The sequence below is a fragment of the Centropristis striata genome, chromosome 22 (genome assembly GCF_030273125.1).
Source record: "Centropristis striata isolate RG_2023a ecotype Rhode Island chromosome 22, C.striata_1.0, whole genome shotgun sequence".
NCBI lineage: Eukaryota > Metazoa > Chordata > Actinopteri > Perciformes > Serranidae > Centropristis > Centropristis striata.
In genome coordinates this window covers 18,910,968-18,983,056 of record NC_081538.1, presented here as the reverse complement: position 1 = coordinate 18,983,056, position 72,089 = coordinate 18,910,968, and the positions used below count along the sequence as shown (strand labels likewise).

At 41.8% G+C, this 72,089-nt stretch overlaps 3 protein-coding genes and 2 pseudogenes across 3 annotated transcripts in view; 4 read left to right on the top strand and 1 right to left on the bottom strand.

Moving 5' to 3' along the window:
• Nucleotides 1-3,676, bottom strand: part of LOC131960872 (cationic amino acid transporter 3-like) — a 6,850-nt gene extending 3,174 nt beyond the window's left edge. Inside the window, exons 1-8 of the mRNA XM_059326145.1 lie at nucleotides 3,456-3,676; nucleotides 3,248-3,363; nucleotides 2,412-2,634; nucleotides 2,178-2,317; nucleotides 1,314-1,416; nucleotides 962-1,191; nucleotides 662-828; nucleotides 1-44 (exon numbers count right to left, since the gene is read on the bottom strand). The exon at nucleotides 1-44 is cut by the window's left edge and continues 65 nt beyond it. Coding sequence (XP_059182128.1) covers nucleotides 1-44; nucleotides 662-828; nucleotides 962-1,191; nucleotides 1,314-1,416; nucleotides 2,178-2,317; nucleotides 2,412-2,634; nucleotides 3,248-3,363; nucleotides 3,456-3,661 — 1,229 coding nt within the window. The 5' untranslated portion in view covers nucleotides 3,662-3,676. The remainder of the gene's footprint in view (nucleotides 45-661; nucleotides 829-961; nucleotides 1,192-1,313; nucleotides 1,417-2,177; nucleotides 2,318-2,411; nucleotides 2,635-3,247; nucleotides 3,364-3,455) is intronic.
• Nucleotides 3,677-4,995: 1,319 nt separating this feature from the next.
• Nucleotides 4,996-13,332, top strand: LOC131961111 (NXPE family member 3-like). The gene is made up of 4 exons (XM_059326382.1): nucleotides 4,996-5,136; nucleotides 6,313-6,524; nucleotides 9,039-9,109; nucleotides 12,794-13,332. The coding sequence occupies exons 1-4, from the start codon at nucleotides 4,996-4,998 to the stop codon at nucleotides 13,330-13,332; spliced, it is 963 nt and encodes a 320-aa protein (XP_059182365.1).
• An 8,976-nt stretch (nucleotides 13,333-22,308) lies between these two features.
• LOC131960869 (NXPE family member 3-like) lies at nucleotides 22,309-34,474 on the top strand. The gene is made up of 6 exons (XM_059326143.1): nucleotides 22,309-22,422; nucleotides 23,899-24,342; nucleotides 26,521-26,807; nucleotides 30,034-30,104; nucleotides 33,498-33,701; nucleotides 33,783-34,474. Exons 1-6 carry the CDS (start codon nucleotides 22,309-22,311, stop codon nucleotides 34,319-34,321), a joined length of 1,659 nt encoding a protein of 552 aa, XP_059182126.1. The 3' UTR covers nucleotides 34,322-34,474.
• Nucleotides 34,475-45,951: 11,477 nt separating this feature from the next.
• Nucleotides 45,952-57,592, top strand: LOC131960868 (NXPE family member 3-like; annotated as a pseudogene).
• A 3,165-nt stretch (nucleotides 57,593-60,757) lies between these two features.
• On the top strand, nucleotides 60,758-64,924 carry LOC131961109 (uncharacterized; annotated as a pseudogene).
• Nucleotides 64,925-72,089: the final 7,165 nt, after the last annotated feature.

The following is a 72,089-nucleotide window of genomic DNA, read 5'->3' as shown; positions in this document are numbered from 1 at the left end:
TTGACGAAAACACTGAACAGGGGCAGCCAGGGCAGCAGAGGGACCTGAGAGGACGTGAAATAAAAGAGTCAGCAAGACTATTTTTAAATTCACCTGGTTCTGCTTGAAGTGGAGCAGAGAATACAGGAATATACAAACACACTTCCTCCTATTTTTGCTCGTGTAAGTTTAAAATTTAAGGAATATATAAACACGGTCACCCATAAAGTTGGAATAATTTTGATTTCAGACACAATCCTGAAATTAATTGTGGTTTCATTTTAATTGTGATACGTTTGAAAGAGATTGATTAATAAAGTTTTGAGAAGATGTACACTTTATCTGTCAATAATAACTCACATTGTCAGTCATTTCATGGAAAGAAATTCCACAAACTATTTTATTCCAACTTTATGGGCAAAATGGATTAGATATTACAGATTATTATTTCTATATTAGATTATGTTTTGTCTGGGTTATAACTGTTAATTCAACAGTTAAAATGGATTTTGCAGATTTTAATGCTTAAGAATGTAAGTGCCTTGTTAGCTTTTTTCTTAAACTAAGAGATAAAAGCAATTTAAGAGACTGGTGCTGATTGAAGCCAGTGAAGTGACCTGCCCTGTGTAATAAAACAAAGACATAACACAGAATCGGTCTGTTCTCAGGGTTTGACTGTTACCTTGAAAGTGAGAGCCTCTTTGCTCTCGGGCTGCCTGACGATGATGATGAGACAGACGACACACAGCAGAAACAAGATGACACAGGGCACCATGACAGCTGCGTGTCCAGCCAGCAGCTCCGTCAGACAGTTGGCCAGGATAATGCACAGTACGGTGATAAAAACAGCTGCAGAGAGACGAGGCGAGACAAAATACTCAGAAGATGCAGATTTTCATGCATTTGTCTTATTCGCTGCAATTATCAGCAGATTGGAGTCAATAACAAGCTCCAGCTTCTGCCTCCACCCAGACACACTTACAAATAATAGCAGTGGTGGCGTAGACGATGTTCCCGGAGGTCTTCGTTGGGTTCTTCCCGCTCGGGCAGAAGAGCAGTTTGAAGGTGAAGGCCTCACGGAGCGGCTTCTCTTCCGTCTCCATGCCGTACTCGTCGCCGCTGTCCCCTCCGCTTACAGCGACCTTCTCTCCTTCCACCAGCTCCACCAGCTTCTCCATCTGGCTGGATGAGTTCAGGGTGCCCGGCTGGTACCTGTCGAGGGAGGGAAGTGTGTGAGATGTTAGAAATATTGGCTGGCAGTGATATTAGCGCAGCAGCTGGTGGAGTATTTACCACACTGTTCTGATTTCAGAAGACTTCGAGAGTGTGTTTACCTGAGGATGAGGACGCAGATGGCCACTAAAGAGTACGCCAACAGAGTTCCGATAGACATGAGATCAACGAGAGCTGCCAGGTCGAACAGGAAGGCCATCAGAGCTGGAAGGAGAAGTAAAAACTGATTTCTTAGTACATTTACATCACAACACATCTCTCAGGCATGAAAGCACTTCTTTGTTCTCCTTTCTGAGTCTGCCGACTGTCAGACTGTCGTCTTATAATCCTTCAGAAGCTCTTAGATCTTCTGTTGCTAGGTTTTTAAATACGCACAATTATCATAAAAGAACAGAGGCCGCTTTTTTTTCCTCTAAACTAAACAGAGATTAGGGCTGTGGGAGCATGTTTTAAAAGACTGAAAACCTAATTTTAATTAATGGCATTTTCCCTTTCTCTAATTTTTACTATTCTATGGGGTCTTAAATTTAAATTCTTAGGCTCTTTTATTGTCCAATTATGTACTTATATGGTGTATTTTTTTTAGCTTGATCTCTTATGAAAAGCTCGATAAATAGAGGTTTTATTATTATTATCAAAATGTACACATGGACAAATACTCTTAGTATGTGTTTTTGCAGACCTTTTCTAACGGTTATTGATCGTGGACCGACAGCTAGTCAGACAGGCTGCTGGATAGAGCTGAAACAGGAGACAGAGCTGTCTGAACTCTCCCTGACAAACTACAATCAAACGGCTCTCGACAGACTCGACAGCACAGGATAGACACAGCAAAGACAACCTGCTGGCCTGAAGCAATGAACAAACAGGACGACAAAAGATAAACAGGTAAATAGAAGATAAACACACGCAAGGATAAAGAAAAAAAACCATGACAAATATGCAAATGGTTGCAATGAGTGTACCTGCAACAATGCCAGAAGCGATGGTAGCCAGGAGAGGAGTCTTTGTGCGAGCGTTGATCCTGGACAGGATACGGAACAGCAGCCCGTCCTCAGCCATGGCGTAGATAACACGGGGCATGGGGAACATAGAGCCTAGGAGACTTGAGAGAAGACCAATAATTATTATTAGACTTAAATATTTTTAAAAAAACTTTCCAGTGTAGTGGAAACTGTAAAGATAATTCCCCTCGTTACCTGGTGGACAGAGCGCAGAGCGAGCCCACAGCCACGATGTATCTGGCAGGAGCCCAGCCCACGTAGCTGAAGGCCTCGGGCAGAGGGCTCTGGGTGTTCAGCTGGTAGTACGGCATCATGAGGGTCAGGGCGGCCGACACGCCGAAGTAGGCGAAAAAGCAAATGAGCAGCGAGGCGACGATGCCAACAGGTATGGACCGCATGGGGTTCTTAGCTTCTTCGCCTGAGGAAACAAAAAGAGGATTAGTGAATCAAGTCAAAGTGTGTAATGCAACTTCCATTTACTGTTTATATAATCATTTCTTGGGCGATATATATCGATATAAAAAATATCAATATATTCTTAAATGTGACATGGAATTAGACCATATCGCATACATCGATATAGTTCAACATTTTTCTCTTTCTTCATATATAAATGCTTCCCTCACTAGGGGTTTGTCATATTTAGTTATTTTGTAATGTTTGTTATTCTTTTCTTATATAAATACATTTATTTCAGAAAAAGATTGGCCTATTTAATTTCATAGGCTATTTTTATTTAAGATTTAAATGTGCACTTTATGGAGCTTTGATTTTTTTTTTTTTTTTTTTTTTTTAAAAGGTACTCCTGTTATACAGTATTTATGTTCACTTAAATAAACAGTTACAATAAAACTACTTGTGACATGTCATACATGGTTTTGACTTTGACTGAACATTTGCTCTCACTTTGCAAATATAATATCGTATATATATATCATATATCGATATTCAGCCTAAATATATGGGGATATGACTTTTGGTCCATATCGCCCAGCCCTAATACTTCTCATGGAAATATTAAAAGCACTCACTTGTTGTAGCGATGCAGTCAAAGCCCACAAAGGCGTAGAAGCAGGTGGCAGCACCAGACAGGACTCCAGTCAGACCGAACGGCGCAAAACCACCCACGCCAAATTCCTCCTCGATTCTGAGCGACAGAATAACAGAGACACAGTTTAACAATCAAACGCAAGTGAAACAGCAAAACTTTGTTGAGTTACTTTGCTGTCAAATACTGACTTCTCCCTGCTGCTGTTTGAGATGTTTCTGAAGATGAGGTAGTCTTCTTCCTTCAGGTTCCAGTTGGCCGTGTCCCCCTTAACAAAGCCAGAGATGATAACGAAGCCCAGAACCACCAGATTGATGCCTGTGAAGATCTTATTCACCAGCGCCGACTCGTTCACACCAAAGGCCAGAAGTCCTGAGGGCAGAAGGAGAGGGATCATGTAACAAAGAGGAGAGAGAATTCATATTCCAGTTACAATAACAAGTGTCCTGCTATGTGGGTGGATGTGTGTGTGCTTCAACTGATCAGTCAGCGACACCAATCCACTAATTATTTCTCTCCAACACAGCTACTGGCATCCCTCGCTCGCTGCAATGTTAGTGTGACAACTGTTCTGGCTATTATGTAATGTTTTTAATACAATGTTGATGACCATGTTAACTAAGTCTGAAAAAATTAAAATTATTTTTAAGATTCACATTAAAAAAAAGCTTTGGAGTAATGTTAATTTGACAACCCTTTGTCACAGGTACCATTGGTCTGAGTCGCAAAATGAAGGATACAACTTCCTCAGATTGTTTAGTTAAAAATATTAAGAGGTAAAACTGCAAGTAAGATAACAGAAAAGTGTATAAATAATAAATGCATTTCTTTATTTCTTATTTTCCATTATATTTACTCTCTAAAGTCTACAACCCACTACCAGGTTTGAAAGATATACTTTCTTTAAAATAAATCAATTTTACTACTCAAGTAGCTGACACTTTGTTGTTAACAACAGACTTGTTTTAAAACAAGAATCTTGAAACTTGAAAGGGGCTTTAAATGTGTAATTGATAGCTACATACATGATATGAGGCTAAAAGACAGGCTTAAGCTAGCATGTCTGAGGCAAACAGTCAGCTTCCTTACTGAAAAACATGAACATGATTTATTTTTACAACCTAAAACGTGAAACCCTAGAATTAAATGTAGCACAGTGCATCCGGAAAGTATTCACACCGCTTTACTTTTCCCACATTTTGTTATGTTACAGCCTTATTATTTTTTTCCTCAAAATGAGGAAAAACACACAATACCCCATAATGACAACATGAAAAAAGTTTTTCTAACAATTTATTATTTTTTATTATCCCGTTTCTACAACTTGATTGGAGTTCATCTGAGGTTGATTCAGTTGATTGGACATGATTTGGAAAGGCACACACCTGTCTATATAGGGTCCCAAGGTTGACAGGAATTGTCTGCAGACCTCCAAGACAGGATGGTAACGAGCCGCAGATCTGTGGAAGGGTACAGAAACAGTACTGCAGCATTGAAGGCCTCCATCATTCATAAATGGAAGTTTAGAACCACAAGGACTCTTCCCAGAGCTGGCCGCCTGGTCAAACTGATCGATTGGGGGAGAAGGGCCTTCATCAGGGTGGTCGCTTCCCACCCGATGGTCACTCTGACAGAGCTCCATCGTTGCTCTGTGGTGAGAGGAGATCCTTCCAAAAGGAGAAGATGTTTTTCAGTGGCAGTAACTGGGAGAGAAACAAGATAGAGCGAAAGATGAATGCAGCAATGTACAGAAACATGCTAGATGAAAACCTGGTCCAGAGCGTTCTGGATCTCAGACTGGGGGGAAAGTTCATCATCAGCCACCCAAAGCACACAGCCAAGATAACAAAGGAGTGGCCATGGGACAACTCTGTAAAAGGGACCCAGCCAGAGCCCAGACTTGAACCCGATTGAACATCTCTGGAGAGATCTGAAAATGATCCCCATCCAACCTGATGGAGCTTGAGAGATCCTGCAAAGAAGAATGGGAGAAACTGCCCAAAAATAGGTGTTCCAAGCTTTTAGCATCATACTCAAAAAGACTTGAGTCTGTAACTGCTGCCAAAGGTGCTTCAACAAGTATTGAGCAAAGGCTGTGAATACGTACATTTTATATTTTTGTTCCTTTCTTAAATATATATAAAATTTACTTTAGGATGTCATTATGGGGAATTGTGTGTAGAATTTTGAGAAAAATTAGGTTAATCCATTTTGGAATAAGGTTGTTACATTAGAAAAGGTTCGGACGCACTGTATAAAATACTTTTTGCATTGGAAGTAAGGCTAAGTTGTAGTACTGTGGGTACTAAGCTGTTTAGCTGTTCATGCAAAAAAGTAAGCATAATTTGTTAAAGCAGACAAACAGAATTACTTATCTTTATAATTTATTGCTCTTTTCCTTGTGAGAAATTTGAAGCTTAACCGACCTGCCATGCATAGTTACGGTTGTTCAGAGATTGCCTTCAGGGGCCAAATAAAACACTTGATGTTAGCACTAGGAGGACTCCTAAATAACACTAGAAGTTCCTAGCTGAGTTTGCGTTTGAAACCTGTTCACAAAGCCACTGACAGAATTTTACTGTCATGTTTCATGTTTCATGAATCTGTGATTGGTTGTTTTTGGGTCTCATTCAGGTAATTTATGTAGGAGGCTTGTTCCCATATCCAAATAAATATTAAAAATAAAATGCAGACAAAGTGTCCCTGATTTAACATGAAAAAAAGACCAATATAGGCCACTGGCTCATCATGTACATGACTGGCAGCTCATTACCAATTAGTGGGTATCCATATCAGAAGCCTTATCATTTTCAGACTACACTGAAATCTTCATCTTCACTACTTCCAAGTCTTCACAGATTTGGGAGATTGTTATACCACTAAAACACTTTGTGAAATACTCTGAGATCTTTTAGCCTTCAGATGTTTTGTGAATAGAGGATCAGTCTGGTCTACAAAAATGTGTCAAAGTGTGCAGCTTGAAGTGGTTTTACCTTTACTGATATGACTGATTTTTGTGAAAATAACTCTGGTTCTCTACCCAATCAGGTGATGCTGGTTCACGCTAGTGAGGCTATCCCAGTGCTGAACAGGCTGAGCAGTGAACATCCTGACAGGGTTTTCTTCAAGGGTGTCTTCCGCTCAGGCAGACTCACTGAAACAACCATCTGTAACATCTGCCTACGTCCAACACAGCAGCCGTTGTGCAACTTCACTGACCCGCGAACCTTGGTTCTGTTACAAGCCAAAGAACCTAAGCTGTGATGCCAGGATTGCCCAGAATAGGATGCCAGCGAAACCAAATCCCAAGAACATGCTTTTACAAAGGTGAGAAAGCTGAGAGAAAAGCCTTGTAATTTGTGTGATTTCTGGTAAATAATACATTCAATGGCAATCCCATAGACTGTCGTGTATTTCTCACTAAGGACACCAACAGACGTTTAACTCCATTTATTTTCAGGACTCGTAACTTTTAACATCCTCAGCTCGCATATCCGTTAAGCTGCTGTATTGCTCACAACTTCCTGTTTGCATGGCCTTCAAAATAAAAGGATCTGCATCAGATTTCAGAAGGTCAGAGGTCTAAATATTTAACCAAATCACTTCTAACTTTAAAATCTACGGTACTAGTTAAGAACAGTAAATAATTGTCAAAACACATTCATGTTTGCCTTCAATCACTTGCTTGAATCTAAAACAACTAAGCCATAATTTTTTTAAGTGACATATTAAAGTTATGCCAAAATACAATGATGTTTACCTGGCTGCAATCAGTTACTTGAACCTAACACAACCTTCACAACAAACATAAAATGTCCCAACTTTAAGGTCTTTTCTACACCAATCAATTAACACACATCTCTTGTGATTGGGCAAACAAGGAACCAAAGCAGTGTTGTTCCCCTCTACTGTTTTATTAGCAGAAACTATAGCAGCTGTTTTGCAGTTATTACTTTACACCAATTTCTAAAAATGGGGAAATCTTCTCAGCATATCGCTACTGAATGATCTCTTTTTTGCATTATTCCTACATTAAAAAGGCCATTTAAAAGACACATTAAAACCTATATTTGCATATCCAGATGTTTTTTTCAGCTGTTTGACTTTGACTTTTTTCAAACTTTTGTTCTTTTATAAAAAGATACAATCTCCAGAAACCAGCTGGCCTAATGTGATGTAAAAAATAAAAAAAATCAAATCGAGGCCGACCAACATGGCTCTGACTTTTACTAACCCAGTACTAGAGGAAAGTAGACAAAGACACATTCTGTATCTGAAATTTAGCAGCTGATAGAGAATTGCAATTTAGAGTCACCAATTAAATCGAAGCCGCAGGCCTTTGGACTGTGTGAAGGGTCAAAGTTCTAAGACATTAACTTCATTTTTTGACCCCACTAGATGGCTGCCTTGGCTTAAAAAAAGGCTTCAGCAATGGTAATTGAGTGTGTTTTCAGCTCTTTGTTAAACAAAGAGCCCCATCTCTCGTGCTCCGTCAAAAAAGCAAATGCTTCACGAAGCTATGTTGTCCCTTCACTAGATAAAAGCCAAATCAGAAAAAACTGTGGTAGCAACTTGTCAGTCATGTCCTAAAGCATGTTACTTTATTGACAGGGAAATTGTAAGTACTTAACATGAACACCTAATTCTTAATTAAAAATTCTGCTGGCAAAATTCCAGGTACCAGTACATTTTTAAATGTGAACATTGCCTTACTCAAAGTTGTGGGCTGTAAAACCAAAACAAGGAACTGAAAGATGCTACAACATAGAGCTGAGGGAAACTGCAAACTTTCGTGATAACTATCTGTGGGTTCAGCCCTGTGATCAAGCCTTACTGGGGATTGCTCCCTGCGCATTACAGCAGCAGCATCTCTCCACCGCGTTTTTGCTGCGTCTTCTGCCCGGCGTCAATTCACACCGGGCGCATTACAGCAGCGTCACGTCAGCTTAGCGAGCCGGTTGTATACACGCGAGATCACGCGATAATCCTGACCATACGGGAGACCGCGAGATCCCGTGATAAACTCTAAACTCTATTTATACAGTCTATGGATAAACTGTGTGTATAAAGTAAACAACAACAACAACCAACAGCTTACTTTGCTTCTCTGATCTGTTGATCTGATCATCTATCCTTATAAAAACAATATGTTATGTCATAAATGATTGTATGATGTTCCACTTCAACAATCAGTCTCTTGTTGTCCGTGTCGCCGATCCTCTGAGACCCTTTGATTGATTGATTGCTGATCTGGTGCCCTGGTCATAACATAATGTTGATGTGAAGTAGTTTTAGGCTGCATGAACTGCGTATTGTGTTTTATTTTGAAAGGGGGCGGAAGTGTTTTACGTTGATTGAGTCGGACTTCCTGTCTGGTGCGTTCTGCTCTGTTGAGATTTACGCGATTTGGCAGCGTCTCGCGGAGAAATAGAAGTCCTACCTAATGCTCGCGTAGAGACGCTGCTGAGACGTTGCTGTAACGTTACACAGCGCGCCCGGTGGAAATGCTCTCATTGATTAAAGTGTTACCTATTTGCAACGGCGAACGCGACACTGACGTGACGCTGCTGTAACGCGCCCGGTGGAAATCAGGCTTTACACATTATACATAGAAAAATGTTAATTAGTGCTTTAACTCACAAAATGAGTCTTTGTATCTTTGAATCTGTAGTTTTAACTACATGTGGTGATCTCAGATTGTTGGCCTTTTTTGTTTTTATGTTCATTTTGTAGTGTGTGTAAGTGAAATGTTTATTATATTTGCTTTTCCTCAGTGGTGTCAACATGAAAGTCTACATTCCTGCTTCAGGACCTGCCAGTGTCCCTGTGTTGCCAAAAAATGAAGGTAAAGCATGATTTTTACAACTGCCACCACTGAAGTGCAGCTCACAGACGCTTCCCTCAACTTTTCAATGGAAAGCTTCCTAGTAGAGAGATAGTCCTAAACAGAGCAAAGCTGTCGATAAGCAAGAGGGACACAGAGACAGTGACAAAGAGCTACTTGTCAGGTGACACCATACTTAAATCCAAACATTTTTCTAAGTCGACATTGTGTAACTGGAGTATACTGTTATGGGTTTATATCTAATAGGGAGATGAATCAGTACTATTATAAGGCTATCATTATCAACGTCCACATGAATATTTAAATTGCCAACAATCATTTTAAGCACTAAACTTGATAAAAGGTTTGTGTGTTTTCAGATAAAATTCTAAATACAGACCGCAAGGCTGGTAAACTATGACAAATAGAATTGACTGTTGCGTTTTCCAGGTTGGGTGTGAAAGAATGAGAACAAGGCTTTCAAACGAGTAGTGATTTTAATTTAGGTTTTAGGGTGATTAAAACGTTTGAGTCATATATAGCTACAAGTACTCCTCCTCAGCCTGTGCTACGAGGGATAGGAGTAGTAATATGACTGGAGGGAGTGGATTCATGAAAACTAACATATTCTTCATCAAGCAGCCAGGTTTTCAACAGGATTATTATCTGATATTAACACATTTACTAGTAAAGCTTTTGATCATAGATATCTGAAGTTAAACACTTCACATTTAAGTATGTTGTTGTTGTTTAACTGCAGTGGAGGTTTTAATTAGGGCCACGGGACAATCGCACCAAGCACTGGCCTAGCTGTAGGGACCAGTGCTCGGGGCGAAGCACTATTGTTATACTGTGGATTTTTTCTTCTTCCTCTTCCGGACACAATTTTGTGTGCGGTTTGATCGGGATCGGTGTGCTATTACTTTTAACTACGGAATACGAACTTTTTGCGACATAGGTCGTGAAAAACGGTGCAAAATTTTGCATTGAAGTGAATGGGACGGAAACTGCGCTCCAGGCCGCAAATTCCACTCTACAGAAATAATTTATACATAGAAACGTAGGAAAATATATCCTCTCACCCACAATCCTCTGGTAAAGCTGTCAGAGTTATAGTTTGGGCGTAGGACGTACAGATGCGCCACCAACACGCACCAACAGCCCCATTGACTCCCATATTAAAAACGCAGGAAGATTTCTGTAGAAAAACATATTTAACAGTTTTTCAGATTGTTCTGACAAAGCTATTTCTTCATTTTTATTCTCAAAAAACATATTTAGCTATTCAGGAAGAACTCAGGACGCTCAAAGTAAAGTCGGATCAATGATAGGTATTATGGTTTTGCCAAAAATGCTTTCTATTCGAGGCCAGAAATACACCTCTGGCTGCTGTCACCGTGTCGGAACATTCTACAGCGGCATTTAATTCTGTTGATTGCTCTGCTCTGATTGGTCGACCCCAAAGCCTTTCATCCTTTGATGTGATTACAGTTACAGATACACGCACACATATATGCGCGTAATCGCACACACTCCTCCAGATACACGTTTCACTCACACACACACACACACACACACACACACATTTTGATGTTGAAAAGGCATAGGTTGCTGTATGAATAAATAATTGAAAAGGAATGCTTGTTGTAGGTGTGATCCTTGTATATCATATAGTATCATAACATTACTAGTATTTATTGTAATTGTAATTTATTGAAATTGTAATTTCTGAAGAATCTCACACACCGGCAGTAGCCCCCGTGGCCCTTTCAGAAGACTGCAACTCTGCCTCCTGTCTGCTTTGAGACCACTAATAAACTTGGTCAGGTTTCTAGATATGAGAGCGGCTCCATCCAAAGTGAGATGAACATCTCTTAATCAGACCAGGTCTCCCGCAGAAAGTCTGCCAAGTATCTAGGAAGCCCAGTTATTTGCTGGACACCACCTCGACAGCCAGCGCTGAAATGATGACATTTAATTTCTTCTTTCTCAGGGGGTGTGTCACTGAGTGAGGGGAAACATGAAGCGGTTTGTGGGTAACCATCACAGGCTCCGGTTTGTGACTATACGTTCTTTGGAAAGCCGCCCAGCCGCAGGTGGTGTCAGGGAACCGGCTTACTGCAGCAGTTAACGTTACTTTGTTGCACTTCCAATTCACTAAGCCTTGCAACAAAAATATTGGTTGGGACCAGGGGTTGCTTTAACCGTCATTACCAGATTTTTAAAAAATAATTAGGAAGGGGCGTTCCCGGTGGCACACCTGGTAGATCGCGTACCATAGAGGCATTGTCCTCATAAGCGGGCGACCCGGGTTCGAATCCGACTCGGAGCCTTTTCTCGCATGTCTCCCCCTTCACTCTGTCCTATCAATAAAGCCCAAAAATGGCCCAAAAAAAAATCTAAAAAATAAATAAATAAGAAGAAGAAAATCCTGAATGCCATCCATCATCTTGAAAAAGTCGAAAACTGGGGTGCTCCACTATCACTACAGTAATTCACACTCATGTCCAGCTGGTGGTGTGCGCTGTATCTACTGTATAGTCTGTCTTGATCACACATGCAAAACCTTGTTGTCTGGCTTGCTTCAGTTGTGTGTGCTTGTAAATACTTGCTCCAAATACAGGAGCACTGTTGGAATACACAGTTGTGATACTGAGAACTCCAGACTGCTGGAGCAGCTGAGCATAATGTTACTATGGGCACTCCGTCTGAGGAGCTGGAGCAGCAGCGATGAGCGCACTGAATGTGTTATACGCAACGGAAACGGCAGCTAACTACCTTTAGCATTTAGCATTCCTTTAGCATACAATTGCAAAATGTCATGGCAGTGTTTCTTTAAAAGGTAATTGTGATAGCGTTCATAGACAAGGTGAAAAAGAAGGACTGGTACAATGGACGATGAAGGACAAGCTTGTTTCTCCTCTTTTCTGTTTATTAGTTTTAGGCATTGTGGTCTTGACATTAAAAAAGTGATCGCACAGTGGATGTCTCTGTTCATCTTTTCTCTCTGAGCCTTTGAAAATGCATAATGTCAGCCTATAACATTTTTCTTTGTATTCATTATTTTTAAAAAATGAATAATTTAAATGCTAAAATGAAAATGATGGATAATAAAATCTTGCAGCCAATGCATGATATGCCTTTCTGTAATTTACTTCAACACAGTTCCACATACACTGTCCTGCTGATCACAAAGGCATCAACTGTGTATGAATCTGATAAAAGCATGTCATGTATAAATGAGTAATGTTTCATTTGAGTCAGTATCAATGTATCAATAACATTGCCATTTGACAAAATTGCCTTCTTGTAGTAACATATTGATTTGAGGGCCACAGACTAGGCAGGTTAGGGAGAGACCTTGGTTTTCGTTTTTTTATTTTTTATTTCAAAGAACCTTATCCTTTAACTTCCTCTCAGGTCAACCAGAGGTGAAGAGCAGCATTGTGACGTCTGGACCCTCTGGTTATTACTACCAGGGTGATTGGCGAGCACTAGATGGCACCACAGTTCGGCACTACAACGGCCGTGCCATCATTCAGTGTCTGAGAGGCAAAGTGGTCCACATGTATGGAGACTCCACTATCAGGCAATGGTATAATTACCTCAACGGAGCAATACCAGGTATCTACCACAGGGGTTTCTGGAAACACTTTGATTTTGTTACAACTGCAGCTTCATCTGTTCTCTCTGTAATACTTTCAGGTCTTCAGGAGTTTGATATGCACACTTTTTGGCTCGCTGGACCTTTCATTGCCTTAGACTACTCAAACAACATCTTGGTGAAGTTTCGCTGTCATGGTCCTCCTATCCGCTATGGCCCACTCCCCATCAGGGATCTTCATTACATCCACGATGAACTCGATGGCATAACCGGAGGCCCCAACAATGTCGTAGTTTTTTGTATTTGGGCTCACCTCACCACTTTTCCCATGGAGCTCTACATCCGGCGGCTGCAGAACATCCGCAGGGCGGTGGTGAGGCTGCTGGACAGGGCCCCAGGAACCAAAGTCATCATCCGGACGGGAAACCCTCAAGAACTTTTTGAGACATATATGGAGAGTGACTGGTGCACACTGCAGCGTGATAGGGTGCTCAGAGCAATGTTCAAAAGACTGAATGTTCATCTGATCGATGCCTGGGAGATGGTCCAGGCCCACTACTTTCCTCACAACCTCCACCCAGACTATCCCATTATCAAGAATATGATGGATCTTCTCTTCTCCTACATATGTCCTCAATAGGGTATATGTATGTCCTTGAAGCTGCCACAGAACCTCAGGTTTGACAAAAAGATTTCAGCACCTGGGCCTTGTTCCCCGAAGGAATAAAAGCTGGATGTCAGAGTTGTTTGGGCTCTCTCTCCACCTGTACTAAACCCATCAACATCAACGTAACGAAAATTCATCATTGAGTGGAGGGGACTTTAAATACTATCTACCTTTACTTCAACAGCTGCATAATATCTCCCTCAAGAGATATGATTGTTTCTGTTCTTTCAAAGCATAGAACACAAACTATTTCAATAAAAATTGAAAAACAACGGTGCCAATAATGTTTAATTCAAGGCCAATTATTTCAGGGTTCAAGGTGTGCTATTAATAGCAATATGGAAAATGTTTTCTTATTTGCTTACCTGCCTGCCTCGAGATCTCAGGCAGGCAAACTCAGTGTCATCTTTTAAATCTCTTCTTAAAACTAATTTTTATCGTATTGCCTTTTATTGACCTTTTCCTTCTTTTACATTGCTTCATAAATGGTTTGTTTTATTTACGTGTTCTAAGTGAATGATTATGCGCTGATCACCATGCGACGTTCTCACTGTGTTTCCAGGTCTGACTTTTTTTCTTCTTATAGTTTTTGAATTGGCCCCACTCAGATGCCCTTAAGTTGTCCCTCACTTTTCAATGGTGACATGTATGTGACCTTGCTGTTGTTGTGTTAAAAATGCTATATTATATATGCTGTAGCTCATGTTAATATGTTAATTGTGATCTGATCTCACACATCCACCTCATATGGAGCAAGGCTCTTGGAGGATAAGGAAGCTCGTTAGCTCAAGACTAACCTAGTAGCTTTGATAGTGACCTGCGTCACGCACAGACACAGACAACAGAGACAGACAACAAATTATTTTAACAGACACCTTCCTGGTCTCTAAGCTAAGTGCTGCTGTGGTTAACTTGGTGTTAGTTGGAAGCTTTTGCCCAAGCTGGAAGTCCTGTTTTCTTGAGGAACAGGTTCTGTGTCTCTTGAGAGAGACTGCAGAAGAGAGAAGCGGGTTTTGTGGCCTGCTCACAAACCTTCTGTCCTTAGCAGACCCCACTGAGAAGAGCATCGTTGTCCCCTTGAGGGAGTTGAAGAAGAAGAGCGAAGGAAGTTGTGATGAAGGCTTTTATCTTCCTTGTTAGACTTCCTGTTATGCATAGACGGATTATCATGACCACGGGCCCTGGACACAAACTCGCCACGGGCCCCTGCCTACACAAGCAAAGTGTGCGCACAAAGGCGCTCTTCCCATTACGCACATAACAACACCGGGCAACACACAACCACACAAAATAACTGTCATTTTAGGTCTGTTTTGTTTGGCACCTGCCATGTACAGGGCGATATATGTATTATGGGAGAGAAAGAAAGATCAAATAGCCAGCCCTTGCAGTATTAATTAAAATATAGGTAACCACCTATTTTTAAAAACGAAACTATCAACCAGCGCGTCCAGAGTGTCCCATTAATACTCTCTCTCTCCCTCGCGATGGCCGGTGTTATATCCCTACTGGTTTCCACACCAACTGGTTTCCGTACGCGTGCCGTGCGTGCGTCAACATCCGCAGCTGTGGCCCCCCCTCTGTCAGCAGATTCGTTACATATTTATAAACATAATACCTGGCGTTTTACGAGTCGCGTCTCCTATCTACTGTAGGGAACATCATTGAATAAGTGAACACTACATCACAGCTGCCTATAAAAAAAGAAATGTATGAAAATAAAATATTTGCGAGATCGGTAAGAGCTGGATTCAAACTCACATAAGCAAAATTAAGTAGCATATTATCCATCAGCTATACTCCATTTATCTTCTCTCACTCTCTGTACCTTCAATTATTTATCCTTCAAGTTGCTTACGTCAGTGTCCAGGTAACATTTTGTTTTGGCTCGATCTAAAACAGCTGGTTTCCTTGAGCTGAACATAAACAAATACCGAACGTAGCCTATTTATCACGTTTCTCCCTCTCTCTCTCTCTCTCTCTCTCACTGCCCGTGTCTCAAACCGAGGCCAATATATTAACCACTTTATGAGCCCCGTATGAAACATATTGTGACAAATAAATGCTTTTAAAAAGTGACGATCTAACTCGGACAATACTTCTCTGGTCAAAATACTCGAACTTGTGTATGTCCATGCTTTTCAAATGCACAATGTCCACGCACACGTCTTGTAAATTATGTTCCAACTTATATCATAATCCGGATGGAGCGGTAAAGTAGCTAATCAACATTTAGCACAGAAAACGAGTTTAAAAGATAGATTCGAACTCGCCACAGAAAAAAAATAAAAAGCTTGCGAGACTGACGCTACACAGTGTAAGCCACTTGGGCTCCTCAATATTTTTGAGCTCCAATTATATATTCATTAAATTGCTTACGTCAGTTACCAGGTAACATTTTGTTTTGGCTCAATCCAAAACAACTGGTTACCTCGAGCTGAACATAGAAAATTACTGAACATATTTATCAAGTTCCTCCCTCTCTCACTCACTGCCCCTGTCTTGACCGAGGCTACTGTCCAATTAACCACTTTATGAGCCACATATTGTCAGGCCGGGCTCGAAGCAGGACTCAGACGCAGAGATATTTCAGAGTATGTCAAAAGCACTTTATTTAGGTACTTGGTCAGCAAGAGGAACTCCCCGAAAAGAGGAAACAAATAGGCTATTAACATTAACGGTCTAAAGGACCTAACAATAATAATCCCTACAAGGAGGGAAAGACACAAAACTCCTGACTATCCTGATCTCAGGGCAAACCATCCTATGGGGAAAAGAACTGTTAACTAGACAAGGGAAAGGGAGAAAAAGGGACAAACAAAAATCCTAATAAAATAAGGGCGCTCCAAAAGGGAGGAAACCTAAACAGGGAAAAAGGACTAAACTAAAAATCACTCCGCAAAATGGAGGAACAATCTAAGGGCAAAAACTAAATAACACAAAATCACTCTTAAGGAGGAAATACAACAAGGTAATCTAAACAACCAACAAACTAAGGGAGCAGCTAAGCTGTGAAAATTTACAAAAGAAAATCACTCTTACGAGGAGAACCAAACTTGAAAACGAAGCAAGGCAGATGACTGTGGCGATGACAAGAACTGTGGAAATGCTGGCGAGACGAAAAACGACACACTGGCACAGGACAAGGGAGACACAGACTATTTAACACATGAGGGAAGGAGCACCAGGTGAACACAATTGGTAATTAGGGGAGACACTCAGGCAGGTGACACACACAGGGAGGGGCAGGTGATCTGAAACGAGAGGAGAGTTACTTTTCAAAATAAAAGCAGTGACAAGACCAAACATAAAAAACCCAAGACCTCACCACGGTGTGACACATATGAAACATATTATGACATATAAATACTTTTTAAAAGTGACGCTCTAACTAGCCAATACTCAGCGCTACTTCTCTGGCCAAAACACTCTTACTTTTAAATGTCCATGCTTTTCAAATGCACAATGTACACGCACACTTTTAAAATGATGTTTATTCTATTAATCATAAACAGGATGAAGCAATTAGGGAGCTAATCACTAACATTAAGCGCAGGAGAGTATAAAAGAAGCATAGAGCAGGTGACACGTCTTTTGCTCTGTTGCTAAAATAAAGTAGTTTAACGTTAGCAATCGAACAATTAGAAACAAAAAAACCCTTAAAAAACAACAACAAAGAAACTATGGACCCTCAGAAATATCTACCCTCCAGACGCAACAAAAAAAATCAGCATTATCTACTTAAACGAAGGGCAGAAAGTTGTTATTATTATTATAATTATTATATACCTTATTTGAGGCTTATATTAGGGAATATAATATAGCTACACAAAGGGCAATGACTGTTAATCATTATGTCCATGCCTTTGTTCTGTGTGTAGAACATTTTCATAAGATACCTACACACAAGACCAGAGAAGTAGCGCTGAGCATTGCCAAGTTAGATCGTCACTTTTAAAAGTATTTATATGTCACAATATGTTTTGTATGGGGCTCATAAAGTGGTTAATATGACATGGCCTCGGTCGAGACACGGGCAGTGAGAGAAAGAGAGGGAGAAACGTGATAAATAGGCTACGTTCGGTATTTGTTTATGTTCAGCTCAAGGAAACCAGTCGTTTTAGATCAAGCCAAAACAAAATGTTACCTGGACACTGACGTAAGCAACTTGAAGGATAAATAATTGAAGGTACGGAGAGTGAGAGAAGATAAATGGCTTAACGTGTATAGCTGATGGATAATATGCCACTTAATTTTGCTTATGTGAGTTCGAATCCAGCTCTTACCGATCTCGCAAACATTTTATTTTGATGTAGTGTTCACTTATTCAATGATGTTCCTCACAGTAGATAGGAGACGCGACTCGTAAAACGCCAGGTATTATGTTTATAAATATGTGACGAATCTGCTGACAGAGGGGGGGCCACAGCTGCGGATGTTGACGCACGCAAGGGTATGGAAAGCAGTTGGAGTGGAAACAAGTAGGGATATAACACCGGCGCACACAGACTCACTTACACACACAAATACAGGCACATGCCATGGAGGAGTCATGCTGTAATGGTAATAATTAAAATAAAATTAATAATGCACTTAATCGCGCTAATGTCTTCAGACCAACCGTCCGACCGAACACGGCACTCAGATGCCGAGTACTCAGATACCGGCTACAGTCCTAGAAACTACTCACCTAAACCTCCGGCTTTTTCCTGTCCTTCTTCAAGGAAAAGTCCTTGATAAAGTAATCACAGTCCAACTCTCAGACCAGTTTGGCCTCTATGGCCAGTTACAAAGTGTGGTTTCAGCGTTTTCTTTCCTCTGTTTTCGTTTAGCTGATCCACTGAGCGCCCACGTCTCCATTTTAAAAACGCACTTTTTTCAACTTTGACCCCAGTGACCAGCGTATTGTGTCATCACACATTACTGATTTAGTCTTATAATTTCTAAAGCATTTAATTGATTTTATTATCATACTACATTTTCAAAGCCACATTCATTCCAATATATTTTTAAATTGTACCCAAAAAAAAAAAAAAATCTGAAAGCCAAGGGCCCCTATTGGCTCTAGGGCCCTGGGCACACGCCCACTTTGCCCATGCGGTAATCCGTCTATGCTTTTATGTCAGTGGTCCAATAAGGTTTCCCCACCTCATGTATACCTCACACCTGATTGTATATGCAAATCAACGCCTGGAGCAGGAGCATAGATGTGTGTGTGTGTGTGTGGGGGGGGGGGGGGGGGGGGGGAACAAAGGGAAAATCCATTTTGGACGGCTGAGGTGGAGACATCTGCATTCTCCATGAAAACCAGTTCAACAGCTACAAATGAACCAAAGTCTACTTTTGGTATAACTGGTCCTTACATATCGTAATATCCCTTTAACAGTGTTGTATGGAGTAGTTGTTCCATGAATATATGTATTGACATATCAAGGCAACATTTAATTTTATGAATTTGGGCCCCTGCCCATATCATATATCCTCTGCACCTCCCCAGTATTTGAGAGTGAAAAATGAAAAAGAAAAAGAAATGACAATAGAATGGAACAGTCTGTGTAGTGTTGTACTACACCAAACCCAGGTGCTCACCCACTGCACCTGACAGCTTTACATCTAGAGGCATACACAGCTATAAGCAGTGAGCAATCCTACACCTTTAGTGTACAACCTGTTGCACTGGTTTCTTCACATTGTTGTTGTAAAATAAGTCATTTAGGAAAAAGCCCACCCCCTTTAAAGACATGTTGAGCCATGCAGATAACACCCTTGTCACATTACAAGAACAACAACCTCACTAGGATTTCATCACTGTGTTTCTTCTGATAAATCTCTGCAAAGGTAAGACACATGATATTCTTATATGAAAGTTAATTAGATTTTTTAAAAACTTTTGTTAAAGCCATTGTGAAAACGAAAAGTTGGCACTAACCTTTCTGTACACGTGTATACTTTTGAGGTACTGTACTTCAATACATTGAGTAGAATTTAGTTACTGGGTATATATATATATAATATGTGTGTGTGTGTGTGTGTGTGTGTGTTGTTGTTGTTGTATATATAATGTTATAAAATTCTAAGTTTATAAAATCTTGCATTCAAAACTTGAATTTGAGTGTGATGTAGTAAAGTGCTTCTGTCTGGAGTTATCATTAATTTATTTTTTAGTAAATTGCATCTTTTAGGTCGATAGATTAGCCTACAACTTTATTAACAGCTTCACAGTGAAAACAGGTGTGTGATATGTTTTAAATATGCTGAAAGTTTTGCTGAAAGGCACATGAGATATTGAAGTCCTGGCCTTTATAGAGTAATAAACAGTTTTTTTTTTTTTTTATTGATGTGAATTACACACATTTAAAGAGGTTACTTCCGGTACAATTTGCATTGTATTGTTTCAGTACAATCAGGACTGTATCATCATATACACTGATCTTAATATCTGACCATAAAATAATGAGTTTACTTACCTGGTTGTAAATTAGGGAAATATTATAAAGTAGAATAAGGCTTCTTGTATGTTTATTTAAGGAATCATTTTTGACAGCTTTCTTGTCAACACTTCAATATGCTTACATAGAAAGCTACGTGTTGCTGCAACCAGTGGTGCTACAGCTGCATAGAAAGGTCCAGTTGCTGCTGCTGTTGAACATGTCAGTCAGTCTATGCGCTTCTTCTCCTTTCTGATTTTCTGTCTGTGGTGTGGCTGATTGATTGATTGACAGCCGATGGGCCCAAGGAGGAGAGGGCCTCGGCTCTCGGCCCTCCCTCTACTCGTATTTTTTATTTTATTTAACCATTGGCCAATCAGTCAACCAAAAAAAATGTTGTTTGCAGAAAGACCTGTCTGGCCACGATGTGACCTGTTGATTGATTGACAGCAGACATTTTTAATGCATTAAAAAAAAAAAATCTTTAATGAAAACATCAATGAAGGTGGTAGTACATCGATCAGAGTGATATTAGAGAAATAATGCGCACTAATATGACCAACAACTGTTTGCAAATCCTTGCTATTTCAGGAGCAATATGACTTAATAGAAATGAGAAATATTTGTTTCATTCAGCATTTTTCATAATGAAAAATTACTTCATGTTGTGTTGTATTTATATCCGCTCTGTGTGTACCTGGCCTGTACCACCACACTTTGCCCGTCGTCTGCCCCCCTTCCCTAGGGGCGGCTGTGGCTCAGTTGGTAGAGTGGGTTGCCCCCCAACCGAAGGTCCCTGACCGTCGCAGCCTACATGTCGAAGTATCCTTGAGCAAGATACTGAACCCCAAATTGCTCCCGATGCTGCGTTCATCGGTGTGTGAATGAATTCCCAATGGCAGGTGGCACCGTTTAGGGTAGCCTCTGCCAGCAGTATGAATGTGTGTGTGAAAGGGTGAATGAGCGCAGTCTGTAGTGTAAAGCGCTTTGAGTGGTCGCAAAGCGACTAGAAAAGCGCTACATAAGTCCATTTACCATTTACCTTCTTTCACATAATGGTATGATCCTAGTCTATCCTCGCATGTGATTGGCTGCATAGTGTGCCCATCAAAATTAAGTCCCGCCCCTACTTGCATGTGTCCTCAGCAGAGGAGCAGGAGAAGCTTCGGCTCTCTCCGACGGGAGTCGGCTCTCCTCGTCACTAGCCCGTCGTACGGGCCCCTGGCGTGACGGGCCCTACTGCTGCTGCACTCCCTGCACGCCCTGTCGTTATACCACTGCTCAGCAGAGCTATGGTGTTGCATTCATTTCCTTTACAAAAATAAAGACATTTCAAACATACATTGATGCAAAAAGGCACACATCAGAATCAGAATGTGTTTCATAACTCCCTGACCCCCCACTTAATATGTGTCCTCTGCAATGATGAAATAAAACCTGCACACTATTGGTTATGGCTTTGTTTTAATAACATGCATTGTAATATCCTTTAACAGTGTTGTCTGAAGTAGTTGTTCCAGTAATATATTTATTAACATATTAAGGCAACATTTTTGTGAATTTGTGCCCCTGCCCCTATAATATATCCTCTGCACGTCCCTGTATTTGAGCTTTAAAAAACCTGGCTTATGAAGTTAATCAAGGTCAGTGACCAAGCGTACGTCTTTGCATAGAAATGTTTTATCACGGGATAATCAAAATAATGACATTAAAGACCTTTGATATTATGAAAAAAAACATAGAGGGGTCTTTGGCCAGATTTCCATGCGACTTGGTTCTAGTTATTTACTTATCCTAACAACAACCATATTTTGGACGTCTCTTTTGGTATTGGCCAGGCCCCCAGGATTTCACAGTTACGCAATTGTGTATTTTTCCGCAGGAACCTGAAAGCACCGTGTCAAATTTAAACCACGGTGTTAAATAGACCGGGCCAAAGTTTCTTACAGTACAGCATTACAGTAACGTTAGATGGCCACCTCCATGCATGTGGGCTGCTAGCTAAGTAAGCTTGCTGGATAAGTGTGAATATGTGGAAGTTTCGTTTTTTCTTTCATAACTGAACTGCTGTTCAGGTTCAGGGGGGGTTGGGGGGACCTGCTGCTCCTGAAACATGATACTTGTACACTGTGCACTCATAATTTGTTTGTTTCTGCACAAAGCTGCATTTAGATGTTCCAATGTGCTTCTCAGCTTTTCTATATTTTCCCCAAGTGAATACTACAGTATCTCTATTTGTTCCTGAAACAGGATTTACAAAGGAATTCTTGCCTGTATTTGACACTCATCTGTAGAAAATATCTACAGTGAAAACTAATTAGCAGAATCACCTGGTTATTGTGCAAGTTTAAGTTAAGTCCTAATGACTCAAGGCTGGAAGAAAATTTCACAATTGTGTTTGAATTTCAGCAACTAATATTCTTTAACATATGGATGTGTCAGTTACTCTGTCTTTTTGTGTTGTTTTTATTTTGAATCCAGTAGCAGAGGAAGTGGTGACAGTGTTACGCTGCAGCCATAGATGAAGACTACCATGAAGGTCAGAGCTCGTCTATCCAGGGGGTTCACCGTCATCTTCCTCTTTCTGACTGTGGCGGCCGTAATCATGGTGCTACAGAACATGGAAGTTCTGGAGGTGAGAACACTTACTTGGCCAGGTTATTGGCCCTCGTTTATCAATCGAGTGTACGTCAGAAATTGAGCGTAAAGTGGCCGTATGATTATTTCTACGCAAGGCTCGGTCAGATCTGACATCTGCTCTCAGCTTGTGTACGCAAATTTTAGTCAGTGTGAAGCCCACACGTCTGAGTCTGAGAATTGATCTGAGACTATTGTATCGATGCCTGGAGCTGATAAAACTCTGCCGTGTTTAGTTTTTTCATGGTGACAAACCAAAGCATGTTTAGGCTACATCATTCATAATTTAAACATCATTAAAAATAAATACACCCTGCGACCGTAAAATTCTTTAAACAGGCTACCAGCTGAGGCTATTAAATGTTGTTGTCTTCTGCTATTAAATGTTCACCGTTATCCGTTACCGCTCGGTCACCGGAGCGTCAGTGTCTCCTCCACCAGTTCTGCCTGAATAGAAACATTTCCGATCAGCGCTGCCACACCCTCCTCTGTCTGGGACGGAACTCTTACTAAATGTAAGGAAGTGAATCTATATATCCATGATAATAATAACAATAATGATAACAATAAATATATTTGCATATTATATAGGCTATCAGGCTTTATATATATCACAGTGTATAAATGAAATATTCCAACCTCACTGGGAGTTTGTTTGTCCACTGCTGACAGCACCACTGATTTCTTTTGATGAAACTTTTTTATGCTGTTGCTGTATCCGTAGAGAAAAGTAATAGCACACCGATCACGATCAAACCTCACATTTTGATATATTATTTGTCCTAACAATAAGATGCATGAGCAGAATAATCTCTAAAAATGGTCTTAAGTCTTCAGTTTGCTCTTAAAAATATGAACAGTCTCTGATGACCTCAGGTCTGTCTTCAGGAAACGTGGACCACAGTGAGAAAACGCTTCACCGTGGGTTTTAGTTCTAACTTTTGGTATGATTAAAAGGCCACTCCCAGATGACCTGAGTGTCCTCGAGGGTTTATAGGATAAAAGTAAACCACATAAATATGCTGGACTAAGACCATTAAGAGATTTATAAACCAGTAAAAGAATCTGGGAGAGCTTGACGATTATTCTGATCTAAAATAGACTGGCAGATTGGACAGAGGGCATGTTTTGGTGGAGGATGTATGAGGAGTGGGGCATGTCATGTGTATGGCAGCACAGCTTGAGTGGCCTGCCTGGACTAGCTCGCAGGCGTCGCTCCATTTTATTTATTTTATTCATCTTTGATTATGTTTTGGGGTGTTGTTGCCCTTTTGTGTTGTGTTTTTGTTAAATAAAAAATTGAAAATTTAATATAACACATTTAAAACAAAATAAAACATCTTTAATTTGAATGCCTTTTTCAAATGTATTTCTTTTCTGTGCGTGTTGGAATTTTTTTCTTTACTAACTTCATTTGCTTTTGACACATTTGTTTAATGCATCTTTGTCACCTTGTGTCTTGCCCCTCTGCCAGTTTCAACAGGAAGTGAACGTCACCATCCCTGTCCCAAGAGTTTCCACAGACCCTGACATGCATCAAGGCTTCTGCACCTTCCAGCCACTGTCTCCAGAGGATGCTGTGGAGGAAATCCTCCTTCTAGAAACCATTGCTTGGCCTGAACCTCCACTTTTGCCAGCTCCTCTTTCCCTGAATCAGACCAGTGATCCAGCTCACAGCTCCTTCACCATTCTCCCAAGGAGGGGAGGAGGACAGTGGCATGTAGGGGATCAGCTGGAGGTTCTGATCAAAATGTCTGACTTCCAAGGCCTTCCCAAGAAATATGGGGGAGACTTCTTACTTACTCGGCTGCACAATCGGAAGCTTGGTGCAGGTGTGGCTGGGCAGGTGGTGGATCATCTCAATGGCAGCTACTCTGCTTTTTTCTCTTTACTCTGGGAAGGAGACGCACAGGTTGAGGTGATGCTTCAAACTTTCGTGTTAATTTAGTTGTATTATACTAGTCAGCTACTCAAGTAGCTGACACTTTGTTGTTAACAACAGACTTGTTTTAAAACAAGAATCTTGAAACTTGAAAGGGGCTTTAAATGTGTAATTGATAGCTACATACATGATATGAGGCTAAAAGACAGGCTTAAGCTAGCATGTCTGAGGCAAACAGTCAGCTTCCTTACTGAAAAACATGAACATGATTTATTTTTACAACCTAAAACGTGAAACCCTAGAATTAAATGTAGCACAGTGCATCCGGAAAGTATTCACACCGCTTTACTTTTCCCACATTTTGTTATGTTACAGCCTTATTATTTTTTTCCTCAAAATGAGGAAAAACACACAATACCCCATAATGACAACATGAAAAAAGTTTTTCTAACAATTTATTATTTTTTATTATCCCGTTTCTACAACTTGATTGGAGTTCATCTGAGGTTGATTCAGTTGATTGGACATGATTTGGAAAGGCACACACCTGTCTATATAGGGTCCCAAGGTTGACAGGAATTGTCTGCAGACCTCCAAGACAGGATGGTAACGAGCCGCAGATCTGTGGAAGGGTACAGAAACAGTACTGCAGCATTGAAGGCCTCCATCATTCATAAATGGAAGTTTAGAACCACAAGGACTCTTCCCAGAGCTGGCCGCCTGGTCAAACTGATCGATTGGGGGAGAAGGGCCTTCATCAGGGTGGTCGCTTCCCACCCGATGGTCACTCTAACAGAGCTCCATCGTTGCTCTGTGGTGAGAGGAGATCCTTCCAAAAGGAGAAGATGTTTTTCAGTGGCAGTAACTGGGAGAGAAACAAGATAGAGCGAAAGATGAATGCAGCAATGTACAGAAACATGCTAGATGAAAACCTGGTCCAGAGCGTTCTGGATCTCAGACTGGGGGGAAAGTTCATCATCAGCCACCCGAAGCACACAGCCAAGATAACAAAGGAGTGGCCATGGGACAACTCTGTAAAAGGGACCCAGCCAGAGCCCAGACTTGAACCCGATTGAACATCTCTGGAGAGATCTGAAAATTATCCCCATCCAACCTGATGGAGCTTGAGAGATCCTGCAAAGAAGAATGTGAGAAACTGCCCCAAAATAGGTGTTCCAAGCTTTTAGCATCATACTCAAAAAGACTTGAGTCTGTAACTGCTGCCAAAGGTGCTTCAACAAGTATTGAGCAAAGGCTGTGAATACGTATGTACATTTTATATTTTTGTTCCTTTCTTAAATATATATATAAATTACTTTAGGATGTCATTATGGGGAATTGTGTGTAGAATTTTGAGAAAAATTAGGTTAATCCATTTCGGAATAAGGTTCTTACATTAGAAAAGGTTCGGACGCACTGTATAAAATACTTTTTGCATTGGAAGTAAGGCTAAGTTGTAGTACTGTGGGTACTAAGCTGTTTAGCTGTTCATGCAAAAAAGTAAGCATAATTTGTTAAAGCAGACAAACAGAATTACTTATCTTTATAATTTATTGCTCTTTTCCTTGTGAGAAATTTGAAGCTTAACCGACCTGCCATGCATAGTTACGGTTGTTCAGAGATTGCCTTCAGGGGCCAAATAAAACACTTGATGTTAGCACTAGGAGGACTCCTAAATAACACTAGAAGTTCCTAGCTGAGTTTGCGTTTGAAACCTGTTCACAAAGCCACTGACAGAATTTTACTGTCATGTTTCATGTTTCATGAATCTGTGATTGGTTGTTTTTGGGTCTCATTCAGGTAATTTATGTAGGAGGCTTGTTCCCATATCCAAATAAATATTAAAAATAAAATGCAGACAAAGTGTCCCTGATTTAACATGAAAAAAAGACCAATATAGGCCACTGGCTCATCATGTACATGACTGGCAGCTCATTACCAATTAGTGGGTATCCATATCAGAAGCCTTATCATTTTCAGACTACACTGAAATCTTCATCTTCACTACTTCCAAGTCTTCACAGATTTGGGAGATTGTTATACCACTAAAACACTTTGTGAAATACTCTGAGATCTTTTAGCCTTCAGATGTTTTGTGAATAGAGGATCAGTCTGGTCTACAAAAATGTGTCAAAGTGTGCAGCTTGAAGTGGTTTTACCTTTACTGATATGACTGATTTTTGTGAAAATAACTCTGGTTCTCTACCCAATCAGGTGATGCTGGTTCACCCTAGTGAGGCTATCCCAGTGCTGAACAGGCTGAGCAGTGAACATCCTGACAGGGTTTTCTTCAAGGGTATCTTCCGCTCAGGCAGACTCACTGAAACAACCATCTGTAACATCTGCCTACGTCCAACACAGCAGCCGTTGTGCAACTTCACTGACCCCCGCACAGGCGAACCTTGGTTCTGTTACAAGCCAAAGAACCTAAGCTGTGATGCCAGGATTGCCCAGAATAGGATGCCAGCGAAACCAAATCCCAAGAACATGCTTTTACAAAGGTGAGAAAGCTGAGAGAAAAGCCTTGTAATTTGTGTGATTTCTGGTAAATAATACATTCAATGGCAATCCCATAGACTGTCGTGTATTTCTCACTAAGGACACCAACAGACGTTTAACTCCATTTATTTTCAGGACTTGTAACTTTTAACATCCTCAGCTCGCATATCCGTTAAGCTGCTGTATTGCTCAGAACTTCCTGTTTGCATGGCCTTCAAAATAAAAGGATCTGCATCAGATTTCAGAAGGTCAGAGGTCTAAATATTTAACCAAATCACTTCTAACTTTAAAATCTACGGTACTAGTTAAGAAGAGTAAATAATTGTCAAAACACATTCATGTTTGCCTTCAATCACTTGCTTGAATCTAAAACAACTAAGCCATAATTTTTTAAAGTGACATATTAAAGTTATGCCAAAATACAATGATTTTTACCTGGCTGCAATCAGTTACTTGAACCTAACACAACCTTCACAACAAACATAAAATGTCCCAACTTTAAGGTCTTTTCTACACCAATCAATTAACACACATCTCTTGTGATTGGGCAAACAAGGAACCAAAGCAGTGTTGTTCCCCTCTACTGTTTTATTAGCAGAAACTATAGCAGCTGTTTTGCAGTTATTACTTTACACCAATTTCTAAAAATGGGGAAATCTTCTCAGCATATCACTACTGAATGATCTCTTTTTTGCATTATTCCTACATTAAAAAGGCCATTTAAAAGACACATTAAAACCTATATTTGCATATCCAGATGTTTTTTTCAGCTGTTTGACTTTGACTTTTTTCAAACTTTTGTTCTTTTATAAAAAGATACAATCTCCAGAAACCAGCTGGCCTAATGTGATGTAAAAAAAAAAAAAAATCAAATCGAGGCCGACCAACATGGCTCTGACTTTTACTAACCCAGTACTAGAGGAAAGTAGACAAAGACACATTCTGTATCTGAAATTTAGCAGCTGATAGAGAATTGCAATTTAGAGTCACCAATTAAATCGAAGCCGCAGGCCTTTGGACTGTGTGAAGGGTCAAAGTTCTAAGACATTAACTTCATTTTTTGACCCCACTAGATGGCTGCCTTGGCTTAAAAAAAGGCTTCAGCAATGGTAATTGAGTGTGTTTTCAGCTCTTTGTTAAACAAAGAGCCCCATCTCTCGTGCTCCGTCAATAAAGCAAATGCTTCACGAAGCTACGTTGTCCCTTCACTAGATAAAAGCCAAATCAGAAAAAACTGTGGTAGCAACTTGTCAGTCATGTCCTAAAGCATGTTACTTTATTGACAGGGAAATTGTAAGTACTTAACATGAACACCTAATTCTTAATTAAAAATTCTGCTGGCAAAATTCCAGGTACCAGTACATTTTTAAATGTGAACATTGCCTTACTCAAAGTTGTGGGCTGTAAAACCAAAACAAGGAACTGAAAGATGCTACAACATAGAGCTGAGGGAAACTGCAAACTTTCGTGATAACTATCTGTGGGTTCAGCCCTGTGATCAAGCCTTACTGGGGATTGCCCCCTGCGCATTACAGCAGCAGCATCTCTCCACCGCGTTTTTGCTGCGTCTTCTGCCCGGCGTCAATTCACACCGGGCGCATTACAGCAGCGTCACGTCAGCTTAGCGAGCCGGTTGTATACACGCGAGATCACGCGATAATCCTGACCATACGGGAGACCGCGAGATCCCGTGATAAACTCTAAACTCTATTTATACAGTCTATGGATAAACTGTGTGTATAAAGTAAACAACAACAACAACCAACAGCTTACTTTGCTTCTCTGATCTGTTGATCTGATCATCTATCCTTATAAAAACAATATGTTATGTCATAAATGATTGTATGATGTTCCACTTCAACAATCAGTCTCTTGTTGTCCGTGTCGCCGATCCTCTGAGACCCTTTGATTGATTGATTGATTGCTGATCTGGTGCCCTGGTCATAACATAATGTTGATGTGAAGTAGTTTTAGGCTGCATGAACTGCGTATTGTGTTTTATTTTGAAAGGGGGCGGAAGTGTTTTACGTTGATTGAGTCGGACTTCCTGTCTGGTGCGTTCTGCTCTGTTGAGATTTACGCGATTTGGCAGCGTCTCGCGGAGAAATAGAAGTCCTACCTAAAGCCTGATTTCCACCGGGCGCGTTACTGCAGCGTAACGTCAGCGTCGCGTATGACGTTGCAAATAGGTAACACTCTAATCAATGAGAGCATTTCCACCGGGCGCGTAGCGTAACGTTACTGCAGCGTCGCGTCATCGTCTCTACGCGAGCATTAGGTAGGACTTCTATTTCTCCGCGAGACGCTGCCAACTCGCGTGAATCTCAACAGAGCAGATCGCACCAGAAAGGAAGTCCGACTCAGATTCAGCGTAAAACACTTCCGCCCCTTTCAAAATAAAACACAATATGCAGTTCATGCAGCCTAAAACTACTTCACATCAACATTATGTTATGACCGGGGCACCAGATCGGCAATCAATCAATCAAAGGGTCTCAGAGGATCGGCGACACGGAAGACAAGAGACTGATTGTTGAAGTGGAACATCATACAATCATTTATGACATAACATATTGTTTTTATAAGGATAGATGGTCAGATCAACATATCTTTCACCTCAGAGAAGCAAAGTAAGTTGGTTGTTGTTGTTGTTGTTTACTTTATACACACAGTTTATCCATAGACTGTATAAATAGAGTTTAAAGTTTATCACGGGAGCTTGCGGTCTCCCGTATGGTCAGGATTATCGCGTGATCTCGTTATCTCGCGTGTATACGGCCGGCTCGCTAAACTGACGTGCTGCTGCAGTAACGCGTCCGGTGTGAATTGACAAGACGCAGCAAAAACGCTGTGGAGACGTGCTGCTGCAGTAACGCGTCCGGTGGAAATCCCCAGTAATGCTCGCGTAGAGACGCTGCTGAGACGTTGCTGTAACGTTACACAGCGCGCCCGGTGGAAATGCTCTCATTGATTAAAGTGTTACCTATTTGCAACGGCGAACGCGACACTGACGTGACGCTGCTGTAACGCGCCCGGTGGAAATCAGGCTTTACACATTATACATAGAAAAATGTTAATTAGTGCTTTAACTCACAAAATGAGTCTTTGTATCTTTGAATCTGTAGTTTTAACTACATGTGGTGATCTCAGATTGTTGGCCTTTTTTGTTTTTATGTTCATTTTGTAGTGTGTGTAAGTGAAATGTTTATTATATTTGCTTTTCCTCAGTGGTGTCAACATGAAAGTCTACATTCCTGCTTCAGGACCTGCCAGTGTCCCTGTGTTGCCAAAAAATGAAGGTAAAGCATGATTTTTACAACTGCCACCACTGAAGTGCAGCTCACAGACGCTTCCCTCAACTTTTCAATGGAAAGCTTCCTAGTAGAGAGATAGTCCTAAACAGAGCAAAGCTGTCGATAAGCAAGAGGGACACAGAGACAGTGACAAAGAGCTACTTGTCAGGTGACACCATACTTAAATCCAAACATTTTTCTAAGTCGACATTGTGTAACTGGAGTATACTGTTATGGGTTTATATCTAATAGGGAGATGAATCAGTACTATTATAAGGCTATCATTATCAACGTCCACATGAATATTTAAATTGCCAACAATCATTTTAAGCACTAAACTTGATAAAAGGTTTGTGTGTTTTCAGATAAAATTCTAAATACAGACCGCAAGGCTGGTAAACTATGACAAATAGAATTGACTGTTGCGTTTTCCAGGTTGGGTGTGAAAGAATGAGAACAAGGCTTTCAAACGAGTAGTGATTTTAATTTAGGTTTTAGGGTGATTAAAACGTTTGAGTCATATATAGCTACAAGTACTCCTCCTCAGCCTGTGCTACGAGGGATAGGAGTAGTAATATGACTGGAGGGAGTGGATTCATGAAAACTAACATATTCTTCATCAAGCAGCCAGGTTTTCAACAGGATTATTATCTGATATTAACACATTTACTAGTAAAGCTTTTGATCATAGATATCTGAAGTTAAACACTTCACATTTAAGTATGTTGTTGTTGTTTAACTGCAGTGGAGGTTTTAATTAGGGCCACGGGACAATCGCACCAAGCACTGGCCTAGCTGTAGGGACCAGTGCTCGGGGCGAAGCACTATTGTTATACTGTGGATTTTTTCTTCTTCCTCTTCCGGACACAATTTTGTGTGCGGTTTGATCGGGATCGGTGTGCTATTACTTTTAACTACGGAATACGAACTTTTCGCGACATAAGTCGTGAAAAACGGTGCAAAATTTTGCATTGAAGTGAATGGGACGGAAACTGCGCTCCAGGCCGCAAATTCCACTCTACAGAAATAATTTATACATAGAAACGTAGGAAAATATATCCTCTCACCCACAATCCTCTGGTAAAGCTGTCAGAGTTATAGTTTGGGCGTAGGACGTACAGATGCGCCACCAACACGCACCAACAGCCCCATTGACTCCCATATTAAAAACGCAGGAAGATTTCTGTAGAAAAACATATTTAACAGTTTTTCAGATTGTTCTGACAAAGCTATTTCTTCATTTTTATTCTCAAAAAACATATTTAGCTATTCAGGAAGAACTCAGGACGCTCAAAGTAAAGTCGGATCAATGATAGGTATTATGGTTTTGCCAAAAATGCTTTCTATTCGAGGCCAGAAATACACCTCTGGCTGCTGTCACCGTGTCGGAACATTCTACAGCGGCATTTAATTCTGTTGATTGCTCTGCTCTGATTGGTCGACCCCAAAGCCTTTCATCCTTTGATGTGATTACAGTTACAGATACACGCACACATATATGCGCGTAATCGCACACACTCCTCCAGATACACGTTTCACTCACACACACACACACACACACACACACACATTTTGATGTTGAAAAGGCATAGGTTGCTGTATGAATAAATAATTGAAAAGGAATGCTTGTTGTAGGTGTGATCCTTGTATATCATATAGTATCATAACATTACTAGTATTTATTGTAATTGTAATTTATTGAAATTGTAATTTCTGAAGAATCTCACACACCGGCAGTAGCCCCCGTGGCCCTTTCAGAAGACTGCAACTCTGCCTCCTGTCTGCTTTGAGACCACTAATAAACTTGGTCAGGTTTCTAGATATGAGAGCGGCTCCATCCAAAGTGAGATGAACATCTCTTAATCAGACCAGGTCTCCCGCAGAAAGTCTGCCAAGTATCTAGGAAGCCCAGTTATTTGCTGGACACCACCTCGACAGCCAGCGCTGAAATGATGACATTTAATTTCTTCTTTCTCAGGGGGTGTGTCACTGAGTGAGGGGAAACATGAAGCGGTTTGTGGGTAACCATCACAGGCTCCGGTTTGTGACTATACGTTCTTTGGAAAGCCGCCCAGCCGCAGGTGGTGTCAGGGAACCGGCTTACTGCAGCAGTTAACGTTACTTTGTTGCACTTCCAATTCACTAAGCCTTGCAACAAAAATATTGGTTGGGACCAGGGGTTGCTTTAACCGTCATTACCAGATTTTTAAAAAATAATTAGGAAGGGGCGTTCCCGGTGGCACACCTGGTAGATCGCGTACCATAGAGGCATTGTCCTCATAAGCGGGCGACCCGGGTTCGAATCCGACTCGGAGCCTTTTCTCGCATGTCTCCCCCTTCACTCTGTCCTATCAATAAAGCCCAAAAATGGCCCAAAAAAAAATCTAAAAAATAAATAAATAAGAAGAAAATCCTGAATGCCATCCATCATCTTGAAAAAGTCGAAAACTGGGGTGCTCCACTATCACTACAGTAATTCACACTCATGTCCAGCTGGTGGTGTGCGCTGTATCTACTGTATAGTCTGTCTTGATCACACATGCAAAACCTTGTTGTCTGGCTTGCTTCAGTTGTGTGTGCTTGTAAATACTTGCTCCAAATACAGGAGCACTGTTGGAATACACAGTTGTGATACTGAGAACTCCAGACTGCTGGAGCAGCTGAGCATAATGTTACTATGGGCACTCCGTCTGAGGAGCTGGAGCAGCAGCGATGAGCGCACTGAATGTGTTATACGCAACGGAAACGGCAGCTAACTACCTTTAGCATTTAGCATTCCTTTAGCATACAATTGCAAAATGTCATGGCAGTGTTTCTTTAAAAGGTAATTGTGATAGCGTTCATAGACAAGGTGAAAAAGAAGGACTGGTACAATGGACGATGAAGGACAAGCTTGTTTCTCCTCTTTTCTGTTTATTAGTTTTAGGCATTGTGGTCTTGACATTAAAAAAGTGATCGCACAGTGGATGTCTCTGTTTATCTTTTCTCTCTGAGCCTTTGAAAATGCATAATGTCAGCCTATAACATTTTTCTTTGTATTCATTATTTTAAAAAAATGAATAATTTAAATGCTAAAATGAAAATGATGAATAAAATCTTGTAGCCAATGCATGATATGCCTTTCTGTAATTTACTTCAACACAGTTCCACATACACTGTCCTGCTGATCACAAAGGCATCAACTGTGTATGAATCTGATAAAAGCATGTCATGTATAAATGAGTAATGTTTCATTTGAGTCAGTATCAATGTATCAATAACATTGCCATTTGACAAAATTGCCGTCTTGTAGTAACATATTGATTTGAGGGCCACAGACTAGGCAGGTTAGGGAGAGACCTTGGTTTTCGTTTTTTTATTTTTTATTTCAAAGAACCTTATCCTTTAACTTCCTCTCAGGTCAACCAGAGGTGAAGAGCAGCATTGTGACGTCTGGACCTTCTGGTTATTACTACCAGGGTGATTGGCGAGCACTAGATGGCACCACAGTTCGGCACTACAACGGCCGTGCCATCATTCAGTGTCTGAGAGGCAAAGTGGTCCACATGTATGGAGACTCCACTATCAGGCAATGGTATAATTACCTCAACGGAGCAATACCAGGTATCTACCACAGGGGTTTCTGGAAACACTTTGATTTTGTTACAACTGCAGCTTCATCTGTTCTCTCTGTAATACTTTCAGGTCTTCAGGAGTTTGATATGCACACTTTTTGGCTCGCTGGACCTTTCATTGCCTTAGACTACTCAAACAACATCTTGGTGAAGTTTCGCTGTCATGGTCCTCCTATCCGCTATGGCCCACTCCCCATCAGGGATCTTCATTACATCCACGATGAACTCGATGGCATAACCGGAGGCCCCAACAATGTCGTAGTTTTTTGTATTTGGGCTCACCTCACCACTTTTCCCATGGAGCTCTACATCCGGCGGCTGCAGAACATCCGCAGGGCAGTGGTGAGGCTGCTGGACAGGGCCCCAGGAACCAAAGTCATCATCCGGACGGGAAACCCTCAAGAACTTTTTGAGACATATATGGAGAGTGACTGGTGCACACTGCAGCGTGATAGGGTGCTCAGAGCAATGTTCAAAAGACTGAATGTTCATCTGATCGATGCCTGGGAGATGGTCCAGGCCCACTACTTTCCTCACAACCTCCACCCAGAATATCCCATTATCAAGAATATGATGGATCTTCTCTTCTCCTACATATGTCCTCAATAGGGTATATGTATGTCCTTGAAGCTGCCACAGAACCTCAGGTTTGACAAAAAGATTTCAGCACCTGGGCCTTGTTCCCCGAAGGAATAAAAGCTGGATGTCAGAGTTGTTTGGGCTCTCTCTCCACCTGTACTAAACCCATCAACATCAACGTAACGAAAATTCATCATTGAGTGGAGGGGACTTTAAATACTATCTACCTTTACTTCAACAGCTGCATAATATCTCCCTCAAGAGATATGATCGTTTCTGTTCTTTCAAAGCATAGAACACAAACTATTTCAATAAAAATTGAAAAACAACGGTGCCAATAATGTTTAATTCAAGGCCAATTATTTCAGGGTTCAAGGTGTGCTATTAATAGCAATATGGAAAATGTTTTCTTATTTGCTTACCTGCCTGCCTCGAGATCTCAGGCAGGCAAACTCAGTGTCATCTTTTAAATCTCTTCTTAAAACTCATTTTTATCGTATTGCCTTTTATTGACCTTTTCCTTCTTTTACATTGCTTCATAAATGGTTTGTTTTATTTACGTGTTCTAAGTGAATGATTATGCGCTGATCACCATGCGACGTTCTTACTGTGTTTCCAGGTCTGACTTTTTTTCTTCTTATAGTTTTTGAATTGGCCCCACTCAGATGCCCTTAAGTTGTCCTTCACTTTTCAATGGTGACATGTATGTGACCTTGCTGTTGTTGTGTTAAAAATGCTATATTATATATGCTGTAGCTCATGTTAATATGTTAATTGTGATCTGATCTCACACATCCACCTCATATGGAGCAAGGCTCTTGGAGGATAAGGAAGCTCGTTAGCTCAAGACTAACCTAGTAATAGAAGGTGGATGCACTGGTGGTTCTTCTATTTTTAGTTCTCTTTGTTTGGGAAAGAGGGCCTAGGATTGGCTTGTTTTGGGTTATTGCTGTTGGATTGTGTCTTTTTTTATTTTTTTTACCACAATCCTTCCATGCCATTTACTCTGGTAGTGTAAGGGACCACCCAGTAAGATTTACTTCATGGAATGTCAAATCTATGAATGGTCCAGTTAGACCTTCTACTCATCCTAAGAATTTGAAGGCTGATATTATGTTCCTACAGGAAACACACTTAAAAACAGTGGACCATGTAGGACTACACAAACCTTGGATCCGTCAGGTGTTTCATTCTAATTTTAACGTAAGAGCAGCACTGGGGTAGCAATACTGCTGAACAAAGGGATCAAGTTTATATCATCAAACATTATCGCTGATCAAAATGGCAGATATATAATTGTCACAGGTACTCTATACCTGACCCCAATTCTTTTAGTTAATGCTTATGCACTCAATTGGGACGATGAACATTTCATAGACACACTCTTCTCCTCCCTCCCAAACTTGAAAACAGTATGTCTTATTTTCGGGTGTGACCTAAACTGTGTTTTGAACCCTACTGTAGACCGCTCCAGCCCCAAACCTTTAACTCTTTCTAAAATGAACACTTTCGTGTCAACCTTCATGAACTCTCAGTATTATCTCAATCTTCTCTAAAGCATCTGGTTTATCTCTCAATATCAAAAAATGTGAACTACTTCCTATTACAAGCTCTGACTCCTCTATTGCTTCAATAAGAGTTGAATCTGAAGTTAAATATCTAGGGCTGACGATATCTAAAAACTTAATTAGAAGAGAAGAAACTAATATTTCTAACCGTATTATGATCATGAAGAAATCACTTAGTCACTGGTAATACTTAGCTAACTCCGTTATTGACCGCTGCATATAAACGGCAGTTATAGACCACTGTGTCCAGCTGTGTTCAGAGCAATTATTTCAATGTTTTCATTTCATGTTTTTCACTCATCTATTTTTCCCCTAACTCTTTATGTTTTTCATACTATCACATTTATTTTACCGGTATATATGTGAACCAGCGAGAGAAAGAGAGGATACATCGGGCGTGTACGGGCGAAAACTGAAATGGGCCAGCTAGAAGTGAAAAAAGGAAAATCATAGAACACAGGATATGTCCAGGACACTCATGAGGCAAGTGAGGGAGGATCGGATGGTGGCTCAGGGAGCAATGAGGAACTGTAGGCTGCACATCTGTCAGCAGCACACCTGTCAGCAGCTGTGCTCCGTGCGGACAGTTCTTAAACTTTAATTCTTAAACTTTAATTTGTAAGCTAAGGAAGATTCGTATAGCAACCGGAGCATATACAGTTAAAAACAGCAATGCATTTGGAGTTTCTCAAACGGAAATGATGTACGTGTTAATTTACATACAGAGCGGGGAAGTGGAATCGGATCACAAGTGATCACTGAAGACGCATGTGGAGACACATGCTACTGCCAGGTGAGAACACACAGACTGAAAGCTGTCCACTTGTGTTCGGATCACTCAGACCACATGTTACTGCTAAATGGAAACAGGGTCTTTGTGAGTGTCTGTGATGGAAACAGACAGATTCTAGGTATGCATAATGTAGTTGTTGAATGAAAACATTCCTGTCAAACTCTTGAAATGCACCTTGCATTGATGTAACTGCTGTATCAAAATAAAATCCAGAACAGACAAACTGGGAGTGTGTTTTCATGAAGCACCCTGAGGAGGGAAAATGAACATATATTAATTTATTGGAGCGCTATTTACATAGTTCCACCTATCTTACACACACACCAGCTGGTCACTTCATTAGGTCCACCAGTAAAATGTATTGCAATCTCATAGCTGTGCCAAGAATTCTACCTTTATAAAGATATTCTAATATTCTTGCACCCACATATCTGTAAATTGCGTGGACAAAGTATTAGAAACACCTAATGCACTCCAGTTCAAAACTACTGGAATTTCTCCTCACTCAGTGACACACCCCCTGAGAAAGAAACTCTGATTATTAGTGATTCTATTCTTAGAAACGTAAAGTTGGAGACAACTGCCACCACAGCTAAATACATCCCTGGGGAGCGGCGGACATTGGGTCCATTTTAAAACTGCCAACTAAGGATAGTTGTAAATACATTATAATAATTATAATAATTAAACATTATTGTATTTTGGCTGAACTTTAATATGTTGCTTGTTAGAGTTCATTTTCTGAATGTAGGAATAATGCAAAAAGGAGATCATTCAGTAGTGATATGCTGAGAAGAGTTCCGCATTTTTAGAAGTTGGTGTAAAATAATAACTCCAAAACAGCTGCTATAGTTTCTGCTAATAACACAGTACAGGAGAATGTTAGAGTTGGTTTTTTAGCAGAGCAGATGAGAGGGGAGTAAAATCCTGTTAAGACAATAATGAAAGAGTGAGCATGTACATGGACCTTCTCTGTTCAGAAATCACAGGCTGCTAAGCTGTTAGCTGTAACCACCTCCCAGAAAAGGATGCCCATTCTTACTTTTACACAGAGTTTTAAATGTGATTGTACAACTATCTGATTGGTCAAAACTGTTGGGGCAGCACCACGGTTTAGATTCGGCCCACCAATTTCGTTGGCACACAGGCTAGCCCTAGCCTCTTGGTGCTTCAGCTTCCGGTCATCGCCCTGTGGAAGAAAAAAGCTAACAGCACACTTTTGTATCTTGTCTAGTGTTGGTCAGTGCCTATCTCCACCTGGGCCCGTGACCTTGAATTGTAGCACAAAGAGTGCTTCAGTGTTTCATCTGCTTGCCCTCAAATATGTGGTTATGTGAAAGCGTTATCTATGTCCTTTCTGATGATACTCCTTATGTGCCTGGCATATAAAATGTGTGTTTTATGCTTTGCTAAATACATTTCTAAGCAGCATTTTACTAAAGGTCATAATGCAGATTATTGCTAATTTTATTAATCTCTAACAACGGACATGACAAAAGGGACACAAACTCGAAAAGAAACATGCCAGAACTGCCTTTTGGGATTCTGTTTCCTCCCGTCAGAAATTATTCGACACACAGCTAAAGTAGGCTTGTCAGTTTGCCTGAGGATAGTTCAACGGTATTAGTTACCATGGTTACTGAGCAGGGAGTCGTGTAAGCCACATAAATTGATGGGACATGTTTTATCAAAACTTGTTAAGACAAACATTCTGCCTTGTTATGTCTTACAGATATAATTTGGAGCCACTTATTTTTACATGCATTGTAAAGTCTAAAAAATATGAAACATATATTCTTTGTGATTGTAGAATCTTAATCAGTTTAAGAAAATGGAATATATGTATTTAAAGTAATCACAGTTTCAAAACCAACATTAACACACAAAAGTAATCATTGTATCGAAATCATATTGCCTGATTAATAGATAAATGCATAGAGAGAGAGATAGTACAACCAAGGTTTAGTGGATTACGCATACATAGTGAGCTTTGATAGTGACCTGTGTCACGCACAGACACAGACAACAGAGACAGACAACAAATTATTTTAACAGACACCTTCCTGGTCTCTAAGCTAACTGCTGCTGTGGTTAACTTGGTGTTAGTTGGAAGCTTTTGCCCAAGCTGGAAGTCCTGTTTTCTTGAGGAACAGGTTCTGTGTCTCTTGAGAGAGACTGCAGAAGAGAGAAGCGGGTTTTGTGGCCTGCTCACAAACCTTCTGTCCTTAGCAGACCCCACTGAGAAGAGCATCGTTGTCCCCTTGAGGGAGTTGAAGAAGAAGAGCGAAGGAAGTTGTGGTGAAGGCTTTTATCTTCCTTGTTAGACTTCCTGTTATGCATAGACGGATTATCATGACCACGGGCCCTGGACACAAACTCGCCACGGGCCCCTGCCTACACAAGCAAAGTGTGCGCACAAAGGCGCTCTTCCCATTACGCACATAACAACACCGGGCAACACACAACCACACAAAATAACTGTCATTTTAGGTCTGTTTTGTTTGGCACCTGCCATGTACAGGGCGATATATGTATTATGGGAGAGAAAGAAAGATCAAATAGCCAGCCCTTGCAGTATTAATTAAAATATAGGTAACCACCTATTTTTAAAAACGAAACTATCAACCAGCGCATCCAGAGTGTCCCATTAATACTCTCTCTCTCCCTCGCGATGGCCGGTGTTACATCCCTACTGGTTTCCACACCAACTGGTTTCCGTACGCGTGCCGTGCGTGCGTCAACATCCGCAGCTGTGGCCCCCCCTCTGTCAGCAGATTCGTCACATATTTATAAACATAATACCTGGCGTTTTGCGAGTCGCGTCTCCTATCTACTGTGGAGAACATCATTGAATAAGTGAACACTACATCACAGCTGCCTATAAAAAAAGAAATGTATGAAAATAAAATGTTTGCGAGATCGGTAAGAGCTGGATTCGAACTCACATAAGCAAAATTAAGTAGCATATTATCCATCAGCTATACTCCATTTATCTTCTCTCACTCTCTAACCTTCAAGTTGCTTACGTCAGTGTCCAGGTAACATTTTGTTTTGGCTCGATCTAAAACAACTGGTTTCCTTGAGCTGAACATAAACAAATACCGAACGTAGCCTATTTATCACGTTTCTCCCTCTCTCTCTCTCTCTCACTGCCCGTGTCTCGACCGAGGCCAATATATTAACCACTTTATGAGCCCCGTATGAAACATATTGTGACAAATAAATGCTTTTAAAAAGTGACGATCTAACTCAGACAATACTTCTCTGGTCAAAATACTCGAACTTGTGTATGTCCATGCTTTTCAAATGCACAATGTCCACGCACACGTCTTGTAAATTATGTTCCAACTGTATATCATAATCCGGATGGAGCGGTAAAGTAGCTAATCAACATTTAGCACAGAAAACGAGTTTAAAAGATAGATTCGAACTCGCCACAGAAAAAAAATAAAAAGCTTGTGAGACTGACGCTACACGGTGTAAGCCACTTGGGCTCCTCAATATTTTTGAGCTCCAATTATATATTCATTAAATTGCCTATGTCAGTTACCAGGTAACATTTTGTTTTGGCTCAATCCAAAACAACTGGTTACCTTGAGCTGAACATAGAAAATTACTGAACATATTTATCAAGTTCCTCCCTCTCTCACTCACTGCCCCTGTCTTGACCGAGGCTACTGTCCAATTAACCACTTTATGAGCCACATATGAAACATATTATGACATATAAATACTTTTTAAAAGTGACGCTCTAACTAGCCAATACTCAGCGCTACTTCTCTGGCCAAAACACTCTTACTTTTAAATGTCCATGCTTTTCAAATGCACAATGTGCACCCACACTTTTAAAATGATGTTTATTCTATTAATCATAAACAGGATGAAGCAATTAGGGAGCTAATCACTAACATTAAGCGCAGGAGAGTATAAAAGAAGCATAGAGCAGGTGACACGTCTTTTGCTCTGTTGCTAAAATAAAGTAGTCTAACGTTAGCAATCGAACAATTAGAAACAAAAAAACCCTTAAAAAACAACAACAAAGAAACTATGGACCCTCAGAAATATCTACCCTCCGGACGCAACAAAAAAAATCAGCATTATCTACTTAAACGAAGGGCAGAAAGTTGTTATTATTATTATAATTATTATATACCTTATTTGAGGCTTATATTAGGGAATATAATATAGCTACACAAAGGGCAATGACTGTTAATCATTATGTCCATGCCTTTGTTCTGTGTGTAGAATATTTTCATAAGATACCTACACACAAGAGCAGAGAAGTAGCGCTGAGCATTGCCAAGTTAGATCGTCACTTTTAAAAGTATTTATATGTCACAATATGTTTCGTATGGGGCTCATAAAGTGGTTAATGTGACATGGCCTCGGTCGAGACACGGGCAGTGAGAGAAAGAGAGGGAGAAACGTGATAAATAGGCTACGTTCGGTATTTGTTTATGTTCAGCTCAAGGAAACCAGTTGTTTTAGATTGAGCCAAAACAAAATGTTACCTGGACACTGACGTAAGCAACTTGAAGGATAAATAAATGCCACTTAATTTTGCTTATGTGAGTTCGAATCCAGCTCTTACCGATCTCGCAAACATTTTATTTTCATACATTTCTTTTTTTATAGGCAGCTGTGATGTAGTGTTCACTTATTCAATGATGTTCCCCACAGTAGATAGTAGACGCGACTCGTAAAACGCCAGGTATTATGTTTATAAATATGTGACGAATCTGCTGACAGAGGGGGGGCCACAGCTGCGGATGTTGACGCACGCACGGCACGCGTACGGAAACCAGTTGGAGTGGAAACCAGTAGGGATATAACACCGGCGCACACAGACGCACTTACACACACAAATACAGGCACATGCCATGGAGGAGTCATACTGTAATGGTAATAAAAAAATGCACTTAATCGCGCTAATGTCTTCAGACCAACCGTCCGACCGAACACGGCACTCAGATGCCGAGTACTCAGATACCGGCTACAGTCCTAGAAACTACTCACCTAAACCTCCGGCTTTTTCCTGTCCTTCTTCAAGGAAAAGTCCTTGATAAAGTAATCACAGTCCAACTCTCAGACCAGTTTGGCCTCTATGGCCAGTTACAAAGTGTAGTTTCAGCGTTTTCTTTCCTCTGTTCTCGTTTAGCTGATCCACTGAGCGCCCACGTCTCCATTTTAAAAACGCACTTTTTTCAACTTTGACCCCAGTGACCAGCGTATTGTGTCATCACACATTACTGATTTAGTCTTATCATTTCTAAAGCATTTAATTGATTTTATTATCATACTACATTTTCAAAGCCACATTCATTCCAATATATTTTTAAATTGTACCCAAAAAAAAAAAAAAAATCTGAAAGCCAAGGGCCCCTATTGGCTGTAGGGCCCTGGGCACACGCCCACTTTGCCCATGCGGTAATCCGTCTATGCTTTTATGTCAGTGGTCCAATAAGGTTTCCCCACCTCATGTATACCTCACACCTGATTGTATATGCAAATCAACGCCTGGAGCAGGAGCATAGATGTGTGTGTGTGTGTGTGGGGGGGGGGGGGGGGTGGGGGGGGGGGATCACTTTGTGAACAAAGGGAAAATCCATTTTGGACGGCTGAGGTGGAGACATCTGCATTCTCCATGAAAACCAGTTCAACAGCTACAAATGAACCAAAGTCTACTTTTGGTATAACTGGTCCTTACATATCGTAATATCCCTTTAACAGTGTTGTATGGAGTAGTTGTTCCATGAATATATGTATTGACATATCAAGGCAAAATTTAATTTTATGAATTTGGGCCCCTGCCCATATCATATATCCTCTGCACCTCCCCAGTATTTGAGAGTGAAAAATGAAAAAGAAAAAGAAATGACAATAGAATGGAACAGTCTGTGTAGTGTAGTACTACACCAAACCCAGGTGCTCACCCACTGCACCTGACAGCTTTACATCTAGAGGCATACACAGCTATAAGCAGTGAGCAATCCTACACCTTTAGTGTACAACCTGTTGCACTGGTTTCTTCACATTGTTGTTGTAAAATAAGTCATTTAGGAAAAAGCCCACCCCCTTTAAAGACATGTTGAGCCATGCAGATAACACCCTTGTCACATTACAAGAACAACAACCTCACTAGGATTTCATCACTGTGTTTCTTCTGATAAATCTCTGCAAAGGTAAGACACATGATATTCTTATATGAAAGTTAATTTGATTTTTTAAAAACTTTTGTTAAAGCCATTGTGAAAACGAAAAGTTGGCACTAACCTTTCTGTACACGTGTATACTTTTGAGGTACTGTACTTCAATACATTGAGTAGAATTTAGTTACTGGGTATATATATATATATAATATATGTGTGTGTGTGTGTGTGTGTGTGTGTGTGTTGTTGTTGTATATATAATGTTATAAAATTCTAAGTTTATAAAATCTTGCATTCAAAACTTGAATTTGAGTGTGATGTAGTAAAGTGCTTCTGTCTGGAGTTATCATTAATTTATTTTTTAGTAAATTGCATCTTTTAGGTCGATAGATTAGCCTACAACTTTATTAACAGCTTCACAGTGAAAACAGGTGTGTGATATGTTTTAAATATGCTGAAAGTTTTGCTGAAAGGCACATGAGTTATTGAAGTCCTGGCCTTTATAGAGTAATAAACAGTTGTTGTTTTTTTTTTATTGATGTGAATTACACACATTTAAAGAGGTTACTTCCGGTACAATTTGCATTGTATTGTTTCAGTACAATCAGGACTGTATCATCATATACACTGATCTTAATATCTGACCATAAAATAATGAGTTTACTTACCTGGTTGTAAATTAGGGAAATATTATAAAGTAGAATAAGGCTTCTTGTATGTTTATTTAAGGAATCATTTTTGACAGCTTTCTTGTCAACACTTCAATATGCTTACATAGAAAGCTACGTGTTGCTGCAACCAGTGGTGCTACAGCTGCATAGAAAGGTCCAGTTGCTGCTGCTGTTGAACATGTCAGTCAGTCTATGCGCTTCTTCTCCTTTCTGATTTTCTGTCTGTGGTGTGGCTGATTGATTGATTGACAGCCGATGGGCCCAAGGAGGAGAGGGCCTCGGCTCTCGGCCCTCCCTCTACTCGTATTTTTTATTTTATTTAACCATTGGCCAATCAGTCAACCAAAAAAAATGTTGTTTGTAGAAAGACCTGTCTGGCCACGATGTGACCAGTTGATTGATTGACAGCAGACATTTTTAATGCATTAAAAAAAAAAAATCTTTAATGAAAACATCAATGAAGGTGGTAGTACATCGATCAGAGTGATATTAGAGAAATAATGCGCACTAATATGACCAACAACTGTTTGCAAATCCTTGCTATTTCAGGAGCAATATGACTTAATAGAAATGAGAAATATTTGTTTCATTCAGCATTTTTCATAATGAAAAATTACTTCATGTTGTGTTGTATTTATATCCGCTCTGTGTGTACCTGGCCTGTATCACCACACTTTGCCCGTCGTCTGCCCCCCTTCCCTAGGGGCGGCTGTGGCTCAGTTGGTAGAGTGGGTTGCCCCCCAACCGAAGGTCCCTGACCGTCGCAGCCTACATGTCGAAGTATCCTTGAGCAAGATACTGAACCCCAAATTGCTCCCGATGCTGCGTTCATCGGTGTGTGAATGAATTCCCAGTGGCAGGTGGCACCGTTTAGGGTAGCCTCTGCCACCAGTATGAATGTGTGTGTGAAAGGGTGAATGAGCGCAGTCTGTAGTGTAAAGCGCTTTGAGTGGTCGCAAAGCGACTAGAAAAGCGCTACATAAGTCCATTTACCATTTACCTTCTTTCACATAATGGTATGATCCTAGTCTATCCTCGCATGTGATTGGCTGCATAGTGTGCCCATCAAAATTAAGTCGCGCCTCTACTTGCATGTGTCCTCAGCAGAGGAGCAGGAGAAGCTTCGGCTCTCTCCGACGGGAGTCGGCTCTCCTCGTCACTAGCCCGTCGTACGGGCCCCTGGCGTGACGGGCCCTACTGCTGCTGCACTCCCTGCACGCCCTGTCGTTATACCACTGCTCAGCAGAGCTATGGTGTTGCATTCATTTCCTTTACAAAAATAAAGACATTTCAAACATACATTGATGCAAAAAGGCACACATCAGAATCAGAATGTGTTTCATAACTCCCTGACCCCCCACTTAATATGTGTCCTCTGCAATGATGAAATAAAACCTGCACACTATTGGTTATGGCTTTGTTTTAATAACATGCATTGTAATATCCTTTAACAGTGTTGTCTGAAGTAGTTGTTCCAGTAATATATTTATTAACATATTAAGGCAACATTTTTGTGAATTTGTGCCCCTGCCCCTATAATATATCCTCTGCACGTCCCTGTATTTGAGCTTTAAAAAACCTGGCTTATGAAGTTAATCAAGGTCAGTGACCAAGCGTACGTCTTTGCATAGAAATGTTTTATCACGGGATAATCAAAATAATGACATTAAAGACCTTTGATATTATGAAAAAAAACATAGAGGGGTCTTTGGCCAGATTTCCATGCGACTTGGTTCTAGTTATTTACTTATCCTAACAACAACCATATTTTGGACGTCTCTTTTGGTATTGGCCAGGCCCCCAGGATTTCACAGTTACGCAATTGTGTATTTTTCCGCAGGAACCTGAAAGCACCGTGTCAAATTTAAACCACGGTGTTAAATAGACCGGGCCAAAGTTTCTTACAGTACAGCATTACAGTAACGTTAGATGGCCACCTCCATGCATGTGGGCTGCTAGCTAAGTAAGCTTGCTGGATAAGTGTGAATATGTGGAAGTTTCGTTTTTTCTTTCATAACTGAACTGCTGTTCAGGTTCAGGGGGGGTTGGGGGGACCTGCTGCTCCTGAAACATGATACTTGTACACTGTGCACTCATAATTTGTTTGTTTCTGCACAAAGCTGCATTTAGATGTTCCAATGTGCTTCTCAGCTTTTCTATATTTTCCCCAAGTGAATACTACAGTATCTCTATTTGTTCCTGAAACAGGATTTACAAAGGAATTCTTGCCTGTATTTGACACTCATCTGTAGAAAATATCTACAGTGAAAACTAATTAGCAGAATCACCTGGTTATTGTGCAAGTTTAAGTTAAGTCCTAATGACTCAAGGCTGGAAGAAAATTTCACAATTGTGTTTGAATTTCAGCAACTAATATTCTTTAACATATGGATGTGTCAGTTACTCTGTCTTTTTGTGTTGTTTTTATTTTGAATCCAGTAGCAGAGGAAGTGGTGACAGTGTTACGCTGCAGCCATAGATGAAGACTACCATGAAGGTCAGAGCTCGTCTATCCAGGGAGTTCACCGTCATCTTCCTCTTTCTGACTGTGGCGGCCGTAATCATGGTGCTACAGAACATGGAAGTTCTGGAGGTGAGAACACTTACTTGGCCAGGTTATTGGCCCTCGTTTATCAATCGAGTGTACGTCAGAAATTGAGCGTAAAGTGGCCGTATGATTATTTCTACGCAAGGCTCGGTCAGATCTGACATCTGCTCTCAGCTTGTGTACGCAAATTTTAGTCAGTGTGAAGCCCACACGTCTGAGTCTGAGAATTGATCTGAGACTATTGTATCGATGCCTGGAGCTGATAAAACTCTGCCGTGTTTAGTTTTTTCATGGTGACAAACCAAAGCATGTTTAGGCTACATCATTCATAATTTAAACATCATTAAAAATAAATACACCCTGCGACCGTAAAATTCTTTAAACAGGCTACCAGCTGAGGCTATTAAATGTTGTTGTCTTCTGCTATTAAATGTTCACCGTTATCCGTTACCGCTCGGTCACCGGAGCGTCAGTGTCTCCTCCACCAGTTCTGCCTGAATAGAAACATTTCCGATCAGCGCTGCCACACCCTCCTCTGTCTGGGACGGAACTCTTACTAAATGTAAGGAAGTGAATCTATATATCCATGATAATAATAACAATAATGATAACAATAAATATATTTGCATATTATATAGGCTATCAGGCTTTATATATATCACAGTGTATAAATGAAATATTCCAACCTCACTGGGAGTTTGTTTGTCCACTGCTGACAGCACCACTGATTTCTTTTGATGAAACTTTTTTATGCTGTTGCTGTATCCGTAGAGAAAAGTAATAGCACACCGATCACGATCAAACCTCACATTTTGATATATTATTTGTCCTAACAATAAGATGCATGAGCAGAATAATCTCTAAAAATGGTCTTAAGTCTTCAGTTTGCTCTTAAAAATATGAACAGTCTCTGATGACCTCAGGTCTGTCTTCAGGAAACGTGGACCACAGTGAGAAAACGCTTCACCGTGGGTTTTAGTTCTAACTTTTGGTATGATTAAAAGGCCACTCCCAGATGACCTGAGTGTCCTCGAGGGTTTATAGGATAAAAGTAAACCACATAAATATGCTGGACTAAGACCATTAAGAGATTTATAAACCAGTAAAAGAATCTGGGAGAGCTTGACGATTATTCTGATCTAAAATAGACTGGCAGATTGGACAGAGGGCATGTTTTGGTGGAGGATGTATGAGGAGTGGGGCATGTCATGTGTATGGCAGCACAGCTTGAGTGGCCTGCCTGGACTAGCTCGCAGGCGTCGCTCCATTTTATTTATTTTATTCATCTTTGATTATGTTTTGGGGTGTTGTTGCCCTTTTGTGTTGTGTTTTTGTTAAATAAAAAATTGAAAATTTAATATAACACATTTAAAACAAAATAAAACATCTTTAATTTGAATGCCTTTTTCAAATGTATTTCTTTTCTGTGCGTGTTGGAATTTTTTTCTTTACTAACTTCATTTGCTTTTGACACATTTGTTTAATGCATCTTTGTCACCTTGTGTCTTGCCCCTCTGCCAGTTTCAACAGGAAGTGAACGTCACCATCCCTGTCCCAAGAGTTTCCACAGACCCTGACATGCATCAAGGCTTCTGCACCTTCCAGCCACTGTCTCCAGAGGATGCTGTGGAGGAAATCCTCCTTCTAGAAACCATTGCTTGGCCTGAACCTCCACTTTTGCCAGCTCCTCTTTCCCTGAATCAGACCAGTGATCCAGCTCACAGCTCCTTCACCATTCTCCCAAGGAGGGGAGGAGGACAGTGGCATGTAGGGGATCAGCTGGAGGTTCTGATCAAAATGTCTGATTTCCAAGGCCTTCCCAAGAAATATGGGGGAGACTTCTTACTTACTCGGCTGCACGATCGGAAGCTTGGTGCAGGTGTGGCTGGGCAGGTGGTGGATCATCTCAATGGCAGCTACTCTGCTTTTTTCTCTTTACTCTGGGAAGGAGACGCACAGGTTCAGGTGATGCTTCAAACTTTCGTGTTAATTTAGTTGTATTATACTAGTCAGCTACTCAAGTAGCTGACACTTTGTTGTTAACAACAGACTTGTTTTAAAACAAGAATCTTGAAACTTGAAAGGGGCTTTAAATGTGTAATTGATAGCTACATACATGATATGAGGCTAAAAGACAGGCTTAAGCTAGCATGTCTGAGGCAAACAGTCAGCTTCCTTACTGAAAAACATGAACATGATTTATTTTTACAACCTAAAACGTGAAACCCTAGAATTAAATGTAGCACAGTGCATCCGGAAAGTATTCACACCGCTTTACTTTTCCCACATTTTGTTATGTTACAGCCTTATTATTTTTTTCCTCAAAATGAGGAAAAACACACAATACCCCATAATGACAACATGAAAAAAGTTTTTCTAACATTTTTGCCAATTTATTATTTTTTATTAACCCGTTTCTACAACTTGATTGGAGTTCATCTGAGGTTGATTCAGTTGATTGGACATGATTTGGAAAGGCACACACCTGTCTATATAGGGTCCCAAGGTTGTCAGGAATTGTCTGCAGACCTCCAAGACAGGATGGTAACGAGCCGCAGATCTGTGGAAGGGTACAGAAACAGTACTGCAGCATTGAAGGCCTCCATCATTCATAAATGGAAGTTTAGAACCACAAGGACTCTTCCCAGAGCTGGCCGCCTGGTCAAACTGATCGATTGGGGGAGAAGGGCCTTCATCAGGGTGGTCGCTTCCCACCCGATGGTCACTCTGACAGAGCTCCATCGTTGCTCTGTGGTGAGAGGAGATCCTTCCAAAAGGAGAAGATGTTTTTCAGTGGCAGTAACTGGGAGAGAAACAAGATAAAGCGAAAGATGAATGCAGCAATGTACAGAAACATGCTAGATGAAAACCTGGTCCAGAGCGTTCTGGATCTCAGACTGGGGGGAAAGTTCATCATCAGCCACCCGAAGCACACAGCCAAGATAACAAAGGAGTGGCCATGGGACAACTCTGTAAAAGGGGCCCAGCCAGAGCCCAGACTTGAACCCGATTGAACATCTCTGGAGAGATCTGAAAATGATCCCCATCCAACCTGATGGAGCTTGAGAGATCCTGCAAAGAAGAATGTGAGAAACTGCCCCAAAATAGGTGTTCCAAGCTTTTAGCATCATACTCAAAAAGACTTGAGTCTGTAACTGCTGCCAAAGGTGCTTCAACAAGTATTGAGCAAAGGCTGTGAATACGTATGTACATTTTATATTTTTGTTCCTTTCTTAAATATATATATAAATTACTTTAGGATGTCATTATGGGGAATTGTGTGTAGAATTTTGAGAAAAATTAGGTTAATCCATTTCGGAATAAGGTTCTTACATTAGAAAAGGTTCGGACGCACTGTATAAAATACTTTTTGCATTGGAAGTAAGGCTAAGTTGTAGTACTGTGGGTACTAAGCTGTTTAGCTGTTCATGCAAAAAAGTAAGCATAATTCGTTAAAGCAGACAAACAGAATTACTTATCTTTATAATGTATTCCTCTTTTCCTTGTGTTTTGCTTTTAAATGCAGAGTGTCTCTTTATTTAGTGTCTATTTATATTAAAAATAAAATGCAGACAAAGTGTCCCTGATTTAACATGAAAAAAGACCAATATAGGCCACTGGCTCATCATGTACATGACTGGCAGCTCATTACCAATTAGTGGGTATCCATATCAGAAGCCTTATCATTTTCAGACTACACTAACCATGGCTGATTGTAAGAAGTGCAAAGGAAAACAAAATGGGCACACAAACAGCTTTTATTTATTGCCCTACTTGTCCATGAAAGGAATGAATAATTCAAGGTAAATTCAGAAATGTGATGCCAAAAATAAAACAAAAAACATGTTGACATGATTACAAAGTAGATTACCAGTAGCTGCCATTTTAAGGATTGTTTGTGATTTGCTCTTCATGACATAGGAGTCATCTTCACTACTTCCAGGTCTTCACAGATTTGGGAGATTGTTATACCACTAAAACACTTTGTGAAATACTCTGAGATATTTTAGCCTTCAGATGTTTTGTGAATAGAGGATCAGTCCGGTCTACAAAAATCTGTCAAAGTGTGCAGCTTGAAGTGGTTTTACCTTTACTGATATGACTGATTTTTGTGAAAATAACTCTGGTTCTCTACCCAATCAGGTGATGGTGGTTCACCCTAGTGAGGCTATCCCAGCGCTGAACAGGCTGAGCAGTGAACATCTTGACAGGGTTTCCTTCAAGGGTGTCTTCCGCTCAGGCAGACTCACTGAAACAACCTTCTGTAACATCTGCTTACGTCCAACACAGCAGCCGTTGTGCAACTTCACTGACCCTGAACTGAACTTCACTGACAGGCGAACCTTGGTTCTGTTACAAGCCAAAGAACCTAAGCTGTGATGCCCGTACTACCCAAATTAGGATGAAAACGATACCATATCCCAAGAACATGCTTTTACAAAGGTGAGAAAGCTGAGAGAAAGGCCTCGTAATTTGTGTGATTTCTGGTAAATAATACATTCAATGGCAATCCCATAGACTGTCGTGTATTTCTCACTAAGGACACCAACGTTTAACTCCATTTATTTTCAGGACTCGTAACTTTTAACATCCTCAGCTTGCATATCCGTTAAGCTGCTGTATTGCTCACAACTTCCTGTTTACATGGCCTTCAAAATAAAAGCATGTAACATCTCCAATTTCCACCACAGAGACAAGGTTGGGTTTTTTAATCAAACGTATCACTCTAGGATCTGCATCAGATTTTCAGAGGTCAGAGGTCTAAATATTTAACCAAATCACTTCTAACTTTAAAATCTACAGTATTAGTTAAGAACAGTAAATAATTGTCAAAACACATTCATGTTTGCCTTCAATCACTTGCTTGAATCTAAAACAACTTAGAGTTATGCCAAAATACAATGATGTTTACCTGGCTGCAATCACTTGAACCTAACACAACCTTCACAACAAAAAAATGTCCCAACTTTAAGGTCTTTACTTTTTTTCACCAATCAATTAACACACATCTCTTGTGATTGGGCCAGCAAGGAACCAAAGCAGTGTTGTTCTCCTGTACTGTTTTATTAGCAGAAACTATAGCAGCTGTTTTGGAGTTATTACTTTACACCAATTTCTAAAAATGGGGAAATCTTCTCAGCATATCGCTACTGAATGATCTCTTTTTTGCATTATTCCTACATTAAAAAGGCCATTTAAAAGACACATTAAAATCTGCCTAATGTGGCCATCAATGCAAAAGAGAATGGAGTGATATGAGGGCTTGATAAATTAAGTCAAATCGAGGCCGACCAACATGGCTCTGACTGTTTCTAACCCAGTACTAGAGGAAAGTAGACAAAGACACATTCTGTATCTGAAATTTAGCAGCTGATAGAAAATTGCAATTTAGAGTCACCAATTAAATCGAAGCCGCAGGCCTTTGGACTGTGTGAAGGGTCAAAGTTCTAAGACATTAACTTCATTTTTTGACCCCACTAGATGGCTGCCTTGGCTTAAAATAAGGCTTCAGCAATGGTAATTGAGTGTGTTTTCAGCTCTTTGTTAAACAAAGAGCCCCATCTCTCGTGCTCCGTCAATAAAGCAAATGCTTCACGAAGCTACGTTGTCCCTTCACTAGATAAAAGCCAAATCAGAAAAAACTGTGGTAGCAACTTGTCAGTCATGTCCTAAAGCATGTTACTTTATTGACAGGGAAATTGTAAGTACTTAACATGAACACAATTCTTAATTAAACATTCTGCTGGCAAAATTCCAGGTACCAGTACATTTTAAAATGTGAACATTGCCTTACTCAAAGTTGTGGGCTGTAAAACCAAAACAAGGAGCTGAAAGATGCTACAACATAGAGCTGAGGGAAACTGCAAACTTTAGTGATAACTATCTGTGGGTTCAGCCCTGTGATCAAGCCTTACTGGGGATTGCCCCCTGCGCATTACAGCAGCAGCATCTCTCCACCGCGTATTTGCTGCGTCTTCTGCCCGGCGTCAATTCACACCGGGCGCGAGCCGGTTGTATACACGCGAGATCACGCGATAATCCTGACCATACGGGAGACCGCGAGATCACGTGATAAACTCTAAACTCTATTTATACAGTCTATGGATAAACTGTGTGTATAAAGTAAACAACAACAACAACAACCAACAGCTTACTTTGCTTCTCTGATCTGTTGATCTGATCATCTATCCTTATAAAAACAATATGTTATGTCATAAATGATTGTATGATGTTCCACTTCAACAATCAGTCTCTTGTTGTCCGTGTCGCCGATCCTCTGAGACCCTTTGATTGATTGATTGCTGATCTGGTGCCCTGGTCATAACATAATGTTGATGTGAAGTAGTTTTAGGCTGCATGAACTGCGTATTGTGTTTTATTTTGAAAGGGGGCGGAAGTGTTTTACGTTGATTCTGAGTCGGACTTCCTGTCTGGTGCGATCTGCTCTGTTGAGATTTACGCGATTTGGCAGCGTCTCGCGGAGAAATAGAAGTCCTACCTAATGCTCGCGTAGAGACGCTGCTGAGACGTTGCTGTAACGTTACACAGCGCGCCCGGTGGAAATGCTCTCATTGATTAAAGTGTTACCTATTTGCAACGGCGAACGCGACACTGACGTGACGCTGCTGTAACGCGCCCGGTGGAAATCAGGCTTTACACATTATACATAGAAAAATGTTAATTAGTGCTTTAACTCACAAAATGAGTCTTTGTATCTTTGAATCTGTAGTTTTAACTACATGTGGTGATCTCAGATTGTTGGCCTTTTTTGTTTTTATGTTCATTTTGTAGTGTGTGTAAGTGAAATGTTTATTATATTTGCTTTTCCTCAGTGGTGTCAACATGAAAGTCTACATTCCTTCTTCAGGACCTGCCAGTGTCCCTGTGTTGCCAAAAAATGAAGGTAAAGCATGATTTTTACAACTGCCAATTAAGTGCAGCTCACAGACGCTTCCCTCAACTTTTCAATGGAAAGCTTCCTGAAGTAGAGAGATAGTCCTAAACAGAGCAAAGCTGTCGATAAGCAAGAGGGACACAGAGACAGTGACAAAGAGCTACTTGTCAGATGACACCATACTTAAATCCAAACATTTTTCTAAGACGACATTGTGTAACTGGAGTATACTGTTATGGGTTTATATCTAATAGGGAGATAAATCAGTACTATTATAAGGCTATCTTTATCAACGTCCACATGAATATTTAAATTGCCAACAATCATTTTAAGCACTAAACTTGATAAAAGGTTTGTGTGTTTTCAGATAAAATTCTAGACCGCAAGGCTGGTAAACTATGACAAATAGAATTGACTGTTGCGTTTTCCAGGTTGGGTGTGAAAGAATGAGAACAAGGCTTTCAAACGAGTTGTGATTTTAATTTAGGTTTTAGGGTGATTAAAACGTTTGAGTCATATAGCTACAAGTACTCCTCCTCAGCCTGTGCTACGAGGGATAGGAGTAGTAATATGACTGGAGGGAGTGGATTCATGAAAACTAACATATTCTTCATCAAGCAGCCAGGTTTTCAACAGGATTATTATCTGATATTAACACATTTAGTAAAGCTTTTGATCATAGATATCTGAAGTTAAACACTTCACATTTAAGTATGTTGTTGTTGTTTAACTGCAGTGGAGGTTTTAATTAGGGCCACGGGACAATCGCACCAAGCACTGGCCTAGCTGAAGGGACCAGTGCTCGGGGCGAAGCACTATTGTTATACTGTGGATTTTTTCTTCTTCCTCTTCCGGACACAATTTTGTGTGCGGTTTGATCGGGATCGGTGTGCTATTACTTTTAACCACGGAATACGAACTTTTCGCAACATAGGTCGTGAAAAACGGTGCAAAATTTTGCATTGAAGTGAATGGGAAGGCCGAAAAAAATTAGCGAAAAAGAAAAATAATTGGAGATTTTCAAATGTAGACACAAGTCTTGTGTATTGGTGTATTAATCCACGTTTCGATAGGTGATATAGTTTTTTTTATCAATCCCTGTTCAATGACCATGATCAATTTTGGAGATTATAATGTGTGTTTTGCATGGAATGTTCGTGTCAGAGTTATGACATCATCAGCTCAGAGTGTAGAGGGAGAGAAAAAATTGTCAAAAAATACATTTGAAAACTGCGCTCCAGGCCGCAAATTCCACTCTACAGAAATAATTTATACATAGAAACGTAGGAAAATATATCCTCTCACCCACAATCCTCTGGTAAAGCTGTCAGAGTTATAGTTTGGGCGTAGGACGTACAGATGCGCCACCAACACGCACCAACAGCCCCATTGACTCCCATATTAAAAACGCAGGAAGATTTCTGTAGAAAAACATATTTAACAGTTTTTCAGATTGTTCTGACAAAGCTATTTCTTCATTTTTATTCTCAAAAAACATATTTAGCTATTCAGGAAGAACTCAGGACGCTCAAAGTAAAGTCGGATCAATGATAGGTATTATGGTTTTGCCAAAAATGCTTTCTATTCGAGGCCAGAAATACACCTCTGGCTGCTGTCACCGTGTCGGAACATTCTACAGCGGCATTTAATTCTGTTGATTGCTGTGCTCTGATTGGTCGACCCCAAAGCCTTTCATCCTTTGATGTGATTACAGTTACAGATACACGCACACATATATGCGCGTAATCGTGCACACTCCTCCAGATACACATGTTTCACACACACACACACACACACACACATTTTGATGTTGAAAAGGCATAGGTTGCTGTATAAATAAATAAATAATTGAAAAGGAATGCTTGTTGTAGGTGTGATCCTTGTATATCATATAGTATCATAACATTACTAGTATTTATTGTAATTGTAATTTATTGAAATTGTAATTTCTGAAGAATCTCACACACCGGCAGTAGCCCCCGTGGCCCTTTCAGAAGACTGCAACTCTGCCTCCTGTCTGCTTTGAGACCACTAATAAACTTGGTCAGGTTTCTAGATATGAGAGCGGCTCCATCCAAAGTGGGATGAACATCTCTTAATCAGACCAGGTCTCCCGCAGAAAGTCTGCCAAGTATCTAGGAAGCCCAGTTGTTTGCTGGACACCACCTCGACAGCCAGCGCTGAAATGATGACATTTAATTTCTTCTTTCTCAGGGGGTGTGTCACTGAGTGAGGGGAAACATGAAGCGGTTTGTGGGTAACCATCACAGGCTCCGATTTGTGACTATACGTTCTTTGGAAAGCCGCCCAGCCGCAGGTGGTGTCAGGGAACCGGCTTACTGCAGCAGTTAACGTTACTTTGTTGCACTTCCAATTCACTAAGCCTTGCAACAAAAATATTGGTTGGGACCAGGGGTTGCTTTAACCGTCATTACCAGATTTTTAAAAAATAATTAGGAAGGGGCGTTCCCGGTGGCACACCTGGTAGATCGCGTACCATAGAGGCATTGTCCTCGTAAGCGGGCGGCCCGGGTTCGAATCCGACTCAGAGCCCTTTCTCGCATGTCTCCCCCTTCACTCTGTCCTATCAATAAAGCCCAAAAATGGCCCAAAAAAAATCTAAAAAATAAATAAATAAGAAGAAGAAAATCCTGAATGCCATCCATCATCTTGAAAAAGTCGAAAACTGGGGTGCTCCACTATCACTACAGTAATTCACACTCATGTCCAGCTGGTGGTGTGCGCTGTATCTACTGTATAGTCTGTCTTGATCACACATGCAAAACCTTGTTGTCTGGCTTGCTTCAGTTGTGTGTGCTTGTAAATACTTGCTCCAAATACAGGAGCACTGTTGGAATACACAGTTGTGATACTGAGAACTCCAGACTGCTGGAGCAGCTGAGCATAATGTTACTATGGGCACTCCGTCTGAGGAGCTGGAGCAGCAGCGATGAGCGCACTGAATGTGTTATACGCAACGGAAACGTCAGCTAACTACCTTTAGCTACCTTTAGCATTTAGCATTTCTTTAGCATACAATTGCAAAATGTCATGGCAGTGTTTCTTTAAAAGGTAATTGTGATAGCTTCATAAACAAGGTGAAAAAGAAGGACTGGTGCAATGGACGATGAAGGACAAGCTTGTTTCTCCTCTTTTCTGTTTATTAGTTTTAGGCATTGTGGTCTTGACATTAAAAAAGTGATCGCACAGTGGATGTCTCTGTTCATCTTTTCTCTCTGAGCCTTTGAAAATGCATAATGTCAGCCTATAACATTTTTCTTTGTATTCATTATTTAAAAAAAAATAGATAATTTAAATGCTAAAATGAAAATGATGGATAATAAAATCTTGCAGCCAATGCATGATATGCCTTTCTGTAATTTACTTCAACACAGTTCCACATACACTGTCCTGCTGATCACAAAGGCACCAACTGTGTATTAATCTGATAAAAGCATGTCGTGTAAACGACTAATGTTTAATTTGAGTCAGTATCAATTTATCAATAACATAGCCATTTGACAAAATTGCCTTCTTTTAGTAACATATTGATTTGAGGGCCACAGACTAGGCAGGTTAGGGAGAGTTTTTTTTTTTCCATTTCAAAGAACCCCACCCTTATCCTTTAACTTCCTCTCAGGTCAACCAGAGGTGAAGAGCAGCATTGTGACGTCTGGACCCTCTGGTTATTACTACCAGGGTGATTGGCGAGCACTAGATGGCACCACAGTTCGGCACTACAACGGCCGTGCCATCACTCAGTGTCTGAGAGGCAAAGTGGTCCACATGCATGGAGACTCCACTGTCAGGCAGTGGTTTGAATACCTCAACACAGCACTACCAGGTATCTACCACAGGGGTTCCTGGAAACACTTTGATTTTGTTACAACTGCGGCTTCATCTGTTCTCTCTGTAATACTTTCAGGTCTTCGGGAGTTTGACCTGCACAGCCCAGAAAAAGCTGGACCTTACATTTCCTTGGACTATGCACACAACATCTTGGTGAAGTTCCGCTGTCATGGTCCTCCTATCCGCTATGGCCCAGTCCCGATCAGGGATCTTCGTTACATCCACGATGAACTCGATGGCATAACTGGAGGCCCCAACGTTGTCATAGTTTTTGGTATTTGGGCTCACTTCACCACTTTTGCCATGGAGCTCTACATCCGGCGGCTGCAGAACATCCGCAGGGCGGTGGTGAGGCTGCTGGACAGGGCCCCAGGAACCAAAGTCATCATCCGGACGGGAAACCCTCAAGAACTTACATACATATATAAATATGCATATATCGACTGTGACTGGTGCGCACTGCAGCGTGATAGGGTGCTCAGAGCCATGTTCAAAAGACTGAATGTTCATCTGATCGATGCCTGGGAGATGGTCCAGGCCCACTACCTGCCTCACAACCTCCACCCAGAATATCCCATTATCAAGAATATGATGGATCTTCTCTTCTCCTACATATGCCCTTGAACAGGGGTGTCAAACTCAAATACACAATGGGCCAAAATTTAAAACTTGAATAAAATCGCGGGCCAACATTGAACAAATAAACCTTTTCATACCAAACATGTTTTGCTTTAACATTGAATATGGAACCAGCAATGCTTATAAACATACAATATGTAACTAAATATATATATATCACAAGGCTTGTGACCTTGCTTTCCTACTGTGCAGACGCTTTTCTGCTTGCTCTCTCCCCCTCTTACAATTTATGCTTCTATTCTTCTTTTTTGTCAATATAAATCCAGCAGCAGCTCTTGGATACATACAAATCAATGGGACTGTAACTTATTTTTATTTTTATAGATACTACAGGCAATTTTTAGAAACTTTTACGACCTCCTCAACAGAACATGAAGAGGCCTGCCAACAGGACAAGCCTGTGGTGACTGGAAGCGAGGCGCTAAACTAAGGCTAATTAGCAGCAAGATGCCTCCCTTATCAAACGAGGACTATCAAATACTCCTACAGAGGAGTTTCCAGTGCTGTGAATCGTTTAGAAGTGAACGTGGAAGTGAACGAACTATGTGGGAACGACACCACTCTACCAGTGACTTTAAACAGTGGACAAGATCAAGCTAACGCACAGCTAACTAGCACCAGCAAGGCTATGAAGAAACAAAAGGACCGTGTTCAAGGCAGTGATAACCCTCCCTGGAATCGTCTTGGTGCAAAGCCAAAGAGATTGGAAAAGGGAGGACGGATAACCGGCAGGGCCAAGCACCATGGGATGACTGATCTGGATGGCTGGCCTGCGTTATCACCCAGGCACGGTGCCTCCTCAACCCCCGCGCCTCGGAGGCCGCAGCAATGGATTACTGCAAGGGGGAGAGGTAACAACAACAAACTTCCACAGCAAAAAAGTGTGCTAGTGTCAAATAGGTTCACCCCACTGTTACAAGTCCCTGGATTTCCCTCTGATGACCTGGATAACACAGCAGCTTCACACCACAAGGTAATGCCCGAAAGCCAAGAGCCACAGAGAGAGCTAACAACCGGGCCTGAAAATCTGATTGTTGGAGACTTTTCTGTTAGAGATATGAAAAGCATGTTTAGTGTTGATACCAAAGTACTCTGCTATCCAAATGATATGGTATCTGACTTAGAAAAAAGAATCCTGGACATTGCAGCTGCTCACACAACTGTAAAGAACATCATTCTGCACATCGGGTCAAATGATGTTGTAAAGCAGGAGTCTGAAATGTTGAAACAGGACTTTAAAGATCTCTTGAACACGGTGTGGGTGCATATAAATAACATTGTAGTCAAGGCCGCAGGACTTAACCGGCTCAGGGGGAACCAGGGCAAAGCAAGTAATCACAAGATGAGCAGATAAAGGGTCAGGGCGAAGACCACAAGGGCTTGCGAAACAGGAACTTGCGATACATGAACTTGCAAAACAGGAAGAGTGAGTGTGAAACGGGGTGCAACTGCAGCATTATGATAAACAGGTCATGTAAAGGACATATCTGAACTTGGACAAAAACGGAACTGTCTATAAAAGACAGCGCTTGAGCTAGGAAGAACAGATCTCTCTCTTTGTGTTGTGTTGAACAGATGTATTCTCTGTAAGAGTGACCTCCGCACTTTGCAAACTGCGCATTAAAGCTTCATTATATCAATACACCAAACTGACCGTCTTCCCTGGTGTCTTTCCTCTCTGCATCAACAGACTCGGGGAGGTTAACTCGAAGTGAACCTCAACAGTTTTTGGGGGCTCGTCCGGGATGCAGGGAATGTGTGTCTCCAGTAAAGATCACATAAAGCAGTGTCCTGGTGAACTAGAAAAACGGACAGAGGAAACCTTACAGTGATAACGTAATCTGTCCGTGCCCCGGAAACCTTACGGTGACAACACAAGGGGCCTAGTTTATCACACAAGTCAGTTGCTCGGGTGAATTCCATACAAACTGACTGGCTGCTAGCTCTTAACTGGAAAGGCTTGTTGCTCGGGCGAACATGGGGAAGAAGAGGAAGAGTTCCTTAGAGAAAAAATAAAGGAGTTAGAGGAAGAAATCAGGAAGGAAAGACGGGCCGGAGCCGTCTGTTCCACCCCAGCAGTGCAAGGCCTAGAGCCAGGAGGTACAGCGAGGTTCGCCGGCCAGGGACAATGGTTAAGAGAAAGACAGGCCGGCAAAAAGGTAAAAGTCGGGTTTAGTTTGACAGGTGACTGGAAGGAAGATGGATCAGGGGACGACGACTCACTTGACGATTCAAGCATTATCGAAAAGGCACATCTGTCATTAATTGAGGCAGAAGGCCTGATACAAAAGGTGGGATATCAGGACCATCTTTGCTCCAGGACAAAACCAAAAACTCAAGCTGCGTGCGCAGCCTCACAATACCCACTAATGACATCGACAGGGGGTAGAGGGGACAAGTACAAACCATTTTGTATCGGGGACGTACAGGCTATAGTGGACAAATTGCCTTCGGTTGCAGAAGGGGGTAATATGTGGTTAAGTCAGCTAGACAGCTTAACAGCGGGACAGAAATTGGCTCTGGGAGACTTTAGGGCCATTATCGCCAGATGCTTAACGGGTGGTGACGCGAGGGACATTGAAGATGAAGCCGGGACAGATAGGACAAAAGATGACACATCGTTCACATACGTGAGCACCGACATAGGCCACGTTATGAGAGAAAAATATCCCCTCCCGAACGCCGCCGTAATGCCCAAAATGAAATGGGACTCAAAACAAAATCCACGCGAGTACATAGATAAAGGCAAAGACACATGGCTTAAATACACAGGTTGTCACCCAGGGAAAGCAGGGTCTCAGAGGGAATGGTTCAGGCAGGCCATCTTAGAGGGTGTTCCAGAGGAAGTGCGCAAAGCAATGAAAAACAATCCAGACATGCTGGGGAGCGAGTCACACATTTGGGAAAAACATCTCATACACCATTTGGCCCGCGCCCAAGACATAACTCACAAGTAACAGGATGATATTAAAGAACTGCAAACACAGCTCTTAAAGCTGCAGTTAACTGAGGCCAGGCAGAAAACACAGGATAAGAATAAAAAGAATAAAGGGGAAACTGCCAGGGTGATGTTTGCGGCTGGACAGGCCTCCACTCCTGACCTATATCCGGTCTCGCCTTGGGTGCCACCTCCACCGCATCAGGGGGGTGGGCCAGTAGGCTATGGGGGCGGACCACCGAGGGGCAGGGGTGGGTGGAGAGGTAGAGGGGGAAGGGGCGGACCAGGAAGGGGACAGCCGGGGTGAGGGCGCTGTTACTACTGTGAGGAAGTAGGCCATTGGGCTCGCGACTGCCCTCATTTGGGAAGGGGTGGTGGCAACACCAGGGGACGAGGACGCCCCCTGCCGACGAATGATGGTCAAGGGCCTCACCCCGTTCCTCCTGTGCCACACCAGCTGCCGCAATGGGACAGCTGGGATGAGTGGGGCACTCATCAACAACAGTGACACACCCCACAGAGAGACTCAGACAGCATCCACACGGCAGAACCGATGCTGTCAGTACAAGTCGAAAAGAAAACACTGCCATTTTTGGTTGACACGGGGGCTACATGTTCCACTATGAAGACAGTGCCATCTGGCACCCTATCGGCCAACTCCATTACTTTAATGGACTTCTCTGGGGAAAAACAGACTCTGCCAATCACAAGGCCACTGCTGACTAAACTGGGAAAACAGACGGTGACACATCCTTTTGTTCACTCACCCACTGTACCAATGAATCTGTTGGGAAGAGACCTCCTGGTGAAGCTGGGAGCTTCCATCTTATGCAGTGCTGACGGTCTGGTTGTTACTCTACCAGACGGCACCCAGTTGCCATGTTCTGGGGAAGCCACCCCGGGACAATATCTCCTCCAGCCCGTCTATGAACAATATGCTGACATATATTGGGGACTGTTACAGCCAGAAACGGTAGAGCAGCGTGGTATTCTCTCGGCTTACCTCCAATGGAAGCCCTGGATCTCTCTTATCGAACCTTGCGCCTCCCCTCCCGATCCGCCTCATGTTACTCTATTTTATGACAGGTTGCAAACAGACTGGTATCAAGAACATTTTCAGGGACAATTGGAAGGGCATAGTTGGGCAATTGACACACAAAATATTTATGTTGCACCTGAAGGGGTGGCGGCAGCAGTCAACCTGACCCCTGAGCAGACTCCCTGGTATATGATGTCAGAAGAAGCAGTGCCGCACGTCTCACTAGCCCTACACCCCCAGCATCAGGCCAAAGAATTAGGCACGGTAGTGAAAAGGGCATTAGCACAAACCGATTGGGCCGACACAACCATTTCCCAGATACAGTACTCAGCGGCTGCAAAAATCGTATCAGGGTCACAGCCACAGATACTGCACTTGTGGAACACACACAGATCACACGACAGCATGGGCGCGAAAAAACTGATCATCACCAAGCTCCAGAGGTGTTGGACTCACTCCCTGAACATTTATGGGCACAAGGCCCAACAGATGTAGGCCGGGTAAAATGCACACCTGTCAGTTTCAAGGTTCAGTCAGGACCACCAATCTGGATCAGGCAATACCCACACAAACCTCAGGCAGACGAAGGTATAAGTGATACCATAGATGGGCTCTTATCACGAGGAGTGTTAGAACCCTCGTACTCAAACTCGAACACCCCCATCCTACCAGTAGAAAAGAAAGGGACAGGTAAATACCGTATGGCACATGACCTCCGTGCGATCAATGACATTCTGATCACACCAACTGTTCCTGTTCCTAACCCCTATGTGGCTCTGGCCAACCTCGATCCATCACACAGTTGGTTCACCTGTATTGATTTGGCTAACGTGTTCTTTTGTTTACCTTTAGCTGAGGAATGCAGGGACATATTCTCATTCTCATACCGCGGGCAACAGCTGCGGTACACGCGTTTGCCACAAGGTTTCGCCCTATCCCCAGGTATTTTCAACCAAACGCTCAAACAGATACTCAGCGAGATTTTCCCTACCAGACCAGGTAACTCTCGTGCAATATGTCGATGACCTCCTACTAGCCGCACCCACAGCTACGTCATGTTTAGAGGCAACTCACTCGGTTCTACAACGCCTAGCTGAAAAAGGGTTCAAGGTCAGTAAATCAAAACTACAAGTGGCCAGGACACAAGTGTCGTTCCTGGGGAGAATGATCTCACAAAAGGGGGCGAGTGTGTCACCACAGCATAGGTCCGCCATTCTCCACCACCCTAAACCATGTAAAGTTAAGGACATGCTCTCTTTTCTGGGGTTAACAGGGTATAGCAGAAGCTACATCGCCAGCTACACAGGTTTGGCTAAACCGTTGCGCGATTTAGTGAAAGATCAGGGAATTAGTAACCTTAACGCGACTTTAAATTGGTCCCAGGAGGCCAAAGAAGCGTTCATTTCTATCAAACAGGCGCTATCTACAGCTGCTGAACTAGGTATACCCGACTACAGTATTCCTTTTTATCTGGACGTCTCTGGAACAGAACATTGCGTGAACGGCATTCTGTTCCAGAGAAAAGGGGGAGGAAGAGTAATACTGATGTACATAAGTGTACTTCTGGATAACATGGAAAAAAGACATCCACACTGCACACAGCATGCCGCGGGCATAGCCAAACTGATTCAAAAAACTGCACACATAGTGATGGGACATCAGTTACACGTGCTAACAACACATAGTGTAGTAGCATATGTCAACTCAGAAGCATTCACCCTCACCACACTAAGACAAAGACGACTAAGCAAAGTCCTAGAGGCGCCAAATATTTTGTTCACACACGAAGGGATAAATATGGCAGACCAGTTGGGAACAGGGGAACCGCATGAGTGCGCAGAAAGGGTCCACAAGGAAGAGAAGGTGAGACCAGACCTACAGGCAGAACCGATAACAGAAGCCAGAAATTTGTACACAGGCTGCTGTTTCAGACATGACCAAGAAGGACTAAAAGCAGCCTACGCAATTGTAGAGGACTTACAGGGGGACTTGGTGACCAGGAAAGCAGAAAGACTGGAGGGACAACAATCAGCCCAGAGAGCTGAAGTGAGAGCGGTAATTGAGGCCCTCAAGCTAGGGGAGGGCCAGAAGGTAAACATTAACTCAGACTCAGCGTACGCAACGGGTGCGGTACACGTAGAGCTGGGCAGTGGATGAGAACAGGATTTCTAACAGCAACCAATAAACCAATCAAACACGAGACAGAAATGAAAGAGCTAGCAGAAGCACTGCTGCTCCCAGCCGAGGTAGCAGTCATTAAGTGCAAAGGACACGACACGGGTAACACACTCACAGCCAAAGGAAACGATGCGGCAGATAAGGCAGCTGAACAGGCAGCAGGATGCGAGGTAAAAGCGGTACTGATGTGTTCTGAGGCAGAAGTAGAAGCAGACCTAGATATGACAAAACTAATCGTGCTACAAACAGCAGCATCTCCGCAAGAGAAAACTCTGTGGAAAGCAAGGGGCGCTACCGAAACAGAAGGCCTCTGGAGGAGTCCAGATGGTCGACCTATTTTACCACCAGGTTTGCGTCAAGTAGCGTTGGAGGAAGCACATGGAGTGGGGCATGTAGGTGTGGCTCAAATGATGAGAAATCTGGAAAACTGGTGGCATCCGTTCCTTAAAGACATGGCCCAACATTCAGTAAGAACCTGCGAAGTATGCACCAAATTTAACACCAGACCAACAATCAAACCACAACCAGGTAAATATCCTCTGGAGGTAAAAGCAGGGAAATAAATCATTATCGACTACACCGATATGATAACTCCAGTGAGAGGGTACAGGTATGTGTTAATGTGTGTTGATGCCTACACAGGATGGTCAGAGGCCTGGCCTACCAAACGAGAGGACAGTAAATCAGTGATAAAGTTCCTGATTAATCAGTACATTCCAAGACACGGGTTTCCCGAGAAAATTAGGTCAGACAACGGAACTCATTTCAAAAACCAAGATCTACAACAGGTAGAGACAGTGTTGGGGTTAAAGCAAGTTACAAGTTTGGTGCAGTGTATCATCCACAGTCTCAGGGAAAGGTGGAAAGGATGAACCAAACGGTAAAAAACAAATTGGCAAAAATCTGTGCACAGACAAAAATGACCTGGCTAGATGCGCTGCCATTAGTGCTCATGTCAATCAGGAGCTCTGTTAATCAGAGTACAGGGTTTACACCACACGAGCTCCAGACTGGGAGAACATTTCCTGGTCCACTGGGTCTCGTTACAGCTTTCTTAAAACAGGTGGCAAGTAGGAGAACTGAGGAAGCCGCCTCCGCATCTCCAGAAGCTGAGTGGGTCCTGCTGAGGGTCATTAAGCGTAAGTGGTCGGAACCCAGGTGGACAGGTCCATTCCAGGTGGTCGAGAGAACATCACACGCCGTGAGGCTGAGGGGCAAGGGCGAGACCTGGTTCCACTGGAGCCAGTGTGCAGCTGCGGAGGAGCCACAACGGTCCCTGGCAGAGGTCCACCGGTCACTACAAGCAGAGAGCACTGGGTCGGCTGACTCAGAGAAAAAGTCCACCAACCAACAAGGGGCAGAATAATCCCCTGGTGGCAAAGGAGCACAGGGTAGTACACCCTGACTCCCAAAGCAGGAAGTCTGAAGACGCCAGGGTGGAAGTGAAATAGCGTTCCCCTCCCATAAGTAGCGTGCCAAGCTACCAACAGTAACATCCGGTCTCCAGATGACGACTGCTCAACTTAATTGCTTTATCTGTTTCGTAATAATCATTTTTATTGTGTTTACAGGGGCTCTGATTAAATTGATGTTGTCTGGAACCACCAGGCTGTAAGAAGAAGAGTCCAAATAACGTGTTGCTATTTGCTTGAGAGTTGTGCTGAAGGTTAAAATATAAGGTTAGAATCTCCTCTAGGGGTGTTACCGCCTAGAGCACAAGGTGAAAGACGAAGACCTGAACGCCACGAAGGTTTAGCTTAATATTTTCATTTATTTTATATCTTATATTGTGTGAACCAATTCTCTTTGCATAAAAGTATAAGGGGCAGGGATGCAGTTATACGGGAACCATAAAGTACTGCCCGTGCTACTTTTACTCACGTGTGTAGTAGTACCACTGATATTTTGGTTGGGTGAATCCGTGGACAAAGACTTATCCAGTGGCCTCACTCTGTCGCCGGCAACTATCTCCCGTGCAAAACGTGACGTTACACAGAAAGTTAAATGTCTCCAAACCTATGGCGGTCTTGAATTAGACAGTTTCTACCTCATTATGGGCGTAGACGTTGCAGGAAAAGATCCCATGGCGTTGATTAAAATCAATATAAAGCCCGCCTCAAAGCCAAATCCACCGAACCAAACTTCCAATCACAGTAGGGTTCCTCTGGTCCCATTCCCGCAATCTACGCCCTCCAAAGTAACCATGTTAGATTACTCTCAACTAAAACCATCCGATGTAATACAGATGGCCACAGGATACACCGAAGCAAACCTGTGGCTGACCTGGGTAATACAAACGGCTAAAGAACAAAGTGCAGGAGAGTGCATTGCGTGCGCTTCAGCTAGGCCACAACTAGTCACTGTACCTGCTCCTCTATTTCCAGACACTGACCCTAGCGGATTTAATTGCATGATGGGTCTAACCAAAGGGGAGCGGTCCCCAAATTGCACGACGCTGGCTAGTCTGTTCCCACCCATAGACAATAAAACCGAAGGGACAGGGGCCTTCACTCCAGAGAAAGGTAATGCCTCTTATGTATGTTTCAATCTGACCACTCCTCGTTGCAGTGAAGCGTGCCATACTAACTATTCCATAGGGACGATTGACTCCTCATGGTGTAACAGCACTAGACCAGGGTCAGAGTTGGGGACATGGGCAAGAGCAGGGCTGTATTACTATTGAGGAAGACAGAAATTACACACCAGAATCAAACCTCACATGTTCGGAGTGTGTGCGATGGTAAGGCTTAGAACTCCATTAATGCTAGTAGGGAATAAATTAGTGCAGACACAAACTGCTCACGAAGCCAACGTCCAGCTCACTCGACGCCGCCGACGTCATATCCTCACAAAACGCAGATCTATCTGTTAATTCTCCCACATATGTAGACACCATAGGAGTGCCGAGAGGAGTCCCAATGAGTACAAACTGGCCGATCAGGTAGCAGCAGGGTTTGAAAACATTCCTATTGTTGCAGCACTTTTCCCAGTCACCCCAAACAAAAATGTCGACCGAATCAATTATGTCCATTATAACGTGTTACGCCTTGCCAACCTTACCCGGGATGCAGTCGAAGGACTCGCTGACCAGTTAGGACCAACCTCATTGATGGCCGTACAGAATAGAATGGCACTGGACATGCTGTTGGCAGAAAAAGGTGGGGTGTGCGCCATGTTTGGAGAGATGTGCTGCACCTTTGTACCGAATAACACGTCTCCAGACGGATCTGTCACTAAGGCGCTCGAAGGCCTTCGGACATTATCTAAAACTATGCATGAACACTCCGGCTTAGATAACCCGTTGGATGAATGGTTGTCAGACGTGTTTGGTCACTGGAAGGGTGTGATATTATCTCTGTTTGTTTCTATTGCTATACTGGTGACATGTGGCTGTTGTTGCATACCGTGTCTCCGCTCACTCTCCATGCGGCTCATCACCACTGCTATCGAAGGAAAAGACAGTAGAAGTATGATGCCACTGTTAGGCCAACCTCAGGATGACCTGAATGAAGATGACGACAAGGACAAGGATAACCTTAGGATGATGTTGATCTCTCAGTAGAGATCAAAAGGGGGAATGAAATTTTACAATTAGAACAACAAGCGCAAAATCTAGATTGGTCTCTGAGCAGAGACCAAAAGGGGGAAATTGTGGGTGCATATAAATAACATTGTAGTCAAGGCCGCAGGACTTAACCGGATCAGGGGGAACCAGGGCAAAGCAAGTAATCACAAGATGAGCAGATAAAGGGTGGGGGCGAAGACCACAAGGGCTTGCGAAACAGGAACTTGCGATACATGAACTTGCAAAACAGGAAGAGTGAGCGTGAAACGGGGTGCAACTGCAGCATTATGATAAACAGGTCATGTAAAGGACATATCTGAACTTGGACAAAAACGGAACTGTCTATAAAAGACAGCGCTTGAGCTAGGAAGAACAGATCTCTCTCTTTGTGTTGTGTTGAACAGATGTATTATCTGTAAGAGTGATCTCCGCACTTTGCAAACTGCGCATTAAAGCTTCATTATATCAATACACCAAACTGACCGTCTTCCCTGGTATCTTTCCTCTCTGCATCAACAGACTCGGGGAGGTTAACTCGAAGTGAACCTCAACAACGGTCAGCTCACTGAAAGCTGAGGTGTTTATCAGTGGTCCTCTGCCACCAATCAGAAGAGGACCTGAGAAATTCACCAGATTGCTGGCACTGAACACGTGGCTTTCAGCTGCGTGCCCCAACCACTCAGTGCATTTTATTGACAATTTTAACACTTTCTGGAACCACAGACAGTTTTTTAAGACAGATGGACTCTGCCTAAATAAGGCAGGATTAAAAGTATTCATATCAAATGTGTTCTACGTCCTGCGCCACCCATCTGTTTGTGCCAAGGACAAGATACCGGAGAAAGCCAAAACACAGCATTGCAGCAGCGCCGAAGGACAACTGCCGGCCCCAGATGACAGCACAGACCATGAGAGATATCAGGACAGAGAGGAGGGGGCTCCACCCATCCCCGTCTCCCCTGGACCCCGCAGGTCATCACCGAGCCGACCTCTCTCTCCTCCTTTCTCTCCTACAACCACTCCTTCTCTCCTACAACCACATACGATTTCCCTTTCTCCATCCTCAGGAGAGGATGGAGAAAGGGAAATCGTATGTACTCCCCGCCCTCACAATCTCAGCCACAGCGCCCGGCTCTTCACCCCTCCACGCACACCCCCTCCTCTCCCACTGCGACGTCAGCAGTGTCAACAGCTGTGCCAGCCTGATGAGCCTGATGAGCCTGCTTGTTTAAGGAATAGAAGCACTTGTTGATACGAACCGGGCCGCGGCTACAGTTACCGCCTTCGACTCACAGGATAAGCCGGGGCCCTGTTTCTCAAGGTTTTTCTCAAGAAACAGGAAACTCTTAAATCCTGCAAATGTATAAAATCTGATTAGTATTCCTCTTCAGTCACAGTCGGCTGAAATAAATCGGGGTGACCATGTTTCGAACACACTCAATTTATTTTGCTTTATTAAACATCAGATCCTTGGCAGGTAAAACATTTTTAATTAATGATCTTATTACTCGGCACAATCTTAATTTTATGTTTTTAACAGAAACTTGGTTAGGTGAAGACAACAGCTCAGCTGTTTTCATAGAGTCCGCCCCCCCAAACTTCACTTTCATGAGTAAAGCCAGAGTGCATAAGAAAGGAGGGGGGGTTGCTATTTTGTTTAATGAATCTCTACAATGCAAAAATATGTTTTATGGAAATTTTGATTCGTTTGAGTATGTGGCTCTCCAGTTCAATTCAGCCTCTAGAGCTATTTACATCAGTATCTGGGTCAAAGACGTATAAGGCCTTTGAGTGGCCCATTTTTTAAATACTTAAAATAAAGATATATTTGGCCATTTTCCAAACATTTGGAATGTAGTGTACACATACATGTATGTGAAAACTTCAAATAAAGATATTTTAGTGTTTTTAAACTTAAATTAATAGGGCAAAGACCTTAAAAAAAGTCATTTGGGGCGACCGTAATTGATCTCAAAATTAATGGATTTCCTTAACATAACTTATATTTTAATAAGTATCAGTAATTAAATTAACTGTTCTAAGAAAGATAGACTCATGTGTCCTTTCATTTTTTGTAAACCATTTTTAAATAAATTTTATCTATAATGGCAGTGTCTCCCTCATAAAGCCGTTACATATACATTTTTTACTCTAGAATTCATAAAACTGATTTAAAATGTGTACAGATAGTATCCACTTATGCATGCTATACCAATGATTAATATTTGAACCAAAACTGATAGACATTAACTTTTGAATTTAGTACAGAATTGCCAATCGTTGGTTACCCCACATGACAGGTGGTCGCCCCAAATGATGAGAAACAACAGGCAATTAAGGCTTTTCAATAATTTACAGAGTTCAGACACATTTTTGAAAAAAATTATTAAAGAATCAGCATATAACTATTTTCATTTCATTTTCATTTGACACATGCACATCATACCATTAGCATTTTCATTAGTATTTCATTAAACACTTGCACATAACAATAGCATTTTACTTACTATTTCATTTGACACATAAACATCATAACATCAGCATTTTCCTTACCATTTCATTCAACACTTCAACATAACATTTGCATTTTCCTTACCATTTCATTTAACACTTGAACATAACAACATTAGCATTTTCCTAACTCCAGACACATTGTAGGCTTAATCTGGAGGCATTTCTTTAACCCCAGGCATTTCTGAACGTTACCCAGTCTTGGCAGGTCAACTTCGAGTAGCGTGAGGTTGCTGGCTCAGGCTCTGAAATGACAGCAACAACATCTTTCCTAAAGTAGAAAGTAACATCCGGAATTTGTGGCCACAAGAACAAGTTCCTTTCATCAGACTGTCGCATACAGCTGTTCTGTAGTTCCTCTTCCACAACCTTTAGGACCTGGCCTACATATGGAAGCTCATCGTAGGTTACTATCACAAACCTGCCACATAGATCTAGGACACTTTCTTGTTCCCTAGGTGGCTCAGGTAGAGAGCTTGAGGGGTTCTCAGTTAGAACACTTTCTTGTTCCCTAGGTGGCTCAGGTAGAGAGCTTGAGGGGTTCTCAGTTAGAACACTTTCTTGTTCCCTAGGTGGCTCGGGTTTCTCAGCTTGGCGTATGGTGGCTTTCAGGTCTACAGTTACTGGCTGGTAACAAGGGCATGGACTTGTCTCTAAGCGCTTACAGAAGCAAGACACCTCCCTGTGTGTGATCTTTGCAGGCTGTGATGACACAACTTGGTGGATCTTCATGGTGCCTTTCACAGCCTCCAAGTTTCCAGGAACCAACTCATCACATTTTTCGATACTCTCACTTGTCACCCAGTAGAGAGTGATACTTGAGCCTCTTTTTGTCAGCGTCTCATAAAGAGCTTTTGGTGTTTGCAGCTCACCTCCTCTGTTAACATAGAGATCCGCTTCTCTCTTTATTGCCCCACCAATCCCATCTGGGGCCCCTTTTCCATGGGATTTTTCAGAGTAATTCCACGTCACATTTGTGAATCCTGAGAGGAAAGGCACAGTACTGAGCAAGTAAAAATTATTTTTGTTACGGTACTGTGTAACGGGCCCATCACTCAGAATGTGGAGGGTAGTGATTTGTGGGAAGGTTTCCCGAAGCTCCTTCAAGATAGGCTCTAGATGTGCCCACACTGCCCGTTCATCATGGCGAAGGCAGTCAGACAGTGTTGCATAAGACTTGGTTCCATGGACAGTGTACAGGACAGCCGTGTGAATAGTAGCCTGTTGTCTACTGCCTCCAAAGTGAAAGGACTGGATCTCTGTGCTTAGCTTGCAGGCATAGTTTTCAGAAAAGTCGATGTGCAGAACAGCTTCACACTCCGTGATGTTTTGTTTGAGGAGGCGGAACTGCTCTGCCTGGTGCAGCCAGTTGAACTGGTGGACTGCCAAGGCTTCTAGTTTCTGATGGAAAAGCTCCATCAAGTCCTTCATGGTTCCGGTCTGGGTCTGTTTGGCCACATTAGAAAATGTTTTTTCTCCATTAGTGGATGTCACCCTCTTCCACTGCTCCCAGGTGACTTGTGTGCTGCTCTCGGTCTCAAGGTGCTCTACTTCTTCAAAGCAGCACTTGACACAAGTGCGATCCATGGAGGCTCTCTTTTTGGTGTCACAAACTATCATGCCCAACAATTCAGAGATGCTTTTTGTTTTTAACACTCCTCTGCTGTAGAGCTTGTTGGCCAGCAGGTGCACATTTTCATGTTCCATACATGCACGTCTCCCTATCTTGGATCTTTGGCTCTGTTACATAGAAGGGCCGTTTTCGGGTGAACTGCCTGTAAGATAGGCAGAGACTCCTCTCCATCTCACTGTTGTACAGTGCATGTAGTTCTTTAAGTGGCTTTGTAAGCACGCGTCATTGATATTTTACTTTGTTTTTAGTGATGGTGTCTTTCTTCCCAGGTAAAAGGCGACTGTTCTCGTCTCTTGTTAAAAAACTAACAACTGCTTGCTCTCTCTGTGTTGCCACTTTTTTCTTTCCTTTGGGCTTGAACTTCTCACTCAGCCGTACCCTTTCTTTAGCCCTCACCTCACTCTTTCTGGCTCTTTCCTGTTCTTTTCTCATCTCTGCTAGTTTTTTTTTTAGTTTTCGGTTCTCCTCACGTAGTTTACGCTTCTGAGCCTGCAGTCTCTTTCTCTTTCTTTCTCGTTTCTCAGATGTATTCTCTCTTTCTCTCTCTGGTGTAGAGGACACCGGTGGGTTAAATTCCTCGTTTAGAGGTAGGGGATTAACCACAACTTGCCCTGGATTCTCCTGCTGCTCATCAACCTCTATACCAACTAGAACTGGTGGAGTGTTCTCTAAGGATGGTGGTGTCAGTTCCAGCATCGCCTGTTCCATCTTTTTCCTCTTCCTGTAACCTCTAGATGCAGCCTTCCACTTGGCTTTCTGTTTCTTCCTCTCTCTCTCTGAAAGTTCATCTGACTTTATGTATCTAATCTTGCCCTGTTGCTT

Coding starts and splice junctions, on each gene's coding strand:
- LOC131961111 (XM_059326382.1), top strand. CDS start 4,996: ATGAATGCAGCAATGTACAGAAACATGCTAGATGAAAACCTGGTCCAG. Junction 6,525..9,038: donor CAAGCCAAAGAACCTAAGCT/GTGATGCCAGGA, acceptor GCTTTTCCTCAG/TGGTGTCAACATGAAAGTCT. Junction 9,110..12,793: donor TGTGTTGCCAAAAAATGAAG/GTAAAGCATGAT, acceptor TAATACTTTCAG/GTCTTCAGGAGTTTGATATG.
- LOC131960869 (XM_059326143.1), top strand. CDS start 22,309: ATGAAGACTACCATGAAGGTCAGAGCTCGTCTATCCAGGGGGTTCACC. Junction 26,808..30,033: donor AAGAACATGCTTTTACAAAG/GTGAGAAAGCTG, acceptor GCTTTTCCTCAG/TGGTGTCAACATGAAAGTCT. Junction 30,105..33,497: donor TGTGTTGCCAAAAAATGAAG/GTAAAGCATGAT, acceptor ACTTCCTCTCAG/GTCAACCAGAGGTGAAGAGC.